This window comes from Henckelia pumila, chromosome 2 (assembly GCF_033568475.1).
Source record: "Henckelia pumila isolate YLH828 chromosome 2, ASM3356847v2, whole genome shotgun sequence".
Taxonomy (NCBI): domain Eukaryota; kingdom Viridiplantae; phylum Streptophyta; class Magnoliopsida; order Lamiales; family Gesneriaceae; genus Henckelia; species Henckelia pumila.
The window spans coordinates 98,592,097-98,664,185 of NC_133121.1; the positions used below are offsets into that span (position 1 = coordinate 98,592,097).

Sequence of the window (72,089 nt, forward strand, 5' to 3'; positions counted from 1 at the left end):
CTGGTTTTTCATCAATGCAGTCTGCTCCACAGGCCATTTCTGGAACTAATGTTGCCACTGGACCTCCTGTTCCTCAACACCTTACTCTACATCCATATTCTCAGCCCTCTCTTCCTCTAGGGCCATTTACCAACATGATTGGCTACCCATTCTTGCCTCAAAGTTATACTTACATGCCCTCTGCTTTTCAACAAGCTTTTCCAGGAAATGGTACATATCATCAATCTCTGGCTGGAGTACTTCCTCCATATAAAAATAGCATTTCTGTAAGTAGTTTACCTCAGTCATCTACTATTGCTTCTGGTTATGCCGCCTTTGGGAATTCGACTGCCATTCCTGGAAACTTTCAGATGAATCCACCTTCTGTCCCATCTGGTGCAACTCTAAGTTATGATGATGCTTTGAGTTCCCAATACAAGGATAATAATCGTTCAATCTCATTACAGCAGGTATGTTGGTCTTCTACATCAATGATTTTCAAGCTTCCTATTTTCTCCATAGAAGCGATTAACGTATTTATTTAATCAGCTGATTGTAAGGCTTATGAAATAACTGAATTTATTTTCAGAATGATAACTCGACCTCGTGGCTTCATGGGCTTAATTCCAGAACTATGTCAGCTGTTCCAGCCAATACATTTTATAACTACCCGGGCCAAAATCAGCAATCTGGCGGATATGGGCAAAGCCAGCAGCCATCACAGAATTATGGAACTCCAGGCTACCCTAATTTCTATCATCCTCAAACTGTTACTTCACTTGATCAGCATCAGCAGAACCCAAGAGAAGGGTCACTTGGCAGCTCCCAAGGACAACCTAAGCTTTCCCAGATTTGGCAAAACGGCTACTGATCTCATCCCCTCCTGGCTCTCCAGGATTGCAGTGGGTTTGAAAGAGGTCTTTCAAGGAAAGCTCGATATGATTTGACTGGCCTCTACCCCATGCTTTGAGCTTGTATTTATATATCTATCCTCGTCGATGCGATGTGGGCATGGGTGTTATAGTCTGTCTGTTGGTGGAGACGCTTTTTTTTTTTTTCTCTGTTCCACTCTTAATTTAGTTTCATCCCTTTTACTTCGAGAAATCTTATCTTGTTAACTTTGCGAAACTTTAATGTCTAATCCTGGTTCTGCATCTTTTATGAAATTGGAATCACCCCCTGTTGATATTAACTAGGTTTTGGTTGATAATCGAGTCCCTGATTTTCTGTTTAATGCAGTTGAGAAAGTTACTTCTCAATTCATGTCACATCGCATGCATCAATGTTGAATGTGCCGTGTCAAAATAAAATCATGCATGTAGCTGGATCTCTTAATAATTCACTGGTTAGCGGAAAACTTGTTACTGCATATGCATGCATCAATACCATACAACAGGAACTTGTATTCCATGGTTTTGATGGCATACACGCTTACCTAGTTCATTTCTTCTAAAGTTAAATGATAATGTGGATAAATAGTTCCCCGATTCAGATACATGACAATTGAGGCAAACAAAATGACGGTGCAGGAAACGGTTCATAATGTATTTAACTAGAGAGGATCATAGTCACAACATGAACTTCGACATAATTTTTCGTAATATGCTTACCCATATGGAGAAATTGAGAAAATGTGATTGAATTCACAAATTAATTGTAAGCTGAATCCATTTTGCACAATCCAGTTTGTACGGCCACCAACCAATGGATCCGGAGCGTCAAATTTATTCTTTTCCAGCTTTTTCTCTTCGACGATTTTACAACGAAGCGATCAAATGCCATATTCGCAAAATGATAACAGGCTAAAGATATATAGATGTTACAAATGAATTCTGCAATTTCGTTTTCTAACTTCAATCACATGGAGTATAAATGACACATCTTCTCATAAAGAAACCAGGTATTCAATATCTTTGTCCAAATCCAGAACTATTCACCAAATCTAGGATATGTAAAATTACCTTCGATGGAGTTTTATGATCTTGTCAATGGCTTCTGTAAAAGGGCAGTCAGATAAACTTCCCCATTCTTGACTCCGCTAGAATCCGTCTTGTTTCCCACAGCCCACTTGACCTTCTTGTACCCCAACTTACCTATCAATGGTGTAAACACCTTTTCAAGATCCACTCTTTTACTGAAGAAATGATCCACCAACAAGTATCCTCCACCCCTCAACACTCTATCCACGTCGAAAAGCAAGAACTCCATAGCTGTGGTAGGTATCCACCGGTTCACAGCGTGCCCACACCGCACAAGATCCATCACCCCATCGAAAATCGGCAGCCTCTGCTGCAATGGCACATGGAGTGGCACTAATCCCCTAATTGCCACAGCCTCGTTATACGGCGCACCAAGATTCATTGTAGTGGTTACTACTGTGACATTCCGCAGCTTCATATGGGCTGCAAACGTGCCGGTACCACCACCAATGTCGAGTGCGAGACGAATGACACTTTTAGCTGAAGCAGCCAGCTGAAAAAGCTGAGGGATTGGGAGATCAAGATCTGATTTATAAGTTAAAAATCTTGATTGCTCGGTTTTCATGTCAAAACCCATGTCGGGTTTCATCCCGGAAAAGCAAGAGAAAGTCTTACAGCTGTAGCGGCTGAGTAGAGCCGTCTTCTCTGGGAGAGCTGAAAAGGGGTTACTGGGAAGTGAAGTGGGAATACTGGAAAGGGTTCTTGAAAAGCAGCGGCGGCGGGGGAGAGGGTGGCAGCCGCGGAGAATGAGATCCTCGGCTATGGAGGCATCATCGGGGCAAACTGAGAAGGGCGTGTAGGTCATGAACAGGTGGAGGAGTTTGGGGTGATCTCTGCAAGATGAGGCTATGGGTAAGATATGGGTGTAGAGGAGAAGTTCGGAGGGGGAAGCGGCGGCGGAGGAGGGCGTTTTCTTGGTTGGTGGAGTAGAGGATTGGAGGGTGGTGAGGTGGTTGATGGTGGCTCGTATGGCGGTGAGCTGGTGGAGGAGGTGGTCGGGGACAGGAGGAGGAGCGGCGGCGGGACTGGAGTTGACGGTGGAGGAGAGGTGGTAGAGGGATAGAATGTTGGTGGCAACCATAGCCAGCAAGAGCAGAAGATTTAGACCCATTGTGAACCCCATGGATCTCAGATTTTCTTGATCTGCTGCTGCTGGTGTTCCAGGTTTTGTACTTCACTTCTTAATGAGTATTGCTAGTGAGATGCAAACTGCCAATTATACCCTTATTTTTTATATTTTGTATTGTTATTATTATTATTTAATAAAATATTCATTATCCCATTTTCTACGCACACATGACCCGCTTATAATTAATTATAAACTAGTATTCCGACGCATGCTTTGCTTGTTTTTTATGTTCAATTTTTAACTGAAAATAATGAATAATAATAATACATATGAAAATAAAAAAATAACATTTTTGAAATAAATATCCATAAAGAACAAAAAAATATTATGAGAATGACATTCTCGTAAATAAATAGTTATTAATAGACAAAATAAAATGATATTATTGTAATTAATATACTAAATGACTAATTAAAAGATGGGTTGATCATATCAACGTATCAAGTATCAACCCCTCAACTTTAATAAAATAGAATAGATAAAATATATAAAATACAATAGCTTATGATTTTATCCATATAAATGCAAATTTCAAAATCTATATATTTTTGAAAATTTTAATTTTTTTTAAAAAAAGAACCCTTAAAATCTGGAATGAAAATCAAATATCCCAATTCGTAGAGGAATGGATATATAAATAAAATAAAAAAATAAAATGGGTGAATCAAATATAACCATGTTTAGGGGTGTAAAAAATGAACCCAACTGTCAACCCGATATAAGTTGATCTGAAAAATATCGGGGGTAGAGTCTTAGTATTGAGGGTTTTTGGTTCGGGTTGACTCAAAAGCTAACTCGAAAAATTAGTCGGGTTTGGGTTGGGTTCGGGTCAACCCGTGTTGACCCGAGATGATCCGAAATTTTTATTATTATCATTATTTATAAAAATTTAAAAAGATTTGTTACATTTTTAAATGTTGTATGTTTAAAAAAAATTTATTGTAGGTTTATATACTAGATTTTCGTTATTAATGTTTATTTTGTACAATTTTGATTTTTTAAAATATATTTTTATTTTTTGTATTGAATATTCTTTAAATTTTCTATGACTAAACTTTCATGTTTATATATAAGCTTAGATTTTGTTATTATATGTTTAAATTAACTAAATATTACTATTATTATTGCGTGTTTTGAATTTTTATTTATTATTTTTTTAAAAAATAAAATTAGGTTGGTTCGAGTTAGTCAGATTAGCCGAGTTTGGGTTCAGATTTGTCATTTTTGGATTGAGTCGAGGTCAAATTGAGAAATTTTTAACAATATTTTTATCAACCCGAACCGAACCACCGGATGAGTCCATGTTCAACGTGGACTTCTATTATTATGAAATTAAAATGTAAACGTAAGAACAAATTGCAGGGAATTGTACGAAAAGCAAGAGAGAGAACCCGGATCCGATTCAATGCGGATAAAATAGCACCCACCGCGTTATTCGGACGCTAGCGCGGGCCCGTGTTCTTCCCATTTATAAATATTTCAAAGAATTATTTTACTCGCACAAGCAGTGGCTTTCTAATCTGCAGAAACAAATGGTACGCATTTCCGAACTTTCTTATATTTTATGTCTCGATTTCGTTATCAAATTCCTGTTAGGGTTTGTTATTTCTATTGAATCATTATGGCGCTTTGTCCTCCTCTTTGATTACATTGTACTTTCTGTTCTCGAGGATTTTCTGCGAAGAAACGTAAATTTAAACTTCGTAATTTGGGAATTTTGGGCGTTTTCTGATCATGCGTGTCTAGCTCATATTGTTTCGAAAAAAAAAAAAGATGATTAGAATGATATAACGCTCGGGATGTCAAATTAAGGCTCGAGTTAGATATTCTAATACCCAGGAAACTATAAAAGGTCCCAAGTGCTGTGGACTGTGGACTTGGAAGACATGTAGCTTAGTCTTTTTTTATGTTAGTATCTTTGGGGGTGGGGTGATTTTTTGTTTTTAAGCTTGGTTCGAACTTAGGTCTCTGTCCTGTCCGCTAGGGGTGGCGGCTATAACTTAGTCTTTTGGTTCCAAACGTAATTGCCTATTTGTAGATCTATTCAAAGTGCTACTTAGTTTTTTTCGAAATCAGGGATAGTAAATATGTGGAAGGAAAATTAGACAGGCGGACGAACCTTGTGTTCAAATCATTCAAAGAAATCCACTCCACTTGTATGGATCCTTTTCGAACCCTTTAGATGGTATTTGTAGTTATTTTTATGTTATGATTATGAATTTCAAATTCTTAATATTTAAAGCAATTTGAGATCAAGTCTCCTCCAGATCCATGTTTTAAAGGAAATCCTTTAACCCGAACACGTTTTTGGCGCCTCAAACATAATGCTTTCATTATAGCACTGGCCCGGTCCAGTATGATTCATTTGATCTCCCCTGTTTCTCAGGAAATTATGCTAGGCAATTGATCAGGGCTTGCAATTGAAAGCCAAAAGGATCTAGATTTTGATAAGTTTGTTTCAGTGGCAAATTCTCAAAATTTTGATTAAAATAATACATGTAAAAACTCGAAATATATTTAATAATTCCTATCAAAAGCTTGTCCATTATGTACATCCATAGGGTTCACTTAAATCAAGCAGCATGAACCTAGAAATTAGAATAATGCCTATACTAGGCCAGAACTCTTACCAAATAGATCATCCATGGATCATAGATGAAAACCAAAATATAAGACTAAATAGGTCCTAATCGAGCATAATGTGAAATCAGGCCCACAATTTCTACTCTTGGATTTGATCTAAGTTGATCCACTTCGGCTCTTACTCGTTATATTGGCTTAAGTTGCTAACTTGACACAGCGGCTCTTAAATTATCCCACTAAGACCTACCAACACTTAAATTATCCCCTTTATAAACTTTCTCATCCCGTGAATTTCGTTCTTGTAATTGGACCTGCTGACAATTAATGGATCTCAGTTGGGCTTCTTCTTAACTTCTTGAATTTGGTCCAGAATGCCACCATTTTGAATATGACAGTCACGACCTCTCCAAATGGTTGATTTCCAAACAATTGGAATAGGATGGCTCCCATCAGTAATTATATGGTTTTGTGGAGAAAATGCAGAATAACTGTGGATGGAAATAAGTCGAGAATCCTAGTTTCTGTGTTGTAAGTTAGATAGCTCCTCCACATGAAATGACTCCTTCTCCTTGAGAAAGTCAAGAGAAGGTATTAGGTGATGTGGAAGAAAGTGAATCACATGAAATGGGAGAATGAACAAGTAGTTGGGTCAGGTTATCTTGTCTAAGTATCTTGCAATTGGTTTTGTGCCATAATTTGTTAACGATGAGTTATGAACAAGAGAATGTTACTCGTTACTGTGCAGCACATTGATTTGCTATAAAAATCTTAGTGATCCCAATTTTTGTATTTCCAGGCTGACCCAGAATTAGAGGCCATCAGGCAAAGAAGAATGCAGGAGCTAATGGCTCAGCGTGGTGGTGGTGCGGTAGGACATTATTATTTAAGCATATAATTGTTCTTGCTTAGCTTCCGTTTTTTTTAGTTTATGTGCGCTGATGGACTTGTTAATTTGTAGGGTAATCATCAAAACCCTGAACAGCAGAAAGCTCAGGAGGATGCCAAAAGGTGAACTTGCTCATATTCTGTTACTGTTTAGGTTGTTGAGCAATTACGGATGTTTATGTATGTGTTGAAATATCTGAACTGGGAAATTTGATTGAGTTAGGGATGCAGAGGAACAAAGGCAATTGATGCTTACTCAGCTGTTGACATCAGAAGCACGAGAGAGACGTATGTTGGATAATGAATCGAGCTTGATTACATTGTGTTATTTCATAATCTACTATCCTTGTCTCATGTTTCAGTTGAGAGTTTATTCTGAATAAGCATTTTTATCATTGATTTATTTGCCTCAGTTTCTTTGTTTTGCAACAATTTGATGTTTCACGTGCTAATCAAATGGTCCAAAATACGAGACAAGTATCTGTTACCACTTTCTTTGTCTTAATTTATTGGTTTCAATGTCTTGCTAATCATGTGCTTCACACTCGATTCGAATTCGATATATGCTTTTTTTTTTATAAATTTGTGTATGCAGTTGCTAGGATTGCACTAGTAAAACCTGAGAAGGCCAGAGGGGTTGAGGATGTTATCATAAGAGCTGCTCAAATGGGTCAGATTACAGAGAAGGTACATTGCTCTTTGCTACATGCTATATGCATAAATGTATGTCATGCCCTATATTGCAACCCGATGAACACTTACTTTGATGTAGGTATCTGAGGAGAGACTCATATCATTGCTTGAACAAATCAACACCCAAACTACTAAAGAAACCAAAGTAACAGTAAGTCAAATTGTCTCTAATGTTATGGTACTCTTCTCTCATTCACTACAATCCTGTGATTCATTCTCTAATCATCGAGTTTTATTCTGAAATTTTCCAGATTAAGAGGCGTCAAAGTATTCTTGATGATGACTAGACTAGATGTATTTCGGTGATCCACCTCTTGTTTATATGGATTGCTTGTGCGACTAATTTGAGGTGAAGATCATGGGTGGAAACATCGTTCTTATGTATCTATCGATGTCTTATCTAGATTCTCGTTTGATATCATGGTTGAGATATCCATCATACCTGGATACACTGTGGTGGCTGTGAGTTCGAGTCTTTCCATTTCTGCTGTATTTCCCAGAAAGATGAACAAAAGACGGAAAAGATAAAACTATGCCATGTAGAAGTTTGAGAACTGTGCTATTGACTTGTTTAGTGTGTTTGAAGTTTCCAGTTTCCACGCACATGCGTATTAGACAAAAGCATTGGTATTATTTGTGCCAAAGCACTGGTACCATTTGTCATCGTTTGACGCAAATGATAAGAAAAGGCGCAAATGATAAGACGATAATCGGTTACATAACAAGTTTTTACTGTTCCCGTAACTTGGTACTACCAAACTAGAAGAGTATACTGAATAATTGAAAAAAAAAAAAAACAGAAGTTACCTTTACGAGTAAATCTCTGAACTTATTAATGAAAGATCATTATAATGATAAAAAAGTATAGTTTTCCTGCATTATAGATCGTTATATTATTTGACTGTTCAGCTTTAAAGAATACCTTTGGCATTGTTTAGCAACAAATTATTTTCTTATTATTGTTTATATATAAATTTTTACCTAGTATATATATACAGTAATGATCACCTGCATCCTAGGGTGCAGTGTCTTTTTTTTTTACACTAAAACCCGGTATCGGATTTTAGTCGCTCACGAAAAACCCTGCACCCAGGGTGCAGGTGATCAAAATTATATATATATATATATATATATATATATATATATATATATATTTATATATATATATTTGTTCTGTGTGCGACCACTAGAAACGGGTGGCGCAAAAGAAAAAAAAAACTAAAACGCAATATCGGGTTTTAGTGGTCGCACACAGATGCTATGCACCCTAGGGTGCAGATGATCAGATTGTATATATATATATATATACATACTCCCCCGTCTCGATTATATAGTCATACTTTTTTTTCACACAGATTAAGAAAAATCATTGGGAAAACAAATTTTATACAAACTTTCTATTTTATCCTTATTTAATGTATTCAAAAATGATTGCACAATTTTCAAAGTGTAGTTAATATGCGTATATTAGTAAAATAGTGCAAAAAATATTACTAAATATGATATATGACTATATTTGAGACAAAAAAAAACATGGACAATATAATTGGGACGAAAGAAGTATATTGCAACTTGATGAATTATGTCAATAATTAATAAATAAATTTAATTTCACACTTATTACCTGAACTGGCAATTTGAACCTTGGGAAGACAAACATAACATGAGTTTAAATAAAATATACTAAATGCGAAAAAATAATTTATAAAACCTTCGTGAAAACAAAACATAAACTATCAAATGAAATAATCAACTAAAAAGATCACGACTTAAAATCATTGAAACTCATCAACACGAGACTGTCAATGAAAATACTTAAATCTAACTTTTTTTTTAAACTAACTTTCAAAGGTCGCGCATAAAAATAATGTAACAACAAAACATGAGTAAACATAATCAAAACTTCTTGCTTAAAAAAAACGTCAGAGCTTAGAAACTATGGTGACATGTAATGTCTTCGCCTCTTGGACTATTCATCCTTTCCACCGAGACTTTTAAACATCTCAAATCTAACTGCACCAATCAAGTATAGTGAGTCTAAAGACTCAGCAAGAAACATATATTACATAGCTACTACATATTTTTAAAAAATTATCATGCTTTGAATGTACAACATATGAACATGAACATCATGCAGTAAATAACATAAACATAAACTTAACTGAACATAACATAAAACTGTCATATAGTTGTGATGAAATATGTGCATTTGTGGCAACAGTAGTATGAGCACGTGTTTTGGAACGGTCATCCCCAGAGCTCATCCTAGAGAGTCAATTCCTCTATCTCTTGAGTCATGTTTGGAAAAGTCATCCTCGGAGCTCATCCCAAGGGGCCGTTTCCACATTCTCTTGAGTCGTACTTTGGATAGGCCCTTTCGTACCTCATCCTGAAAGTCCAAATCCCGTCATTTCCGTTTTGTTTTGCCACTACAAAGTCACATACAATATCAAAATATTTGCATGCATACATTACATCATTCAACATCATAACTTTGTAAACTTCATCATTCTTTCTATTTATAAACATCATCATCATAACATCGTCGTCATAACATTTTTTACGTAAACTTTATCATATCAATAATAAAACATTTGCATCATAAAAATTCTCATCATTCATGAATCATACTTAAAAATATCTCAAATACATCATATCATCATGAACCTTGAAATTAACTTGAAACTTATCATGTCATCTGAATGAAATAAAGATAAACATGTTCATAAATCTTTCATGTTGTCATAGAGAACATAGCTTTCATGAAGAACTATAGCATATGGATGTATTATATAACTAAATCGATTCACGTAAATTGTTCGATCCGTTCTTGACATCAAAATTTGAAATTTTTTGCATATGAACTCTTAAAAATACTTAAAACACCTTAAAATATCAAAAACATGAATTTCGGACTTAAAAAACATGTACTTATGTAAGGACCCGATATTAATTACCCAATTATTTGACAGGATTTATGGTTAATTATTTTAGAAGTGTTAAATTAGAATAATTAAGCCAAATATTATGGTTGTGTTATAAAAATATGTATTTAGTAGATATCGGAATATAAATGATACAAGAGTACATATTAAATTTTTATGGCACACCAGAGTTGACATAATTGAATCTTGTCAAGTTGGCCAATAATAAGGATAAAAAGGGACACACACATCTTTATATACATACATATACACGTATAAAGCATAAGAAAGAGAGAGAAAAGCTCTTCACCAAACCCCAAACTCGTTCCCGTCACCCTTGGAGCAGCCTGCATATTTCGCTCGTATCTCCCTCGTCTGGTATCCAAACTTCAATTCGTTTGTTGGGTTTTCTTCCTTTCATCCGTAGCTTCGATTTAAGCCATGAATCGCGTGATTTGATGCTGGTTTAGGCCTGAATCGAACCCTGTAAATATTCTGATTCTGCATGCTGGTTTCTGTTGCGTTTTCTCTTAGGATCAAGCTTCGTTCTTGGAGATTTTGGACCGTATTTGGGCTGTATTTCATAACTTAGGAGTAGTTGAACCAGCCCTGTTCATTTGACTCTTTTCCAGCCACTTTCCGGCGAGTTTTCCGGCGAGTCGTTGCCGTCCCTGTTTTAACTTGTTGTATTTCGAGTTAGGAAGCTTTAATTGAACTAGTTCCTGCATTTCAATACATGTCAGCTGCGTTTTGAGCTTCTCCGGTGGGCTGCCGCCATGCCACCGCCTCGATACAGTAGCTTTTTGGTTCCAGTTCAGTTTAGCTCCGAGTATTAAAGCTTTTAAACTCAATTTCCAGCTGGTTCAATCAAGGTATTATAGACTGCTCGGAATTGGGATTTTAATCGCTTGAATTTAATTCATTTGGCTGGTTATATCGCACCGTTATTGATAGATTATGGATTTATTGTTGTAGGTTCGACATTTGGAGGAGTTTAAGGTTTGGATAACCAAGAACCGTTCAGAGTTTCGTAAGAATTATTGTGGTAATTTGTTTGACTTTGAGGTACGCTCAAACCTGTATCTGACGATGTTTATGAAGTTATGTAATTGTATTAAGTGCTTTGTTAATTGCTATTATGTGCCTTGGATGACTTGCATGTGCATTCATGCATAATTTGAGATTATGTGCTAAGTTGAGTAATTATCCCTAGTTTTTATTTTTAAATAAATAATATATTTTCTTTTTAAATAAATTAAAAAGGGATATTCGTCAACTAGACACATTAATCTACTGGCATATCATATTGAGCCTTGACTCCTTTGATTGTTGTTGATATCGATCTGTTGAGATTTGTTGAGTCATCAGAGGGACGAGTGGGATAGGATTAGCCATATTCCCAGATGATAGCATGAGGGCGAGCGGGTAGCTCCCGTACCCTCGATGCTACGTGCATGGACGAGCGGCGACTTGATGCTGCATTCCTGACACGGGTGGCCACTGGTGATGATGCTATTTGTTTGTACTCCTCTTGGTACCCGTTATTCCATTGTCACCATTCACACGTTGCATATCATTGCATTGCATTTACTTGGTATTATTACATGTAATTTATTACATCGTAATTTACGGGTTTTTCGTACTGGGGTCCGACCCCTGTTTTTCTTTTATGTCGTGGTTGTTTTTGATGCCATGGCAGGATTTCTAGGGACTTCTGACGCGTTTGTTGGAGCGTCAGGTAGCGGTGCCCAGTGACGGCTAGTAGTTGTTGTGTTCCCAGATATACTTATATGTATTGTGTCCTGGTTTGGTATTTTGCCGAGGAGATGCCCCGAGTAGTTGTAATAAACTCTGTTGTTGGTTTGATTTGATTGTGGAGTGATCGAGTCTTACCGGCTCTGTTTGTGTTTAGTCCTGGCCAGTGCGGCTGTAGGAATTGTGTTTGTCGAATGACTCTATTTTCGAGTATATGATGTTGTGTTGTGTTGTTTAGATTTTTCGGGATTTCCTATTTACGGGGAGGTCATGCCGAAATTTCTATAGGCCCAAAAAAGGAAAATTTTTAATCGTTTTCGCTGTTTACAATAATTAATCCTAATTGTTTGGTCATTAAACATTAATCAGGAGCACGGGCCCTCACAACTTAAAAATCCTGGACAGAACTAATTGCGCTTGAGCGGCAAGAAATGCCCGCCCGAGCGCGAACGCGAGCTTCCCAGGGCTAGGGATGGCAACGGGGCGGGTTTGTGCATCCTGGACAGAACTAATTGCGCTTGAGCGGCAAGAAATGCCCGCCCGAGCGCGGACGCGAGCTTCCCAGGGCTAGGGATGGCAACGGGGCGGGTTTGGGCAAACCCGAGACCCGCCCCGCCAACCCATGGACCCGCCCCGTGAACCCGACGGGTCCAATCCGGGTTAGACATGATGAACCCGCCAAATTAAATATACTTTAAATTTTATTAAATAAAAAATTAAATAAATTAACAAATTAACAAATCATCATTAAATTTATTTTTTAAATTTATATTAATAATATTTAGGACAAAAAAATATTCCTACAAGTTAAAATATATCATTTTTTATTTAATTAATAATTAATAAAAAAAAAAATTATAATAATATATTTTCATATTTAAAATATCATATATATTAAAATTATTTAAATCCAAAAATATTATAAACTCAAATTAGACATAAAATATTGATTATGTAATATAAATAATATAATTATATATTATTAATATATATACATGTATATTTTATATTTATATTAAAGTATATTTAATATATATTTTTGGCGGGGCGGGTTCGGCCAAACCCAGGACCCGCCCCGGACCCGCATGTGGACCCTCTTGGCCGGGTCTAAACCCGCCCCTCCGGGTCGGATTCAATGCGGGGCTGGGTTTAGACCCGACCCATTGCCATCCCTACCCAGAGCGCGGGTGCGCCCATCACTGCTCGGCTGCTGACTGCGCACGCAGGGTGCGAACCCGACTTCCTCGCTTTTTTTTTCGATATTTTCTCGACCCTTTTTGATCTATTTTCAAGCCTACACACTTACCCATTGAAACTTGTGGTCAAACAACTTAAAAACTTCAAAAGATTCACAAAACACAACCCATCCTTCAAAGGTTTGAACCAAAAACTTCTCATACATCAACAGTCAACACACACAGTCAACACACAAAAAAATTCCCAGATTTAAACAACTTTTTCATCAACTCTCAAAATCTTTATACAAACATATACTCGTTGGGAACTTGATTTCCCACATGAAAAATCTTCAAAACTTGAAAAAATTCGACTAAAAACATCAAACTTTCAAAAGCTTTAAACTAAAAATACATACATAAAAAATACTCATACACAAAACGTCTTTCTCAGAAATCTTTAACATCTCAAAAATCCTGAACCAAAAAGTCAAAGAACGATTCACGTTTCACAGTTCTACATCATGCTCATAAAAAACTCATAGAATCAATGCAATATACATAACTTACACGTCAACATACATTTTTTTTATATCAAAATATTTATATTCTCGATTGGTGGATTCAAAAGCATTTAAATTTGCCTTTCTCTTTGCTTGGTTTGGAAATCCGGACTACGGGAACACGATCCTAGCCCTCTTATGATCGAACGAAACAAAAAATCATGAAAACTTTCGAGAGAAATTTAACCCTTGGGAGAGGGGATGATGGCGACTGCAACGTGAATGGGGAGAGGAAGGGCGAAAAATTTTGACGCTAAGTTTGACTGGTTAAGTTGGACTCTCAAATCTTTGAAAGACAAGCTCATGAGCCGGACATCAGCCCATAAAACTTAAAAAAAAACAGCTTTTAAAATATATTTATATAATCTCAAAAATTGAATATCGTGCACCACTATTAAAATAAAAATATTCATAAAACATACTTGATTTAAATTTTTCTTAAACCTTACTCAACTTTAAATAATTTGCACTAAAAACGCTTTTAACTTAAAACTTTAAATAACATGCATAATTTTTAATGAGAATCTGAATAGTGACAATTTATCTCTTTAAAATTCTAAAACCTCATTCGTAGGCTAGTCTCGATTCTTTCGTCATCGGGATTAAACCCATACCTGAAACACATTAAAATTAACTTGCGACCATTAAACATTAGACATATTACCTAATATTAAATCATTTAACACAACATTTAAACATATATTTTAACACCTAAAAATTCAAATTTAAAATATAAAATCTCATGCATTATAAATAGCATGAAATCTTTTAAACCTAATCTTTTAAATAATGAATACATCACAATAAAATCATTTAATTAAATATAACTTTTAAATCATAAATATTAAAAATAAAATCATTTAAATTTCATTTAAAATTCCGTTAACACTCGTGATTGAATTTATGGATTTTCGGCCTGGCGTTACACGTTTTCTGAAACCTTTTCCAAAAATGTAAATTTTGAAAAAAGAAAAAACAATCACAAATTGTAACTATTAATTTCTTGTCAATATTTAAACATGGGCAATTAAAGCTTTCAAGAAATATATTATAAGCTAGAAGAAAACATTAATATCTGGAATATCATGTTTCCCGTTATAGCGCACCTAATAAAAGACCGTTCCTTCGTTTGTACTCTAAAATTAGCAAAGGATCGGTAATGTAAGGAAATTAGGCAAAATAAAGAACAAATTAATTACTCCAAATGGTTTTTTCTTTATAAATATTTATTATTTATGTCACAGTGATCATGTTTATTTATGAAAGCAAATTGGCATTATAATCACGTTTAACCTATGATATTTATCATCCTATTTAATTAATGGAATATCTAAATTTATGCTAAATAGATATAGTATAGGATCAAAAAAATAAAAAAATAAAAATAGATATATTATAAAATCTAGTGTTTCGTCTATTTGAACTATGATGATAAGATAATTGTGGAAATATTTATCATAAATTTTGTCGATTAATTGGATTTGCTTCAATTTCAAAATCATAAATGCACTCACAAAAATTGTTATGAGTTTGTTGGTTGAGTAGATGCTACCCGCAGGGTAGTGCGGGTGACGTGGCGGCTCATGATTGGTTAAAATCAGTGGGCCCCACGTGGAACCCATTAATTTTGACCAATCATGGGGTTACACATCACCCGCAGGGTAGTGCCATGCGGGCGACATGTACTAAACCGAGTTTGTGTCAGATGTCAATATTGTGCAACCGATCTCCAACCAATTTAAATTTAAACTCATAAAAAATTTTAATTTTTATTATAAATATAAATTGGATCTGTCTTTTAAAAAACATACGTATATATATATATAAATAAATAAATATATTTTAAAAACTATTTCTTTAAAAATCAGACATAAAATCCGTTACAAATGAGTTATATGTTTGAGTTTTTTTTCCCCTCGATTTTTTATTTATATAAAAAAATAAGAATAGAAAAAGTTTTAGTATATTTTGGGAGTTTTATTTATTTATTTATTTAAATTTAAATTAAATTTTGATTGAAAAAAAGAAAAAAAAGAAAACAAACGATGCCGTATTGGAACTCTCACTAACCCCACACTCCCTCTTCGGTCCTCATTTAACGCTTCAGATCTCTGCAATTGTTTCCCATTTTTGCTTTCATTCTTTCTTGTGTGTGTATATATATGTATATATTCCCGCAATCTCTTTATCTTCTCCATCAGTGGTTGAACTCTTTTTGGAGTTTGGATTCTGTACACGTATACTCGTGTTGCATTCGCTTGATCGGCCATAATTCTCTACATTTGCGTCTTGGATCGTTTGTTCGTTGGAATTTTACGAGGGAATGTCGGTGGATTCTGGACCTATGACGCCTGGGCAGGTATAAGTGTTGTTTTTTTGTTTTACGAATTTTGAGCTGGTGATGGTTATTTCAGTTTCTCTTCTTGCATTGGTGGGGTGCATTTGAATAAGTTTACGTTGCAGTTGTTTGATGTTGGGGTGCAGTTTTGGGAAGTTTTTAGTGTTTCAGTCCCGAATTTTGAATGCTGTTATGTTGTGACATCAGTTGCTTTGTTAGTTATTCTTCTTAATTTTATTTTTTATAAATCTGCTTTTGCTTCTTGATCATCTGTACTGCTTGTCAATGTTAATATTTCCTTGTGAATCACTGGATAAACTGTGAAATCATTACTTACGATATTTCAGGTGTCATTTTTGCTTGGAATTATCCCAATTTGTATTGCATGGATATATTCCGAGTGGTTGGAATATCAGAAGTCATCATCCCCTCCAAAAGTGTAAGCGTCATTGGCTCTTTTGTTCTGTTCTTATTTGCAGTCTCTAGATTTTCCATATCTTGAAGCATTATTATACCTGGCAATTGAAATGTGTGGCCTTTTCCAAATCAGAAATTTTGGACTCTGAGAAATGGAAGGGTAGAAAATGATTCTTCTGCATTATATCTCATCTTATGGTACTGAGCTGTTTTTATGACAGCAGTCATTCAGATATAAATCTTCTCGAATCGGAAAATAAAATTGAGAAGGAGGATGATCGCGCTGTGCTGCTGGAAGGTGGTCTTGCTAACTCAGCACCGCAAAAGTTGCCCATCCCGTCCATTAGAACAAACTTAATCAGGTGAGTGTGACGATTTTGAATGGTAACTTTAGAGGGGTTTTGCCACATTAAGAAGCCCTTCAACCCTTTGTGTATTTCACATTTTAGGTTTCTCACGATGGAGGACTCATTTTTGCTTGAAAATCGACTACTTTTGAGATCAATGTGAGTTTTTCGATTACTTTGATTGCATCACATAAGGTTTCATATTGTGAATGATGTTAAGATCTTATGCAGGGCTGAATTTGGGGGAATTATATTTTATTTCTATTTGTGTGACCGCACGAATTTTTTTGCGGATTCCAAAAAGGTGCCCTAAATCTTTATCCATCCTTTTTTGTTGGAACTTTTCATTCTTTTGTTTATGCAATGTGTGAGTAACTTGATTCTGATATTATTAATTAGCATTTCATTAATTTCTATTGTTATTAAAGTATCATACGAAGTACAAACTGTTATTCTTATTATCAACTATATTTTAATGTACTTTTTTCAACCTTTTAATTAACCCTGTAAATGATCATAACAGGTATATCGACTAAAGCCAAATTTCTGTTCTCTTGACTTGTGATGCATGTTATACATTGATTATAATCTTCCTCTTTCAGTGTAAGCTTATTATTATTTTTTTCCCTGTTCTACAGAGTTACAGTCGAGATGTATTCTGTTTTTTGTACATTCTTCTCATCATAGCTTCAGCAATGACATCTATGAAGAAACATAATGACAAGTCGGCAATTTCTGGAAAATCCATACTTTATCTTAACCGCCATCAGACTGAAGAGTGGAAAGGATGGATGCAGGCAAGTATTTGTGGCAAACCATTCATAAATATGGTTTAGAATCTTGCAAGAGTTGGGTTTGAAGCATTTATCTGGTTGAATACTAAGAAAGGAGAAAAAACAGAATAAAAAGTACTGCTTTCAAGTTCTCTTTCATAAGTTGCACTTGCACAGAAATGTTTAAGCTCTAACTATGTTCTTCCTTGCCAGATGGAAGTTGAGATTTTTTTCTTGGCACCTATACACAACTATCTTCTAGTCACCAGAAAGATACCTTTATATTATTTTGATTTTGATACTGCCTGGGTGCCTGTTATTGCTGTGCATTCACACACACTGTGTGCAAAGTTTAATTTTTGCCTTGTGTATGATATATCTTCTGCTCAGTAGTAATCAGGCACTGGTAGATAATTTTGTCTAGCCTGCGTGGCTGCTGCTGCGCACTAACACACCTTGTGCACAAAGCCTTTGACAGTTGTATGCCATTTGCCACGTCTTTTATAGGTTCTGTTTTTGATGTACCATTACTTTGCGGCATCAGAAATTTACAATGCAGTTCGTGTTTTGATTGCTGCATATGTATGGATGACTGGATTTGGGAACTTCTCCTATTACTATGTCAGAAAAGATTTTAGTATTGCCCGATTTGCTCAGGTGAAATTGTAATCTGCTTTATATTTTTTCGTTGAACTTGATTTCACATATTTTGTTTATGTTTTATTTTGGATTTTGTTTATTAAAACAACTTTCTTAAAAAAATATGATTTGTTGTCTGTGCAGATGATGTGGAGGCTAAATTTTTTCGTGGCATTTTGTTGTATTGCTCTCAACAACGACTATATGCTTTACTATATCTGCCCAATGCATACTCTATTCACTCTTATGGTATATGGGGCCCTTGGGATTGGCCACCAATATAATGAGATAAGATCGGTCATTGTTTTGAAATTTTTTATATGCTTCATTGTGGTGATTTTGGTGTGGGAAATACCTGGAGTTTTTGACATTGTCTGGAGTCCTCTCACTTTTCTGTTCGGTACGTAGCCATCAGCGACCTTGTACTTTTTGGGTTTTCCAGTGGCAATATGTTGCACGTATTAAGAATTAAATCATAATTGGCCAAAAGGAGATAAATTTAAATTTCTTGTTTTAATTTCTAGTCTGAAGCCTCGGCCACCTGATTGTTGTTTAATCTCGATGACAGGGTACAGGGATCCTGCCAAACCAAATCTTCCATTAATGCATGAATGGCATTTTAGATCTGGGCTTGATCGCTATATATGGATCATTGGAATGATTTATGCCCATTACCACCCAAATGTACTGCCGAAGAGAGATATTAAATTTGCTGATTGTACCTTCTATTATGATATTTTTATCAATTTTATCCTTGTAGGTTGAAAAGTGGATGGAGAAACTGGAGGAGTGTGAGACCAAGCGGAGACGGACAATTAAGACATCTGTCGTTACTGTCGCCTTATTTGTAAATCATCTCATTCAAGAAACAGGATTTTGGATGATTCGTTTTTACTTTGAAATCTAATTTCCTGCTATTTTCCTGTCTTAAGGTGGGCTATTTCTGGTATGAATGCATTTACAAGCTGGACAAGGTTGCTTATAACAAGCTTCATCCTTACACATCATGGATGCCAATAGCGTGCGTATATCGATATTTTTTCTTAGTTTATGCCTGTTTCTAAATTATTTTTTCATTCTATTTGAATGTTAAACTTATTTCTATTTTGGCAAAAAAGAGGCTTTATTGCAATGTCCATAACCATTAATTTAGCTTGCCCATTGGTGGAAATCATTTATGTTTTTTTTTTTCTATCTTTCAGTGTCTACTTATGTTTGAGGAATTTCAGTCAGCATATTCGAAATTTCTCTTTGACCCTTTTTGCGTAAGTTGTATTTTTTCTGGTTATATTTTTTATTTCAATTGTGCAACTCTTTTTCGGTGACAAAAATTGTCACGTTCTTTTTGGCTAAAGCTAAATCTGGGGGTTGTTTTCCCTTGTTGTACCACTGTTTTTGGGTACCAGGTGGCTTGGAAAAATTACTCTGGAAACCTACATTTCCCAGTTTCATATCTGGCTGAGGTGTGTGGATTTATTCTCTTGCTTGTTTGTTGATATTTACTTATTGGAATGATTATTTAATACAAATTATATTGCTTATACACGGTCTGTCATACAAATGTACTTGATTGTTTCTATCAATATAATAAACGAGAAGGTTTTTCTTCCCAGTAGAAGGCATCTAATCTAATCTAAAATTTTAAAATTTGTCTATAAAATGTTTACAGTGCTGATTCTAAGATGTTCTCGTCTTGTTCATACAAGGAATTAGGGACTTGTGAAATTTGCCGCGACAGCTCACACAATCTAAATTACATGGCTAACAAGTTTCCTACAATATGCAGATCAAATATGCCAAATGGACAGCCTAAATGGTTGCTCTGCTTCATTCCAGATTATCCACTACTTAACTTCATGCTCACTACATTCATTTACATTTTGGTATGTAAATTTTCGTTTTGTTCCAATTCTTTTCTTTTTTTAAATTAGAACTTGGAGGAAGAGGTGGGGAGGGGGTTTGTTCTAACAGGTTTGAACTCTGACCTCTCCCACAATGGGATAGGACTGTGCAACTTCACCACATGCGTGGAGGCTGTTTTGTTCCAATTCTTTAATTTAATCACTGATTAATTGTTCCTTGCCTAAAGGAATTTCTGTTTTCGATATGCTCACCACCGCAGGTGTCTTACCGGCTTTTTGATCTGACCAACACATTTAAGGGAGCTTTCATACCCATAAGAGACAATAAGAAGCTGTTTTACAATTCCGTTGCTGGAACATGCATCTGTGTCTGTTTATATTGCATCGCATTAGCCCTTCTTCAAATCACTTACTAACATGACAGGTTAGTTCTTTATCCCTGGATGATCAGTGTACGCTGTATAGTTAGTGATGAAAAAAGTTGGCTTCACAGGGTGTGCTTAAACACGCTTGAAGCTACTAACCCAGGATTCACTTCTCAACTTCAACCAGAAAAGTGTTTTAAGCAGTCAAAACTTTTATCTGCTGGAACCATTAGAAATTTAACCTTGTAATAATTTTGTTGAACCAAATGGTTGACCAGTAGACTTTGTCAATGGACGCGGCTTGTCAAGCACCTGAATTCGAATGGTTCACAGTTTTTGAACGGAACCTCCATGCACCGCAGTTCCATCCTTTTGTGTTTTTCTCAATAATTTGCCGACCCTTTTATTTCCACTCTTCAGTTTATGTATAATATAATAATTATTTTTGCAGGCATTTTCTAAATCTAAAATGTGAAAGTGGAGCTGTTACGAAAAGAGATACTGGTGACACCATAGAAGTGGAAAAATCATGAACATTATGGTTATAGGAAAGGTTTTACCTCGGAACTACACGAGGCCAGAGCTTGCTACCAATTTTGTTGAGCATCGTCACACTCACACGGTGTTGGTTGATTTTAGTTACTGATAGTAAATCAAGTTATTAGCTTGAAAGTGAAGAACGAAAAACCGATACGAAAGCATGTCCCGGAACGTTTATTTCCACGTTTTTATTCTTTTAGTTCTGTTGCAGTTCAGCATGATCAATGGTGTATCCTCCCCTCTCCTTAATCCCGCGTTACTCTATTTCGGTGAACATGGTTTCATTTAGTTCTAAAGCGTTTTTTGAATCTTGATACCTGTGGATGCATTGTTGGTGCTAGGTGTTTGTGCTTGATCACGGTTCGAAAGGTAAATTATTAATAGATACGTATAATGATTTGAAATAAATTTAGGCGATCGTTTCAGAGGCCGGCTCATATTATATCAGTCGCTTTAAAAAGCTTAGTGTCAACATAATATTTTATGCTTCCAGTTTGAATTATCAAGTTATAAGTAATTGAAACGTATTAAATAACAATTCCATAAGTAATTTTGCAAGCTTGAAAATTCAGATTCAATTTTGCACTGTACTCCAATAATTCCATAAATTTAGTTACACTTGGACCAACTTAAATATTGAGTGTGGTTTCAACAGTGAAATTCATTTGCCGGGAGTGAAGTTTGTGGCGTAAGCCCATGCATTGTTGTTGACTGGGTCGGCAAGGTGGTCGGCGAGGTTCTCCAACGGACCCTTTCCGGTGACGATAGCCTGAACGAAGAATCCGAACATGGAGAACATGGCAAGCCTTCCATTCTTGAGTTCCTTCACCTTCAACTCAGCGAATGACTCAGGGTCGTCAGCAAGACCCAATGGGTCGAAGCTGCCACCTGGGTACAGTGGGTCAGTGATTTCTCCCAATGGCCCTCCGGCAATACGGTACCCCTCAACAGCTCCCATCAGTATAACCTGGCTAGCCCAGATGGCCAATATGCTCTGTGCATGCACCAAGCTCGGGTTCCCCAAGTAGTCCAGTCCACCCTCGCTGAAGATCTGTGAACCAGCCTTGAACCACACGGCTTCACCGAATTTCACACCGTTGCGAGACAAGAGCTCTGGGAAGACGCATCCCAGGGCTCCAAGCATGGCCCATCTGCTGTGGATCACCTCCAGCTCACGGTTCTTGGCGAATGTTTCAGGGTCTGCCGAGAGTCCAGCGGTGTCCCACCCGTAGTCGCCGGGGAACTCACCGGTGAGGTAGCTTGGGGGTTCACCTGAGAATGGTCCCAAGTACTTGACACGGTCGGGGCCATACCACGGGCTGCCGGATGAAGCAGGCTTGGAAGCAGTCTTCCTCATGGAGACCCTACCGGTGCCGGTGATCTCGGAAACAGATGGCGATTTGACCGCCTTCCCGGACAAGGTTGGGGAGGAGAGAGCCATCGTAGATGAAGCCATGGCTGTGGAAAGGGTGATTGTATTGCAAGATTGTGAAATAGTGTTTGTGGGTTGACAAGTATTGGAGAGCTAAGAAGGTATTTATACTAAGCGGGCTCTATCAAAAATGAGTAGTTGAGGATCAGATGCTGCAATATTATTGGGTGTTGGCATTTGAGGAGTTGATGTTGTGCGTCCATTTGGCAAAGGATATCATCACAAATCATATTGGGAACAAATCTCAAATGTCTGAGTTTTCCCCCCTTCAAAACCAATAAGAGCTTGCCAAGTACGTTGACTAGGAATATAGATCGACTCCAACGAGGATAGGGGTTATCTTGCAATTTTTTAATTTTTTTTTTTTTTGAAAAGAAATACCAAACCAGAAACTTCAAACTAGTCACTTTCTAATGTTGGGCTTGGCTCTGGTAGCTAACTCATTTTAAAATATAATACTATTATCTATGTATCTATATATATATATATATATATATATACATACTCTATGCTTTTTCTATTTCTCCTTTATAAATGTGTGAATAAATTTCTATTATATCAATTGTAAATTTACAGTTTTAACCCTTACCAAAAAACAATAAATAAACACAAACAAACAAGAGAAAAAAAAAAATCTATCTCCTTTATAAATGTGTGAATAAATTTTTACTACATCAATTGTGAATTTACACTTTTAACTCTTACCAAAAAACAATAATAAAACAAACAAACAAGAAAAGAAAAAAAAAAATCCAACCACCACCACCACAAACTACTCCCCTGTTCCATGCCTCTTCACCCTTCACAACCCCAATACTCACAAATTTTTACTCATCACAACCCGAGACTCACAAAATCCACCCTTCTCATCGAAATACCAACACAATCAAAATTTATCTCCTTTATAAATGAGTGAATAAATTTCTACTACATCAATTGTAAATTTATACTTTTAACCCTTACCAAAAAATAATAAATTTTTTATCTCCTTTATAAATTTGTGAATAAATTTCTACTACATCAATTGTGAATTTACACTTTTAACCCTTACCAAAAAACAATAAATTTTTTATCTCCTTTATAAATGTGTGAATAAATTTTTACTACATCAATTGTGAATTTACACTTTTAACCCTTACCAAAAAAACAATAAATAAAACAAACAAATCTATCTCTCTTATAAATGTGTGAATAAATTTCTAATACATTAATTGTGAATTTACACTTTTAACCCTTACCAAAAAACAATAAATAAAACAAACAAACAAGAGAAAAAATAATCTATCTCCTTTATAAATGTGTGAATAAATATTTACTACATCAATTGTGAATTTACACTTTTAACTCTTACCAAAAAACAATAAATCTATCTCCTTGAATAAATTTCTACTACATCAATTGTGAATTTACACTTTTAACCCTTACCAAAAAACAATAAATAAAGCAAACAAACAAGAAAAAAAAACCCAACCACCACGACCAGAAAACTACTCCCCTGCTCCACGCCTCTTCACCCTTCACAATCCCCATACTCACAAATATTCACTCTTCAAACCCGAGACTCACGAAACCCACCCTTCTCATGGGCAATAAAATTGTTATAAACAAAAAAAAAAGCAGAATTCATTTTATTTTGAACACCCTAATAATAAAATACAAGATGTATTTTGTTTTCTGCAAGTTTTAAAAAATTTACATTAGTTTTATTTAAATTACCACTTGCATTACGAGCATTCACTGATATTCATTCCTTAGAGAATTTCCTGTTATGATTTTACAGGGTTTAGCTAAATATGTGGACTGGAGTGCAAGTTTATTGGAAGATGATGCTACAAGAAAGTTGAAGAATGCTGAGCTTCAGACAAAGAAGACACAGTTAAGAATGTGGACTAACTATGTTCTCCCTACATCGAACTCAAAGGTCATTCATGACCAAAACTTTGTAGGAAAGCAAGTCACTCCTGTTGTTGATAGCATTATTAAGCCCTTTTTCCTGCACTTTTCGCAGAAATTTAGTTTTGAACTTATGTACGTATGTCATTGAAATTGTGAGTGGGTTTTGATATAAGTGGTATTGATGAATGATTCGTTTAGAATTTTTTTTTAGTTTTGACACATTTCTTTCATATACATATTTTTCACGTGCAGCGCACGTGTTATTTTCCTAGTTATTATAAAAGTGTGAATCAATATCAAATTTTTATATTGTGCATTGTCAACTTTATCATTGTAGCTGAATGTTGTTTTTGTAAAATCAATTATTATAATGTGGTCAAAATTGTCAAACTACGTGTGTTTTACAGGGATGTATTCAATTCAGAGTTTTAATGACTTTCAGTGACTTTTTTTAAATGATATAATTTTGTGGAGTTAATAGATTTTTATTGAATTTTATTGAATGCTACAGAATTGTGAAAAAAATTCTATAGATTTCTGCAGACTTTTTGACCGACTTTTTGGTATATTTTTACAGACATTTTAATTTTTTTTAATGGAATTCTATAGATTTTATAACTTGAACGATATTGAAGATGTTGATTTTGGTGAGGTGAACTGCTTAGATATCACTTGATGGGATCGTGTTTGGAGGTGATCAGTTGGGTAAATCACCGTAACAATTGACCCCTTAAACTTCAAGATAGATTTCAGTTGACGTTGGTCAACTAAATCATTTTCTTCTCGCGTGTCTATGTTAATCAATTAACTTGTAAAGTGTGGAATGAGTTCGACTATTAGAACATAGATCAAATGGAATCGTGAGTGCATGGGTAAGAGTGATAGACTGAAAATGAAAGACATACGTGTTTGTTATGGATGTTCAGAGATTTTAAAGACTCATACGTCACCCTTTTTTTACCTCGAAAGGATTCACTCTAGAAAATTTTGACTATTACAATCAACTTGCAACATCCCATACTTCGAGTTTAGGACTTACACACAATCGCCTATCTCAGAACTCTTAGACACTCAAGATCTCATCCCTCGATTGATTCTTGTTACGACGAGGTTTTCAGAACCTCAACTGATAAATTACAGATACCACACTTGTTAAAAATCAACACTTAGCACCAAATGATCTTTACTGATCTGATGTACTTGAATCTTGTGCATGCTTGTGTTCTTCGACTTGTGATAGAAATCTTTGAAGTGCTTCTTGTTCGTTTTTCTCGAATGAATAGGTAAACTTAGGTAATGCTTGGATAAAAGGATTTTAAATCCATTTATTTCAAATATATTCAAATGTATTTTGTTTTATATAGAAGTAGCAACATAAATTTCAAATATACTCTTTTCATGTTTATATGATATTTCATGTTAGTTAGGGTAGATTTCAAGTCCACCCAATAATCGATTTATTTGAAATGCATTCTACTTTATATAATTAATGTGTAAATAAGTAGTGTATAGATTTATGATTTGATCTATTGTTTCATTGTTAACAATTAAATAGAATCAAAATCCATGGATTTGAAATCCTTCCATCCAAGCGCAACCTAAAGGAATTTAGTTTATGTTTGATAGCTTGAATGCGTATACGAGAATTCTTAAAAAGTCGAATGATTCCTCAGGAATCCTTAATGGAAATTTATATTTGGCGGGCAACGACTCTTTCAAATTCAAATCAAAGCGGTTAGCTTGTATTTTCCACAAAAATTCTCTTACAGTGTAGTACACTGTTGTGCTAGTGCTTTTGCGGCATCTGGTCCTGTACGTTTGATCTTATCCGCAAGGTTTAAGCTGATGAAGCAGTCACTCAGTCTAATGAATGATTCAGTTGAGCATATATATGGTCTTCGGTTGAGTTTTGATGCAGTGTTTGGCTATGATCAACTGACACATTTTAGCTTTTGTGAAACTGATTCAGTTTATTGTCCTAAACTGAATGCAGTTTACTTCATTCGCTTCGGTTGAGCTTTGGTCAATGGTCAACTCAGTTGATGTATGCAGTTTAGCTTTGAGTCTTCATTTTAGCTTTGGGAACTCGTTTTTTGCACTCGAAGCTGGGCAAGATCAGTTGACTTGAGAATTTTCCAATAATCAAAACTCCGCTAGTTCTAACATAAAAACATAAAAATTATAGTATATCGACGAAAATGACATATCCACCTATCCTAATATGTTTATATTAAATATAATAATCAAGATATAATTTTTTTTTAAAAAATAAAATCAGTAGAAAAGTATTTGATATGAATCAAGCAAACTTATCATAAATTTCAATAAAATCATTAACATGTTGGCTGAAAACAAAAGATATTTTATATATTTAAGAAAAACCAAATCATATTAATATTATTAATACATGACAGCACAATTAAACATTGATGAAGTAATATTTTTATTCCAACTTATTAGCATTTTACCAAAGCAGCTGTAAAGAATAGTCATTATATTTTCAAATCTATTCTAATATGAAAGAAAATATTACTTTTTATACAACATAAAATAAAAATTACTGACTATATTTTTAAATAAATTATAAAAATATGAAAATTAAAATTCAATACTAAACTTTTCAGTTTTTCATGTAATTAACATAAATCAACAAATATAATGATTAAATATTAATTTACTCATTATGATACAATATTTAAATAAAAATAAATTTTATAGTGTGTAAACAATGAGGAACGTAAATAAAAATTTGAAGGACAAGAATAATAAAAATATCATGGTAGAGAAAATAAACGTTATGTAATTTTTTTTATATAATTAATGAGTTATTTGCATCAAATATCCCTGTGAAATATTAAAAATGCACACTTCTTCCCTATGAAATTTTAATAAGCATCTTCAACCATGACCTTTTATAAAATTAGCACACGTGCCTCTTTATATGAGCGATTATTGCACACGCGCCCCTAATGCGACTGGACAAATATTTTGATTTTTTTAGCACCAAATACCCATGTGAAATATTAAAATTACATATTTTACCCATTGAGAGTATAAATTTTAAATCTAATCCATAAGATCCAATTATAAAATATTTATTAAACATTTACATTTTATGAATTTTTATTTTTATTTTTATTTTAAATTTATTATTATTAATTAATTTGTTTCTAAAATATTTGCTAAATTACAATATTTCAAATATTCACACATTATCGATACATATTATAAAATGTTTCCATATAATTTTATCATTAGGTTTTTTTTTTAAAAAAAAGAAATCACACGAAATAAAAAAAATTAGAAATTATAATAAAATAATTATAAACATTTTCGATATAATGATTAAAAAATTAATATAAAATTAAATTAACTTCAAAATATTTATCTAAAAACAAGAAAACAAAATGCACAAGCACAAAAGGTGCAGATAGGAGTGTGCATTATATGGTTAAAACTGATCGGGACGTAAATTTTGGTTTTTTATGATTTTCTTTGAACTGTTTTTTTTATAAGTTGCGATTTTGGTTTTTGACAATTTTGGGTTACTTGTTTTTCAAAAGTTAAAAATTGTGAAAACCGAATCGATAATTTTATATGTAACATAATAAAAGAATAAAAAAAAACTCAACTAGGTTGGAGATAGCCCAACATGATTGTGCAAACTCAACTACATAAAGTTTTTTACTTTTGAAGGTAATTGAAGATCCCAAATTCTTAGCCAATTACCTGAAGCTGGCGTGCCACACTCCGGATAGATAAATTCCATAGCGAGGTGGTTGGCCCATTTTATCTAATATTGCACTACAAAAAAAAAACGCATTTTTAGAAGGGCAAATGGTCAATAAATCCCTATGAGCAAACTTATCTTTGTCTTCAGTCCCCATGTCAGCAAATATATGTTCTCACTCCCTGACAAAGTTCTGGCATGTGTTTCAGCTCCCTATTTGAGCACAAAATACGAAAATGCCCCCACTTTCTTTTGAAACCCAACAATACCCCTTACTCTTTAAAAATAAAATAAAAATTATTTATAAGAGAACGTACAGTATGAGTTTTTTTTTCTCTCATTTTTGTTGAAATTCTCCACAAATTTATCCATCAATCGTAAATGACTAATCCACCGATTGCAATATTGCAGATTTCCTTCGAATCGGATTGAAGAAAGTTGCTAATCGTTGTGAATTGTTTCTGGACCATGAAAATCTTTTTGAAGAATCATTATTTCAAAGATTTTAAGGTACTATTTTAGGTTTTTAAAAATTTGCAGCCAAGAAATTGTATTACAGTGTTTGATGTAGTGTAATTGTTTTTATATATCCTTTTTAATTGAACGAATCTTTGAGATTTGTTATGGTTTTATTGATTGTATTAAATTTTTGTGTTATCGTGTGAACTGTACAGATTTTTTTTTTATTTTATCAATCTTTGGTTTTCCCGTCTGTGGGTGAGAATGAATCTCATTTATTGCAATTTTGAGATAGAGTAGCTGAATTCCTTGTTGTTCTCGATTATAACGATTTAATTTCGAACCGTAATGGTTTTAATGCTGCATTATGACTTAGATATTGATAATTTTTTATCATTAAAATAAAAATAGGCTACTTGAATTTGTTTTTGTGTACTATTTTTTTTGTATGTCATGTGTTATACGAATGAATATATGATTTTAAATTTAGATCTTATTATATTGAATGTAGTTTTTTTTAATAGTTTGATAATGAAATCTAGAAGTGATTCTTGTAATATCTCTTTTTTTGGTTGCTACAAGTAAAAATACAGATTTCTGTGATTTCAATCTTCATTGGATGTAGCTTGATGGATATTTTTGTGAACCTGAGAACAATGTGCTGAAATTTTATTAGAAACCATGATTTTTCGATATGTATCTACACTACAATTTGAGAAGTATTCTACTTTCATATCAATGCACTCTATTCGACGAGTTCACTTTTTATCGGATTGATATCCTGAGATTATCAAGGCAACTGAACGACTATTTATGGTGAGTCATCATGCTTACTGTTTGTAGCATTTTAGTAGATAATTTTGTGAAGCTAATAATACTAAATTATTTATTATTCTATAATTTTATTAAATTTTCATACACGATTTTATCTTTTTAAGTTCAATGTAAATTATTTTGTTTTTATTTAGGTGTTAAGAACATAACAAAAAATTTTGGGCTTTCATAATCAAGAAAGCAATGTATGCTCCATCTTTACACTTGCACAGGAGAAAGCGGTTATGGAACTTGGCTCAAGCACATACCTTCGAGGAGATATTCCTGTTCCAGTGGAAACATTGTTGGTTTACGCTTGATTTGATGATTCTGTGGAACACACTATTGTTTTATATTAATTTGAGTTTTGGTTGTAGTGTACTATTATGTATTGGGTTCTCTTGTGTAGTGTACTCTTATGTATGAGGTTCTCTTGTGTTGTCGTATTTGACAAAGTTTGTGCATTTGCAAAGAATTAATATCTCATATTTCAAACTGTCTGTCTTCTTATCCCGCAAATATCCGAGATTGTTCCAAATATATTTGAAATTACCCCGAATCAAGGCAATTGAAACTAATTTAATATCTCTTAGGAAGGTCGATCACAGTGGCCCAAAAATTTATCCTGAGAAGTAGAACGTTATGTGCTCAATTGAGACACATTTGTACTCTTCTAGCTCATGTGTTATGCCAGACCCCATTATCACAAATGTTCTTTTAATATTGAAGTTCAAATACACGTGTCGTATTGCAAATTGAGGTAATCGATGTCAAAATATCACACTAAACAATTTTTTAAGTTTATAATTATATTTAATTATGCAAAGAATGAGTCACTTATATCCAATTGCTTGTATATTTGAGTCTAAAGATATCCGAGATTGTTCTAAATTAATATAGAATGATTCCTAATCTTAGAAAATTCGAAACTAATTTGTTTTCACTAAATGTTAGTGGTCCAAAATTTTATGTGATTACAATAATCTCATAAAATAAGATCATGATTGTTCTACATATTTAATATGAATTAGTTAATTAAATGCACAAAAAAAATGGATTACCCTTGAATCATGCTTTAACTATTTCTTGTTTTGAACGGATATGCGCCTCTAGCCTCCAAACCCTCAAGACTTCTCCGAGGTTCTCTCAAAATCAAACATAGGATTATTTTTGCGTGATCACAACTTTCTGTCAGCATATACCCTAACCAAACTGGAACCAAGAAGCGAGTGGATGAGATGAAGTGTATTGACAGAGCTTAATAATGAGGGATAGGTGGTAGTCAAAGTCTTTGATTGATCAATATCTACTAGGAGAGTGTGATTCTCATGACCCACAATGTTTGTCCTACAATCGCAACACATTGTTCTCGATTCAATAATATTTATCCCATCCCTGCGTACTAGTTGTGCTCGATCTCGTAGTCACATGTTCAAAAAAATTAGTGAAATTAGAGTAAATGATAGTCCTCAAAGATGAGAAATCATCAAATTAAACAAGTTACGAGTTTGGATTTTGAAAAATATACCTCTATTGTATACATTGGGTGACAATGGACATCCACAAATGGTGCTCTCATTGGGTCATGATCAATGTCTTCCTCCTACATCTTAGACAAGAGTGGGACAAGACACATTACTAGACAAACACTTGGGTGATGGTTTTACCAATCTCTAAGGAATGAAAATTTTTTTTCACTTGTGTGATGCAGTGTATTATAGGATATTGGTGCATGTAAACATGGACATGCCTTCTTATTCCGCAAATCAAAAAGATTATTCTGCATAATTCTGATATTTTTCTTAATACATGACATTTTGATCCAAAGCCAATTTCACTAGGAGAGTGTGATTTTCAAGGCCCACAATGTTTGTCCTACAATCGAAACACATTGTTTTCGATTCAATAATATTTATCTCATCCTTGCGTACTAGTTGTGCTCGATCTCGCAGTCACATATTCAGAAAAATGAGTGGAATTAAAGTAAATAATAGTCCTCAAAGATGAAAAACATCATATTAAACAAGTTATGAGTTTGGATTTTGGAAAATATACCCCTATTGTATACATTGGGTGGCAATGGACATCCATAAATGGTGCTCTCATTGGGTCATGATCAACGTCTTCCTCCTACATCTTAGACAAGAGTGGGGCAAGACACATTACTAGACAAACACTTGGGTTATGGTTCTACCAATCTCTAAAGATTGAAAACTCCTCTCCACTTGTGTCATGCAGTGTATTATAGGATATTGATACATGTTAACATGGACATGCCTTTTTGTTCCGCAAATCAAAAAGATTATTCTGCATAATTCTGAGATTGTTCTTAATACATGACATTTTGATCCAAAGTCATTTTCACTAGGAGAGTGTGATTCTCATGGCCCACAATGTTTGTCCTACAATCGAAATACATTGTTCTCGATTCAATAATATTATCCCATCCTTGCGTACTAGTTGTGCTCGATCTCGCAGTCACATATTCAGAAAAATGAGTGGAATTAGAGTAAATGATAGTCCTCAAAGATGAGAAAACATCATATTAAACAAGTTACGAGTTTGGATTTTGGAAAATATACCCCCATTGTATATATTGGGTGACAATGGTCATCCACAAATGGTGCTCTCATTGGGTCATGATCAATGTTTTCTTCCTACAACTTAGACAAGAGTGAGACAAGACACATTACTAGACAAACACTTGGGTGATGGTTTTACCAATCTCTAAGGATTGAAAACTCCTCTCCACTTGTGTCATGCAGTGTATTATAGGATATTGGTACATGTTAACATGGACATGCCTTCTTGTTCCGCAAATCAAAAAAATTATTCTGTATAATTCTGAGATTGTTCTTAATACATGACATTTTGATCCAAAGCCACTTTCACTAGAAGAGTGTGATCCTCATGGCCCACAATGTTTGTCCTAAAATTGGAACACATTGTTCTCGATTGAATAATATTTATATCATCCTTGTGTACTAGTTGTGTTCGATCTCGCACTTACATGTTCTGAAAGATGAGTGAAATTATAGTAAATGATCATCCTCAAAGATGAGAAAACATCATATTAAACAAGTTACAAGTTTGGATTTTGGAAAATATATCTCTATTGTATACATTGGGTGACAATGAACATCCATAAATGGTGCTCTCATTGGGTCATGATCAATGTCTTCCTCCTACATCTTAGACAAAAGTGGGACAAGACACATTACTAGACAAACACTTGAGTGATGGTTCTACCAATCTCTAAGGATTGAAAACTCTTCTCCACTTGTGTCATGTAGTATATTATAGGATATTGGTGCATGTTAACATGTACATGCCTTCTTGTTCCGCAAATCAAAAAGATTATTCTGCATAATTCTGAGATTGTTTCTAATACATGACATTTTTATCCAAAGCCACTTTCACTAGGAGAGTGTGATCCTCATGGCCCATAATGTTTGTCTTACAATTGGAACACATTGTTCTCGATTGAATAATATTTATCTCATCCCTGCTTACAAGTTGTGCTCGATCTTGCACTCACATGTTCTGAAAGATGAGTGAAATTAGAGTAATTGATATTTCTCAAAGATGAGAAAACATCATATTAAACAAGTTACGAGTTTGGATTTTGGAAAATATACCCCTATTGTATACATTGGGTGACAATTGACATCCACAAATGGTGTTCCAAATTAATTTGGATTTATTCCAAATTCAGAAGAATTCGAACCTAATTAATTATTTTAGTTGGTTGACATGTTCATCTTAGTAAGATTACTCGAATATATATTTATATATTCCATCATAAAATTTATATGTATGTATATATATATATATATATATATATATATATATATATATATATTCGACCATAAAATTTTTTACTTGGTTGACATATTCAATCTTAGTAAAAAAATTTATCAACCCAAAAGACGAAGAACAATGTTAAATTATACAAATTATGTACTATTATCTTTATTTTTTGTACCAAAAATACAGAACACAGATACAAATTGGTTTCAGTGAAGCTTAAATAAAATATTAAATCATCTTGAGTTTACAACATGTCTTCCTACTAATTAATTATTGTTATACTTACATCTACCCCAAAAGCATAACCATATAATAAAAATAACTCAAAATTATTTTTCAGCGATCTATGTTCAACAGATTAATATGGTCATTTATTTGGATAACATAATCGCAGCAACACAAGTTCGATTAATGTCTATCTTCACTGTCTTTTAAGTAGTCCTCACTTCTTCTGTGTCACGGGCTACTCCAATAACTCACAAAAAAATGCATTAACAAGCAGATTCAAAAAAAATTCAAGAACCAAAATAAGGTTTAAGAAAAATTTAATTTACCATAATCACTTAATCATTTCAAATGAATAATTATTCCAATGAAGTAGCCAACATTATAAAAGAAATCATATAACAAATTCAAGAACAAAAAAATGAAAATAGAGATAAACACATGAAAATAAATAACTAAAAAAATAATTTATGAACCTTAAAAAACAATTGAAGGATTTAGAGTAAAAAATCCACTGTGACAACCAAATAAATAAATAAATATGTTTTTATCAAATTAAATAACAAAACACTCGCAATTATCGATAACGAAATCAAAGTCAAGCATTTAAAACAAAATTTACGAACATCAACATAATCATTCAACAATTTCGAACAATTAATCAAAGGAAACAAATAAATAATTTAAACAAGAAAGTGACCACAATCAATACTAGAACACTATAAATTTTGGACAAAGGGACACAATCGAGAATTACAAAAAAAAAACACAAAAAACCAATACCAAAACGCAGAAACCTTCAAATACGTGCGAAAAAACGATATTTAATCGATTTCCAGGATGAAAACATAATTTGAAAAAAAAACCTTCTAAATTTTTCTGGGTTTCATATCTGTCTTCACCTACGACCATTTATAGATTTCATTCTCAATCCAATCAATAAAAAGCATAACATTCAATACAATAAGACTAAAAAATGAAGATCGAAGCTTTATTCATAACACATTCCACAACAACAAAAATAATAACAAGATCACACTTTTAGGCAGCTGATTTGAATATTACAAGGCATATCCACATAATATTTATAACCTAGTACTAAACTACGAAAATTGACAATGAAATCATTATAATCGAGAACAATTACAAATTTTAGATAATCAATACACAATTGATTGAGATGAACCACAGACCCACTTATATATATGTAAAACCTAAAAGTTGTCCATCAAATTTGTATAATTCACACGATGTACGAAACTTCAACATAACCACAACACAACATATAAAACACTCAAAGAATCACTCAATTGAAAAAGAAAAAAAAAAACCCAATCATCCAGATGGAATTGCATCTAAAAATTTCTTAAATTTTCAAAAAAAAAATCTACCTTAAACTTGTTGTTTCGATGTTGGTTCTTCGAAAAGATTTTTAAAATCTAACGATTCTTCGCTTTAAACTCCTTTCGTCTCAGTTTGTTGCACAAAACATCGACACAAATATATTGATCGTCGTTGATTTAGCCGTCAATGAAGGAATCAAGTAGAAGGAAAATTGGGAAAACTTTGGCTTGAAAAGAGAGAAGAAGAACTATTAAATAAATATTTATTGGTCAATGAGTATTAGTAAGTTTTCATATTATTTGAGGGTAATTTCATAATTTCACCTCAATTGGGGAGTCCAAACAAATGACAGACATTTGTCAGGGAGCTGGAACAAAAAATGTCTTACACAGGGACTGAATAAACATTTAAGTTTCCTTTTGGGAATTTATGGGGAATTTGACCTTTTTAGAACGGAATTAGGGATAGAAACAATCATCGATCTCTAATCAGTAACCAATAGATTAAATTCGATCTTTAAATATGACCTTTTTTAAAAAATTAAAAAATATCTTTTTTGCGACCGAGATTTCATATCTGATCTCTAATTTTGAAACGTACAATATATTTTGGTCTCAATTTTGGAACAGATTGATTTTCGGTACAAATTAGGTATTGGTAATTATTTTGATCTCTAATTTGAAACCGATAATTAATTTGGTCTCTAATTTGGAACCAAATCCAAATATTGGTCGCTAATAAGTATTTTTCTTAAAAATATATAAAATAAAATCCAGTCTCTCCCTCCGTCAGCTGGCATTCATTATCCAGGGCAGAATTCCACCGCTGCTATGCTCGATCTCCTCCGCCATCCGCCCGTTGCGCCGACTCTCCTCTCCGATTAGAGGTTTTTTGGTCTAATTTTCTATTTGTTTTCTTGTTTTTACAAGATTCGATCTCAACTTTGTTGGTGTTTAGGGAAATCTCTACAAGATTCGATCTGAACCATTCTCATTGCCTGCCCCCTTTTCCGATCAGAGGTTTATTTGAGGTACTCTCTGCTCTGAGTTTTTTTTTTAAAAAATTTTGATTCCATTCAACAACGTGGTTATGAGCTGGGATATGGAAATGTACATAAGGAGAATTGGTCCTTTCGTTCAAAATGATATATTTGCGGCTGTGTCAAACTCTGTATCAGTTTAAATTCATGTTGCTACATCTTTAGTAGCCATCAAGGGAAGAAATTGTAGTGTTTATTTGTGAGCAAACGTCTTAATCGTGACCGATCCATTGTCTTATGGTCATGAATTCTCGTAGCTTTTGTATAGATGTATTAATGAAGGAAAACTGTTAAAAGATTTTTGGTCCAAATTGGCCATCTTTACTGAATTTCCAGATGCGTAGCCCCTCTACAAAGGATAAAGAGATACTGGAGATTTCAAGCACATCCCTTGGTAGAAAAAGTTCTTCCAAAAGTTCGAGAAATTGGAATAAGTAGATATTCAGACACTTTTATTGAGTCAAAACTAGCCGGTATTGAAGTGTCCACATATATAGGAGTTATTGGTATCCTCCACACAAAACTTGGGTTTGCCCCTATGTTCGAACTTCGAACACAAAAATTCCCTTCTTTTGTTTAGTTTTTCACACCTCCGACTCCTCTCTCAAGGTTTTTTTTTTTATAAAATATTCATTTCTAGAGTAAATAATGTGATAACATATTTTTAGTTTGTTCTGAGTTAAATAAAGCTTAATTGTTAAAGAGAATAAGAACACTGGAAAAAATCGACTCATTCATTCACAAGTTTAATTACAAACGGATACATCCTTAATTGAACAGTGAAATTCATTTGCCGGGAGTGAAGTTTGTGGCGTAGGCCCATGCATTGTTGTTGACTGGGTCTGCAAGGTGGTCGGCGAGGTTCTCCAATGGACCCTTTCCGGTGACGATAGCCTGAACGAAGAATCCGAACATGGAGAACATGGCAAGCCTTCCATTCTTGAGTTCCTTCACCTTCAACTCAGCGAATGACTCAGGGTCGTCAGCAAGACCCAATGGGTCGAAGCTGCCACCTGGGTACAGTGGGTCAGTGATTTCTCCCAATGGCCCTCCGGCAATACGGTACCCCTCAACAGCTCCCATCAGTATAACCTGGCTAGCCCAGATGGCCAATATGCTCTGTGCATGCACCAAGCTCGGGTTCCCCAAGTAGTCCAGTCCACCCTCGCTGAAGATCTGTGAACCAGCCTTGAACCACACGGCTTCACCGAATTTCACACCGTTGCGAGACAAGAGCTCTGGGAAGACGCATCCCAGGGCTCCAAGCATGGCCCATCTGCTGTGGATCACCTCCAGCTCACGGTTCTTGGCGAATGTTTCAGGGTCTGCCGAGAGTCCAGCGGTGTCCCACCCGTAGTCTCCGGGGAACTCACCGGTGAGGTAGCTTGGGGACTCACCAGAGAATGGTCCCAAGTACTTGACACGGTCGGGGCCATACCACGGGCTGCCGGATGAAGCAGGTTTTGAAGCAGTCTTCCTCATGGAGATCCTCCCGGCGCCGGTGATCTCTGAAGTTGATGGTGATTTGACCGCCTTTCCGGCCAAGGCTGGGGAAGAGAGAGCCATTGTAGATGAAGCCATTGCTGTTTGTAGAAGGCTGGTTTTGCTAATTGTATTGTTTTGGAGTAGTGGTTGATTTTTGGTTGAAGTGCTAGTAAGGTATTTATACAAGTGGGCTCTATCGTATTCTTTATCTTTGGAAATCAAATGGGGTGTTGTGATTGGTTAGGGACATTTTGATATCACCACTAGATTCAGATTTTTGTATGTTTGGTGACAAAAATCTAAAGATTTGTTGTTGCAACCAATGGGAGTTTGCCAAGCGTACCATTTGATACGATGGAATTTAGATTAGTGGTGAATTTTATCTCAAACGAGGTTGGTAGAGGGGTTGTGTGTGTGTATCAATCAATTGACGTTTTCTGATGTTTTAATTGTGTGGGAGAATTAATTCGACACTTGATTTTGTGTAGCGACAAAACGAAAATCTTCTTTTGAAAGCAACGTGGAAATTTCTGGATTTGGATCCCTACTGGGGTACTGTGGGGTAAACGAGCGTTTACCCCCACAATCCAATTTTTTTTTTTTTTGCTTTTTTAATATATTTTAAAATTTTCTTTTTTCCTTCATGTTTTTGGATTTTGTTTCATATTTCTTCTGTATCAAAAATATTATTTTTTGATCATTTATATGTCCACTTTTTCTTTAATTGTTTTGATTGTCGAATATTTTATTTTGTATTTAAATTTTAACGATATATATTTAAGAAAATTTTTGACATGTAAAAAATTTAAAATCAGCCATATAAAGTAAAAAGCTTTTGTCACAATCTTTATTTTTATTATATGTAAGCACTACTTGATCATTCTAAATATTCTTTTTTAGATGTGAGCATTTGGTTACTTTGGTTAAAACACGAATCGAATTAACCGAAATTGGTTTAACCGGATTTTTTTTTAATTAATGAAACTTAACTTAATTTCTTTTAAAATTTTTATTAATGAAACTTAACTTAATTTCTTTTAAAATCTGCGTAACCGAACCGAATTAAACTCGGTTAGTTCGGTTGGTATCCGCATTAACTAATTTAGTTTTTTAAAATAGTTTTAAAATTAAAAAAATAAAAAATTTAATATGGGATTTATAATAATAAAACACATTATGCTTGAAAAAATTAAAAATAAGAAAAAGATTAAAAATATAAATATTAACAAATACCATATAAAAAATCAAAATATAATTAATTATTTATAATTATGAAATCGAAATTTTTGTATGGAAACAAAAAATCGAGCTGAATTAATCGAATATTTTTTTTGACAAAACTCATAAAATTTGGAAAAATGATACGGAGACATTATTAAATGATAAAAAGTATTATTATCAATATAATAATATTTAATATTAAAATCATTAATTTAACTTTTTTCCGATTAACGATTAATCTAACTTATATGAATTATACTATATATTATTTTATATAAAATAAATTTTACAAAAATTTAATATATTGGTCGGAAAAGAAAAGAAGAATAATGACGAATTGTTAGAAGGAAAAAAAAAAAGAAATAAATTTAAACCTAAAAACGTTTTGCTAAATTAAAAAAACCCATATTAATAAATTCCAAAAAAACTTACCACCAATAGTGAATTTCAATTGAGATCTCAATTGATAACTTACCATAATTATGGCACAGTAGCCCCTACTGTGGAGATCCTCACAGTAGGGGATCCAAATCCGAAATTTCTAGACCCTGGGAAAGCACTAAAATTGGATGAGTTGGTTTATTCATTGCCAACTAGACAAGAATAAATTGTTTCTTTGTTTAGAATAACCAGAAACGAGAAACTATGCGTTAGCACGTGAGAAACACACGTTGAAATAATATAATCCGAAACAAAATCAGATAACTCTATAAAATGAATTTTTGACAATTCATGTTAAATATTAGGGAAAACTGCAATTTTGGTCATTTATGTTTGTCACTTTGCGATTTTGGTCCTCTATATTTTCATATTTCAGTTTTAGTCCTATATGTTATAATTTTTGGCAATTTCAATCCTTTTTATTCAAAAATGTTTACGTGGCACTATACACGTCAAATCCACATCAACACTGTTTTGGTGTCACATCAGCACCACTTCAGAAAAAGGACTAAAATTGCCAAAAAAATAAAGATAGCAGACTAAAACTGAAATTTGAAAATATAGAGAACCAAAATCGCAAAGTGACCAACATACATGACTAAAAAAGCAATTTTTCCTAAATATTATTCATATATAATTGGTTTTGAAATAAACATATTTGTTTAATTTTTTTTAAAAAAAATGGATTACTTAGTTTTTGTCATGTCTTTTTTTATCGTATTATTATTTTTTGTTATTTGTCTTATTCTAGATCTCAATATATTTTTTTCGGTCCGTTGTTATTTGTGTTATTCTATTAATATATTTTTTTGCGCAATCAATGATACGCTACTGTAACATTTGAGATCCGACGATTGTCCTACTATATCAACATGGGTGTTTCCAGTAGGGATGACAATTTTCTCCGAACCCGATGGGAAACCCGATATCCGACCCGAACGAAGGAGGGTATGGAGGCATTTTTTGGACCCGATTAAATAAATGGGTAAATGAGTATGGGGATCTCGTAAATGGGGATGGAGGAGGATGTAGTGGTATCCTACCCATACCCGACCCGATACCCAATTATATATATATATATATATATATACATATTAATTTATATTAAATAAATGCTAATTTAATTTTTTTTTGTTGAATTATGTTAGTTGGATGAAATAATGAAAATTATTAATATAAAACTAATGCTATTTTTTAGAAGTTTTATTTTTTATATAAGTCTTTGGTTGTAAATTTTCTTCGATGTTTTAGTTTTTTATTATCTTAAAAATTTTGATATAAAAATCTAGTAAATAAGTATAGTTTTATCAAATAATTAAAATTTTAAAAAAATTATTTTTATGGAGTATATACAATAAATGGATATATGGGTAGGGTATGGATATCCGATCATCCAACGGATATGGGGATGGAGATAAAATTAAATATCCGATGGGTATGGGGATGGATTTAATAAATGAATATGGGGATGGAGGCACGATATCCTACCCATACCCGACCCATTGCCATTCCTAGTTTTCAGCATGCTTTTGTCCCTACTTACACATATCATGAGAAACTATCCAAGAGGTCACTCATCTCATAATTGCCTCAAATCAAGCATCCTTAACTTTAGAGTTATCATATGATGAGCTCCCGAAAAGAAGATACATCTTGATAATATGAGTAGTGCTTATCAAATCTTTTAATTTCTTCTCAACTGTACAATTTCATACCTACACAGTCTCAAAATCTCTCTCATTATGGTACGAAATCGGTTCATTCATATTCTCCTTCGCTTAGAAGCCTGTCAAGAGTCACTTCGAGCAATCTTGTGGCACCAGCGATCACTTTCCACCCTCTTGTAAGCTCTGGACGTTACAAGTACAGTCTATAAACTTTGACTTTGTGCACTGATGCAACATAAGGTGAGTGAACTCTCCACACCAAATGAGATACTTATATATTTTATGTTTATTCAGCTTAACCCATTTAATATTTTTATTAGTCAACTTTGTGTTGCATCTTTGTAGTGACCCGCGCTGTAATGGGCTGGGTGCGTCCCTCTGCTTCTGGCCCATCTGGCCTTCTGCTCTGGGGGCCCAGGCCCATACTCATGGCCTTCTCTTCACCTGGAAAGGGGAGTTTTTGCCCTCCCCAGGATTCGAACTTGGACCACCAGGCATATATTCAAATTCAACTCAAATTCAACTCAATCCTGGTACCAGGATTGAGTTGAATTTGGATATATGCCTGGTGGTCCAAGTTCGAATCCTGGGGAGGGAAAAACTCTCCTTTCCAGGTGGAGAGAAGGTACCAGGATTGAGTTGAATTTGGATATATGCCTGGTGGTCCAAGTTCGAATCCTGGGGAGGGCAAAAACTCTCCTTTCCAGGTGGAGAGAAGGTACCAGGATTGAGTTGAATTTGGATATATGCCTGGTGGTCCAAGTTCGAATCCTGGGGAGGGCAAAAACTCTCTTTTCCAGGTGGAGAGAAGGCCATGAGTATGGGTCTGGGCTCCCAGAGCAGAAGGCCAGATGAGCTAGAAGCAGAGGGACGCACCCAGCCCATTACACGCGCCGTGATCACCTACTAATAAAAAACTTAAGCATGCATTTAACTTAATTAAACAAATCATCAGAAATTAAACAACGGAAAACATAAATAAATTCACAAATAAAATATTTATACAACCATATCGAATATCCAAAATGTATTAACCCAAATACACCAGAAACAAAAGCCTAGACAATAACTCTTATAGTAACCCATATTCTATTTTAAGATAATAATATGTTAAACATGATTAAAAGTTGATAATTAACCAATTCCAGGGCTTAATCGGACTTCAGAATTAAGAATTGGGCTTCCAAGAATTGAGTCAGTTCGGATGGTCCGAAGAGGACTTCGGACGACCCGAACTCAGTAGTCCGGGGGCTCCGAAGAGGGTTTGTTGACTTCGGAGTGAAGGCACGTTCGGACAATTTGAACCCACGATCGAACGGTCCGAACTCCCTTAGGCCAAGCAGGCAGGATTACTCAGCCATGGATTTTGACAAGTGTCGAACTTTGAACACTTTGGACGATCCGAAGTGACGATCGGACGGTCCGAACTTGACGTGTTTTGCATGCATTCATTGAGCTGGATCGGACGATCCGAACTCGAGTTTAGAGGATCCGAACATGACCGGGAATTTTCCTATAAATAGGGGTCTTCAGAATTCATTTTGAATTACGAATTCTCGAGTTTCCTTCTTCAGTTATATAGTATGAGATATACACTTGAGGGCCCTATCGGATATTATAGAAGTTCTGGAATAACCAAAGCGTGCTTATAGTCATCCGGGACTAGCGACTCCAAAGGGCTTACTACAGACGAAGGTATGGTTCGTGAATCTATTTAAGTTTTGGGAGTATTTATTAGCTTAGTTAAGACTTATAGAACTTGTGTAGTGATACCGTAAACTTTTGAATATAGGCTTGGAACCTAAGATCCTACTAGACTTGAACTAGCCTAGAAGTACATACACATTGACTGAGATTGCCAGCGAGTATACATGTTTATGTGTTGCATTTATTTGGCATTATTATATGACATGATATATGATTTACCGCTTTCCATATTCATACGTCATGTGCATATACTGAAACGAATTTTTTTTTTTTTATACTTACTAAATAAAATATGTACATATATGCCCATACATATACGCACAGAATAAAAAGTTTTAAAAATAATGAATAAATAAATAAACAACTAAATACTTAAGAAAAAAAAATGCATTCTTTAAAATAAAATAAATATCTGAGTCAAATGTTTAATTAAAAGTACTGCATAAATAAAATGATTAAAATTTTCATGCACTAACCATATTCCATAAAATATTCAAAATTTCCAACCACTGAAAAATAATATAAAATGTAGCATGCTGACAAAAATAAACATGCACGTGACTCAGACATCTATCACGGTCACGGGGTCACTGCATGTCTGCTCATACATCCTCGCCTCCGGTGGGTACAACATCATCCTCAACGTCCTCACCTGCACCATACCAGTGTAGTGAGCCTAGAGGCCCAACATGCTAACATAACAAGGGTTTAAAAATAATTTAAAACAATTAAATACTAATACATACATATACATGAATGAGCATGCTTAAAAATTTCATAACATAACTTAACTTAAATAAACTTAAATAACATAATACATAACATTGTTGAGCAAATTAATTTTTCTAACATAGCATGGTTGTATCCATAGTGTAACCTTAAATCATACATTAAATACTGATCAGCGTGGAAACCAACGTACGTGGCCGGTGACGAATCACCTCTTAAATTGGCAGTAAACTGCCCTTCAATCATATGGAGACGAATCCCCCTTAAATTGTCACACTACTTCAACTTCCAAAATAAAATATTTTCTTACTCAACCTTAAACATTAAATCATGCATAAAATATTATTTCATGAATGCATGTACTTGAATAAAATGTGTGTCCTTCATATATATTTAATTTAATTTATTACTAACATATAAATATTAAAATAACTTAAATGCATAAAAATAATTAAATATATATTCAGGACACATGCAAATTTCTCATGGATCGTACTGGACTACTGGCCCTAACTCTCAAGCCCAATTACTTAAATCTGGCCCATTAACACTGAGACTGACCCATTAATATGCTTAAGCCCAATAAAATTGTTCTAAGCCCAATTAAATTAATAAAGCCCATTAAAACACTCTAGGCCCAATAACAACTCAAATTTGGCCCAATGGGCCCAAAAGCCCAAAGACTGGCCCAATAACTTTCACGGGCCCTAAAGCCCATAAAAATCATTGAACTCACTTAATTAATTTAATTAAGCCCAAATAAATTAAACTTAACCCCAAAATAATTAAATTGAGCCTAATAAAATTTTAAGATTTAAATAGGCCCATTAAATCTTTAATTAAACTTGAAAACTTAAAAATAAAAATACCCGAGCCCAACTAACTTAACCCGGACCCGGACCCAACTAACTTGACCCATGACCCAAGGACTCGACCCGGACCACCGAACCCGGCCCGAACCTATCTGCAACCCTAGCCCGAAACCCCCACCCATCTCCCGTTTCTGCCGCGGCCGAGAGCAGCAGCCACTCCTTGGCTGCTGCCGGCCTGCTCCGGCCGCCCCTGGCCGGAGCGCCGCCGCCCAAACGTAGCCCACGTCTGGGCGGTTTGAACCCAGCCCTTAAACCCAAACCATGCAGCCCCAGCCATCACTACCGAGCCCCCTTCCCACGAACCCTATTCTGCGCGTCTCCTCGGCCGAACCCTCCTTGGCAGATTTCTGGGCTCGTTTGGCTCGAGCCACCCGAGCCACTCGAGCCTAGACCCAACCTAGACCACTTAACGACAGTAACCAGCAGCTAGGAACGATCCATGAAGGACAAAAACGTGAGATGAATTAGCAACGAATACACATGCTTCAATCCAACAAAACCCACCGAGTTTTCTGAAAATTCTTTGAAAAATCCTACTGATCACGCACACACCCACATAATCACTAACATGGCACATTAAAAATGAAAAGAAACATGCCTTTGATTTTTTTTTTTTTACGAAGATATACGCGTGTACGGGCCTCGGGACGACGGGACGGTGAAGAATCTCCAAGAAAGCTCAAAGGAACACGGCTATGGAGGCTTGTATGTCTGCTGAAACGTGAGGATGGTGGAGGAGGATTCTGATGGTGGCGGCTAGGGGTTTGGGTCGTGGGATTAGGGAGTGATTTTTGGGTAGATGGTTAGGATAATTAAGATATGATTTGATATAATTAAATTTTGATAGATAATATACCATAAAAACACAAACTTTTAAACTTTAAAAATACGTACAAATCTGATAATAATTAGTAAATCTCGAAATAATCATTTAGGCTATTTATAAAAATTAATAAAAGTCAACAAAAGGACTTATTTTGGCTAAAAATAGGCCATTAAATAAATACCTAAATAAATACTAAACTTTTCTTGGAAAAAAGTCTTAAAATAATATTTTAAGGCTCAAAAACGTATAAAAATATTTTTGGCTAAATATTTTGGTATCTCGTCCGTCCACGGTCCCGTCTACGCGATCAAAACAATTAAAATACTAAAAATCGTAAAATCACTAATTATGGGTTAAATGCTTAAAAATAAATTAAATCATGCACAATTAATTCACATAATTATTTAACCCATAAATCTAAAATTTAAATAATTAAATATCCTAATTATGCATGCGGATTTACGTATTTTAAAAATACCGGGTGTTACAATTCTCCCCCCCTTAAATTGAATTTCGTCCTCGAAATTAAAGTACTTACCCGAACAACTCCGGGTAGCGAGTCCTCATATCTGCCTCGGTCTCCCAAGTAGCTTCCTCCTCCGAGTGATTCAGCCACTGGACTCTGACCATCGGTATGACCCGCGTCCTAAGCCTCCGCTCCTCCCTTGCCAAGATCCGCACTGGCCTCTCCTCATACACTAGATCTGGTGGCAACTGTAAGGGCTCGAAATCCAACACATGCGACGGGTTGGAGACATATCTCCGAAGCATGGATACATGGAAAACGTTGTGCACTGCCGCTAACCCTGGAGGTAGAGCTAAACGGTAGGCCAACGTGCCAACTCTCTCCAAGATCTCGAATGGCCCTATATACCTCGGATTAAGCTTGCCTCTCCGGCCAAAATGCACTACTCCCTTCATAGGTGACACCTTCAGGAATACGTGATCACCTACAGCGAACTCCAAATCTCGTCGTCTGGCATCTGCATAACTCTTCTGCCGACTCTGAGCTGTCCTCATCCGATCTCGAATCTGAGTCACTATGTCAGCTGTCTGCTGCACAATCTCAGGACCCAACAAAATCCGCTCACCAACCTCATCCCAATGCACAGGAGATCTGCATCTCCTCCCATACAATGCTGCATACGGAGCCATACCTATAGACGACTGAAAGCTGTTGTTATAGGTAAACTCCACTAATGGTAGTCTAGTCTCCCAAGAGCCCCGAAAATCAATGACACAAGCTCTCAGAAGATCCTCGAGAACCTGGATCACTCTCTCAGACTGACCATCTGTCTGGGGATGAAACGCTGTACTGAACAAAAGCCTCGTCCCCAAAGCTGTGTGCAGACTCTTCCAAAACGCTGATTTGAATCTCGGATCTCTGTCTGACACAATAGACACTGGTATGCCATGCAGTCTAACAATCTCTCTGATGTAAAGCTCTGCATACTGTGTCAAAGTATAAGTAGTTTTCACCGGCAAGAAATGAGCTGACTTGATGAGTCTATCCACAATCACCCAAATCGCTGTGCAACCTCTGGCGCTCCTCGGTAAGCCAACCACAAAGTCCATCGTAATATTCTCCCATTTCCATTCCGGAATAGGAATAGGTCTAAGAAGTCCTGCTGGACGCTGATGCTCTGCCTTGACTTGCTGACAAGTCAAGCACTCTGACACTACTCTCCCGATGTCACTCTTCATCCCGGGCCACCAATACAATAGCTGTAAATCTCTGTACATCTTCGTACTTCCGGGGTGAATGGAGTACGGAGATGTGTGAGCCTCTGCCAAAATCTCAGCTCTCAACTGATCGACGTTCGGTACCCACATCCTACCACGGTACTGAACGATACCATCCTCCACTGTATACAAGAGGTTACCTCTAGCCTCATCTCTCTGTCTCCATCGCTGTAACTCCTCATCAGTAGACTGTCCCTCTCTAATCCGAGCTCTCAGAACTGGCTGCACCGTCAACACTGACAAGCTCGGTGCATGGCCACTCGGATAACACTCCAAGCCAAATCTCTGAATCTCACTCTGTAGTGGTAACTGTACAGTCAAACATGATACCACTGACGACTTCCGACTCAAAGCATCGGCCACCACATTAGCTTTACCCGGATGGTAGCTAATGTCACAGTCATAGTCCTTCACCAACTCCAACCATCTGCGCTGTCTCATGTTCAACTCCTTCTGTGTGAAGAAGTACTTGAGACTCTTGTGGTCTGTGAAAATCTTGCACTTCTCGCCATACAGATAGTGCCTCCAGATTTTTAAAGCGAAGACCACTGCTGCTAACTCCAAGTCATGCGTCGGATAATTCTGCTCGTGAATCTTCAGCTGCCTCGATGCATACGCAATAACCTTACCACACTGCATAAGCACTGCGCCTAAACCTAGTTTAGACGCGTCGGTGTACACCACTAACTCCTCGTGTGGTACTGTCATCGCTAACACTGGTGCTGTAGTGAGTGCTTCCTTCAGCTGATCGAAGCTCCTCTGACAGGCTGAACTCCAGATAAACTTCGCATTCTTCTTGGTCAAGGAAGTCAAGGGTACTGCAATAGAGGAAAAACCCTTGATAAACTTCCTATAATATCCTGCCAAACCCAAGAAACTGCGAATCTCTGAAGCATTCTTCGGAATACCCCAATTCTGCACTGCCTCAACCTTAGACTGATCAACTGCAATCCCATCCTTCGAAATAATGTGGCCAAGAAATGCCACCTGCTCAAGCCAAAACTCGCACTTGCTAAACTTGGCATACAACCGATGCTCCCTCAAAGTCTGCAAGGCCGTCTGAAGATGCTGTCTATGCTCCTCGATGCTCCTAGAATAGATCAAAATATCATCAATAAAGACTATGATGAACTGATCTAAATACGGCTGAAAGACTCGGTTCATGAGATCCATGAAAACCGCTGGAGCATTGGTCATCCCAAATGGCATCACTAAGAACTCGTAATGCCCATATCGTGTCCTGAAAGCAGTCTTGGACACATCTGCATCTCTAACGCGCAACTGATGATAACCAGATCGCAGGTCGATCTTGGAAAACACTGAAGCTCCCTGCAACTGGTCAAATAAATCCTCTATCCTCGGCAATGGATACTTGTTCTTCACTGTGACCCTGTTGAGCTCCCGGTAATCGATGCACAGTCTCATACTGCCATCCTTCTTCTTCACAAATAACACCGGAGCCCCCCACGGAGAAAAGCTAGGACGAACAAAGCCTTTCTCTAACAACTCCTGAATCTGCTCCTTCAACTCTTTCATCTCGGTAGGAGCAAGTCTGTACGGTGCCTTAGAGATAGGCACGGTGTCTGGCACTAAGTCGATGCTGAACTCCTACCTCTCTCACTGGTGGAATTCCGGCAACATCCTCCGGAAAGACATCCGAAAAGTCACGAACCACCTCTATCTCTGATAATGATCTGCTAGATGGCTCTGAAGTCGTGACAATACTCGCTAGAAACCCCTGGCAACCCCGTCTCAACAACTTCCTTGCCTGAATAAGAGATATCACCTGAGGCATATCACTGCTCTGAGATGCATGAAAAGTGAACGGGTCGCCCACTGCAGGTCTCACTGACACTGATCTCCGACGAAAATCAATCGAAGCTCCATTGACTGTCAACCAGTCCATACCCAAAATAAGATCAAAACCACTTAAAGGCAAAACTACTACATCTGCTCGAATGGAGTGTCCCTGCAGCTCTAACTCCAGTCCTCGAATAACCTTCGAGGTAGAAATAATCTGCCCTGACGGCATAGTAACATCATACCCACTGTCACTACTCTCAGGTGTGATGCCTACCCGCCTGATAAACTCCAGGGAGATAAACGAATGCGTAGCCCCTGAATCTAGCAACGCAAACGTGGAGTTGCCTCCAACTAGAATTCTCCCTGCACGCAGAAAATTCCCAACAGTTTCATACCACTACTAAATTTTCCCCAACGAGTCACTACAAATTCTTAATTCTAATCACAAGTAAAACATGCTTCCTATTCTAACATGCAGTTAAATAACCCAAATAACAAGAATTCCAAATTAAAGACTAAATTTTTAACCAAAGGAAAATTATTAAAATGCTAGGGATAAGATATACCGGTGATCAAGGAGGTGTCTGGATCTACCTCCTCAGCCTGCATCACAAACACCCTACCAGCGGTGTTCTTCTTCCTGGGGCAGTTAGCTATCTGATGCCCTGGCTCCCTACAGTGGTAGCAAACTCCTGCTCCCAATAGACAAGGTCCCGAATGCATCTTCTGGCACTTCGGGCAGGTAGGATAAGCTATGGCATTAGGGGCCCCGCCCCTCTGCTGCTGCGGCCTCTGCTGCTGTGGCCTCTGCTGCTGATTCGGGCCCTTAGCCGGCCCTGTATACTGCTTCTTCGCAGGAGGCTGCGAAGATGGTCGCTGGTACCCAGCCTGAAACTGCCTCTTCCCCTGCTGCTCTCTCTGGATCTCTCTCCGACCCTCCTCGGAACGCAAGGCTCTACTGACTGCAGACTCATAAGTAAGGAAGTCTTCCATACGAACATCATGCCTGATATCAGCCTTCAGGCCCTCCACAAACTGTCTCATCTTCTCCTGCGGACTATCAGCAATCAAGGGCACAAAGTGACAGCCCCTCTCGAACAGCCTCACATACTCAACCACGGCCTTGTCCCCCTGACGGAGACTCATAAACTCACGGATCATGCGACTGCGCACATCCTCAGTAAAGTACTTGGCGTAGAAGATACGCCTAAACTCTGCCCAGGTCAGTGTAGGAAGGTGAACTCCCCTGGCTGCACCCTCCCACCAGAGCGCTGCATCACCCCGCAGCATGTACGTCGCACAGTTCACCCTGTCGGCGTCTGTGATCCCCATATAAGCAAAGATGGACTCCAGAGAGCGAATCCATCCCTCCGCCACCAAAGGATCGGTGGTCCCCACAAACTCCTTGGGTCCCTTCTTCTGGAACCTCTCAGCAACATCCTCCTCGTGGGACAACCTGGGACGAGTAGCCTGCTGCTCTAACAGAGCAGTAATCCCTGCCATCATATTTGCATTGGCCTGCTCCAATGCTGCAATAGGGTTCTGCGGAGGTGGAGGTGGAGGTCCCCCACGTCTGTTAACTGGTCTCGGAGGCATTCTGCACCACCACATATTTATTTACGTAAATCGCCATGCATAACTAAGTTGTTTAAAATTTAATGCTAACTTAAATTCTAAAAATTAAATCATGCTATAAACACTTAAAACTTACAGACCGGTAGCGTGGATTTCTGAGCTCGCATAGCAGTAATGACCCCTCCAAGGACCGTGCTTTGATACCAACTGAAACGACCCTAACTCTATAATTAATAAATAAATATGCGGAATTTTTTTTTTTTTATACTTACTAAATAAAATATGTACATATATGCCCATACATATACGCACAGAATAAAAAGTTTTAAAAATAATGAATAAATAAATAAACAACTAAATACTTAAGAAAAAAAAATGCATTCTTTAAAATAAAATAAATATCTGAGTCAAATATTTAATTAAAAGTACTGCATAAATAAAATGATTAAAATTTTCATGCACTAACCATATTCCATAAAATATTCAAAATTCCCAACCACTGAAAAATAATATAAAATGTAGCATGCTGACAAAAATAAACATGCACGTGACTCAGACATCTATCACGGTCACGGGGTCACTGCATGTCTGCTCATACATCCTCGCCTCCGGTGGGTACAACATCATCCTCACTCAACGTCCTCACCTGCACCATACCAGTGTAGTGAGCCTAGAGGCCCAACATGCTAACATAACAAGGGTTTAAAAATAATTTAAAACAATTAAATACTAATACATAAATATACATGAATGAGCATGCTTAAAAATTTCATAACATAACTTAACTTAAATAAACTTAAATAACATAATACATAACATTGTTGAGCAAATTAATTTTTCTAACATAGCATGGTTGTATCCATAGTGTAACCTTAAATCATACATTAAATACTGATCAGTGTGGAAACCAACGTACGTGGCCGGTGACGAATCACCTCTTAAATTGGCAGTAAACTGCCCTTCAATCATATGGGGACGAATCCCCCTTAAATTGTCACACTACTTCAACTTCCAAAATAAAATATTTTCTTGCTCAACCTTAAACATTAAATCATGCATAAAATATTATTTCATGAATGCATGTACTTGAATAAAATGTGTGTCCTTCATATATATTTAATTTAATTTATTACTAACATATAAATATTAAAATAACTTAAATGCATAAAAATAATTAAATATATATTCAGGACACATGCAAATTTCTCATGGATCGTACTGGACTACTGGCCCTAACTCTCAAGCCCAATTACTTAAATCTGGCCCATTAACACTGAGACTGACACATTAATATGCTTAAGCCCAATAAAATTGTTCTAAGCCCAATTAAATTAATAAAGCCCATTAAAACACTCTAGGCCCAATAACAACTCAAATTTGGCCCAATGGGCCCAAAAGCCCAAAGACTGGCCCAATAACTTTCACGGGCCCTAAAGCCCATAAAAATTATTGAACTCACTTAATTAATTTAATTAAGCCCAAATAAATTAAACTTAACCCCAAAATAATTAAATTGAGCCTAATAAAATTTTAAGATTTAAATAGGCCCATTAAACCTTTAATTAAACTTGAAAACTTAAAAATAAAAATACCCGAGCCCAACTAACTTAACCCGGACCCGGACCCAACTAACTTGACCCATGACCAAAATCACTAATTATGGGTTAAATGCTTAAAAATAAATTAAATCATGCACAATTAATTCACATAATTATTTAACCCATAAATCTAAAATTTAAATAATTAAATATCCTAATTATGCATGCGGATTTACGTATTTTAAAAATACCGGGTGTTACATATACACGTTGAGCCTATACCTTATTATACCTGATTATAGAGCCGCTCAGCTCTATACTTGTAATTAGTCTGTCACTGAGAGTACCGCGACGGCGGGAGCATGTATGTCTGACTACTCTGGTGTACTAGACAAGTGTGGTTGTACCCAGAGGTTGATCCACGAGGTTACATCACTCATGTGGCGCCTGTACTGAGCATGACTTATTAGATGACCCTTTACCAGTCATCACGATTGCATGCATCATATGCATATGTTTACTCATGTTAATGTACTGGACGTTAGCGTTCACGTCCTAGTTTTTATCTTGGATACCCCATTCCACGGGTAGGGTTGAGCATTCGGTTAATTCGGTCAAAAACCAAACCGAATTAATCGAAACCGAATTGTTTTTTGGTTAACTGAACCAAACCGAATTTATATTAAAACCGATTGAACCGAACCGAATTAAAAATCGGTTAATTCGGTCGGTACCGATTTTTTTAAAAAAATTTAAAAAATTAAAAATTTTATAAAATTAATAATTTAAATTTGATTTTTTTATCATTATAAAAATATATTAAGCTTAAAAAAATTAAAATATGAAAAATTAAGTAAAATATTAAATATAAACCCATTAAAAGTATATTATAAATTATATATAAGGTATAATAAAAAAATCAAAATTTAATTATTTATAATTCGGTTAACCGAATTAACCGAATTTGTTTTAAGAAAACCGAAAACCGAACCGAATTAACCGAAATTTTCTAATATAAAAACCGAATTTCCGAATTAACTGAACCAAATTTTTGAATTGATTCGGTTCGATCGGTTAATTCGGTTTAACCGAAATTTTGCTCACCCCTATCCACGGGGCAGGTCGCAGGATGGACGGAGCCGGTAGTTCGAGGCAGGACTAGGGAGCAAAAGCCTACATGGGATATTTTATACAACAGGATTTCATTATAGCTGTATAATGTTTACTTTAAGTTATTTCGATATGGTTGTATCACTACAGTATTAAGCCTTGAACTTTTGTACTAAGCTGTTATGTAAATTATGGGTTATGTTTCCGCACGTTTTTCTCTGTTTAGTATTTATGCTTTAATTAATTTTAATGCATGTCATAGTTTCCAGTTAGTAGATGATTCAATGCTGGGTCACTACAACCCTGCTGGCCATCAATCGCCTAAGCCCTCCTAGAACCACCTACCTCATCCAGCCGTAGACCTGCCCCATGGAAATAGGGTGTCCAGATACAACAAAGTACGGGACGTGAGCATAACAAACTCAGTATGAGAATATGAGTATACATAATTATATGTGCATGTATGCAAGTGAACTGAGTACCAAGACACTTAGGTCAAGAAACTCGCTCATAGACCGGGCCCTGGGTATAGCATGCTGCGCCATCTACTCAAGAGGTGGCTCATATACCCAGTCAATATTGGTGACCTGATACTAGTACATGTGTCCAACCATCACGGTGACCTGACACAAGACTTACGTATCCAACCACCCACAAACTCGTAGGGTGAGCACCCTACTACAGGATACCTCTAAGGTAAAGGCTCAATATGCTCATGTATGCAACATACAATCATGACATACTGTATATAAAGACATATAAAACATGCAATCACATAATCCATGCAAACACATAATACATGCATACTCAATCTGGATATCTCGAATAATACTTCTGTACCTCATAAATTAGGAAAGCTAGACCAGCACTATGTCCAAGCCTATCGTCCGTACTATAATGCAAAATACTCATGCATTATAACCTTATTATAAAAGCCTTAACTAATCTATAGCATACTCCCTATTTACTATAATGAGCCAAATCTATACCTGCGTTCGTCGTCAGCTCGCTGATGACGACTGCCCTAGAACTTAGGCACCTCTCCGCTGGAACCCCCAAGCACCTTGCTAACCTCCGGACCAAGCCTAGGAAGGATAGAATTACCTCCAAACCACCTAAAACTAGGCAGAAACCGAGAGAGAAGACTTTATTTTGGTGTGAAAATGTGGCCCTCGAAACCTCTATTTATAGGCGAAGAACGTTGTGTCCGTTCTTGGGAACGTTGCGTCCATTCTCCACCTGTCCTGCCACATGTCGATCCAATTATATGCAAAACCGCACACGTGTCCATGACCTAGAACGTTGCATCCGTTCTGGCCATGACATCACTGTTGTCGTCATCTTGCTGATCTCATCAAGGACACCTGGACAGCTCTCAGATCGTTGCTTCTGTTCTGGATCGGATGCAACGTTCTCGTTTGGCTGTTACTGGATTGTCTAAGACCCCCGAGACCTTTTCTACCATTTTTTGACGTTCCGGATCTGATTTTCTAATTATTTTTACCAAATAATGACTCCTTAAACATGTTTTGACACTTTTAAAGTTATATGTCATTTTCTAACATGTTTAAATCACTTAATCTTATAAAATGGAACCGAGTTATTATAATCTTTTACTCTACTAACTTTTTTGTAGTGAGTCATTGTAGCTCATTCAAACGTTAGTTTTTCATTTTTTTTTTTTACTAAATGAAGCCTCCCACTCTCGCCAATCGCAATCTTCAGTATTCATTTGTAATTTATAAATAATAGATAATTATTTAGTTTTTATTTTATGATTTTTTTTAATTATGTAAAAAAAAATATCGCATATCTAATTCATGTTTTAGAGTTTTTTTGAACTTTTATAATCATGATTATATGTGATGCACGCATACAATATACATCTGAAATTAATATATTCCGAAATATTAATATTTAAGTGTCAAAATAAATGTATTGAATCGTTATTTAATAACTATTTAGAAACTAAACTATAAATCCTAATTAAGATTTAAAGATTAACATACTGACATAGAATTGTGGTGAAAATCTTAAGAAGCAAATGGAGTTAGTTCAAAAGACTCTAAATATGATAATTTGTAAATGACTTTTGGTTAAATAGTTAGAAATTTTTTAATATACGTGCTTAATTAATTAGAAAATTTCAATATAGTATGTTGATGATTTTTGTGTGTATGAGTTAGTGATTGAGTCCTTATGAGCATGTTTTGAATTTGTTTTCCCTACCTGAAGTTCTAATAATAGTGTCTTGTGAGTTAAATATCAAATAAAACAAATTATCAAGATAAAACTAATTATGCGATTCAAGAATATGTGGTTATTCGATTAGTAACATGTTCGTTCGTTTGTTAATTTAATATATGTTGAACTCATATTCGATGAGTTTGACAGGAAATCACGTAGAATAAAACACAATTTCAGTAAAACTACTTGATAGTATTTGTAGTGCAATATTTTATATTTCATATATGTTTGACTTATTTCATTTATAAGGTTGAAAATTTATATATCATGATATAAGATTTATTATGCATCTTAACTATTGGACCGAATTCTTATTTTTTTTTTTCCAAAAGCTACAACTGGTTCTAACGATGCGACTCAAATCTTTTAAACTGTACAATAGCTCAAGTACCACGATTCGATTGATCTACCCAACATGACCAATTATTGCACTCAATAATCCCCCTCTCAATAATTGCACTTCTTGCAATCAATGAGAATTGAACCCGTAACTTGGCTCTAATACCAATTGTTGGACCAAACACTTATCGTTTTACCAAATTCTATAGATGGTGGTAACGGTACAACTAAAATTTTTAAACCACACAACATCTCAAGCGTCATGTTTCGATTGCTCTACCTAGCAGAGACAATTATTGCACCCAACATATAATGTTGATGAATTCACTAAAAATTTATTAATTTATATTTTACCTTCTCCTACCACACAATCCTAGTTTTGCCCTCGACTCTGTGAATAAATGCATAAATTTTCAAGTTACCAAACACATGAATATCAAAATCACAATTTATGTGGAGAATAACTTTTTTCGATCACGATTGGATCAAGTATCACCCGTTAATCGCAAAGAAAAGAAGGGTTTAGTTGGGAAAATTTATTTAAATGCATTCATAAATTTTTTTGTTTAAATGTTTTTTTATTTAAAAAAATTTTTTATTAAAAAATTATTACAAAAAGAAACTTAAAAATTTATTTAGCAAAATTGTGTGTTTCACATTTTTTATTTCGCGCTTTTTCACGCTTAATACAGTCAACCAAAGAGTTGACCGTTTTTCACGCTTTTGTCCAAAGCAAAGATTTTTCATCACACATCGCTCTTAATTAGTGTTTTTTCATGCTTGTTAGAACACTTTTTAAAAGTAATATGTTAACGATCGACCATATTTTCAGAAATTGAAAGTCACAATTCCTTGACACTCAATTTCGAATGACTACCAAAGCAAAAATATCCCAACAACAAACATTAATTTATGGACAAAGTAGTAATATCACAATTTTAAAATCAAGATGATATTCTCCCTTTACATGAGAAATTTTTGATTGAAAATCGATATAATTTAATAATATTATATATAGATATTTAACATTTTTTGAGATAAGAAATCATCAAATAAAACTCTTGAAATAAGTCACAAGATACACCGTTAGAAACTCAAGAAGTTTAAACAGAATTATGCCACTCGATACTTGTTTTAGCATTGAATGCTTTTCACGATTTAGCATATGTGCAGCTTCATTTGCCGTTATTCGCATATAATGTAAATATAAGAAACTCGAAAACTCAATAATTAGATATTTAATATACATATAAATATCAGGAGATAAATTTTTAAATATTTAATTTAATTAATAATTAAATAACTTGTTGGTAGTGTGATCATAAATATTATTGAGTTTTCCAAATTTTCTTATCACATTTTGTTTTTGAGATACTTATAGTTTTTTTATACTTTGTTGATAGTTTTATATAAATCTTAGGAAAAACTGCAAATTTGGTCCTGTAAATTTTTCACTTTGCGATTTTGGGCCTCTATGTTTTTATATTTCAGTTTTAGTCCTGCATGTTCCGATTTTTGGCAATTTCGATAATTTTTATTCGAAAATGCTTACGTGGCACTGTACACGTTAGCTTCACATCAGCACTGAATTGGTGCCACGTCAGCACCACGTCGGAAAAAAGACTAAAATTGCCAAAAAAATAAAGATAGTGGACTAAAACTGAAATTTAAAAATATAAAGGACTGAAATCGCAAAATGAGAAACATACAGGACCAAAAAAGCAATTTTTCCTAAATCTTATTACATTATCAAGCGTAAAAAAATCTATGATCAATAATACTGACGAACAAAAAGTACGCTACGAACTTCTTATTTTTAATATCCATATACCAATTGAAAGATAAAATTAAACAATTAAAGTATAATATGCAAATTCTTGTTTTAGATATCTAGTATACTATCTTGTAGGATCAATAGAAAAATAATATTTAAAATAGGGATATTAAGTAGTACACTGTGCATGTATCTACTTATTTTAGGTATCCATATATTATCTTGTAATTTTATTAGATAAACAATATATAAAAAAAGATATTTAGTTACATAGTACAATATTATACAACTTCTTATCCGAAACCTTGATCGCCTCTCTACTGAAGCCGAGAATGTTTTTGATCAAGACCCATCAGAATGCAATCGTGCGACCCTCTCTTTGGCACAAGCTAATTTATCTCAGGCTCTTTCGATGGAGGAAGAATTTTGGAAACAAAAAGCGTCCATTAATTGGTTGGTTGAGGGAGAGAGCGATACAAATATGTTCCATAATATGGTGAATAAGAGAAGGGCGACAAAAAAATCTATCGTATTTGGGATGAGGGGGTATGCTTAGATAATCCAATGGATGTCCAAGAATCTACAGGCCTATCAACCTTTGCAATGTCACGAACAAAATTGCAAAAAAACTGATCAAGCTTTGCATGAAACCACGTACTTCTTGACCGAATTATATCTCCTTCGCAAAGTGGATTTGTGGCGGGCCGACTGATCTCAGACAACATCTTGACCGAATTATGATTGTTTATATATGATTGATTAGTTTTTAATGATTTATGTATGGTTGATGAGTATTGAAATATTTATATTATTTACAGTGGTTTTTGTATATTCGATGAAATTTAAAAGATTTGTATTATTTATAATATTTTATGGATGGTTATCAGTGGATGTTTGAAATGTTTATGTTATATATAACAATTTTTGTATGATATATATATATATATCACAAATTTATTTTAAAATTTTAAAGGTATTGTTGGCCCCGCTTAACCCGCAATCTTTTACGAGTTGGGTTTTGCTCAAAACGACAATGCTTTTTCCGCGTTGTCTTTGACCGCTGTCTTTCACTACACTGGCTACGACAACACTTTTTTGTGACAATAACAACGCGAAAAAGCGTTGTCGTTTGCCGTTTTTCTTGTAGTGACGTTGGGCCAAAGTTTTCTCAATCCGCCATGTTTGTAACTGGCTATAGTCCCACAACCATTCCTATTAAGAGGCCTAAATATCATCCAACTCAGGCCATTTTTTTTGGAAGGCTCATAAGTTTGAGAAAAAAATATATTACATAGTTGTATAAGTCCAATATAAATGTATAATTCCTGAATTTTTTCCCCTTACATGTTTTAAAAATGTATTTTTTTGAACTCAATATAAACTTTTTTTTTAATTACTAGGCCTCTTGATATTTATTTTATCCTTGGCTTCTTGATAAATTTCTTTCCCAAAATATTATTTTTCTTGGGCAACATAAACAAAAAAAAATCTAAATTTATTATATAATACTGTAAACTGGCCCAATATAAAAGTCCGCCTTCTAACTCATAAGGATTGTTCTGATAGAGATGAATTATTTCAAAATTCACATTCTCGATGTGCTCATTACAAGAGAAGAAAAACCATGTGATGCAGTGAAGCTTAAAAATTAATCCTGTTGACTATCCCAGTTACAACATATACAACAATGTACGAAGAAGTTGTTGTGTTCAAATTCATAACTTGATCGCATGATAATGTCAGCGCTGATAACTTCATTGTATGTTCTTACATTGGTGTGATGATGTTGAACTATTATTAATTTTTATTTCATTAAATAATTATTTTTAAACATAATGAAATTGCACATAATATAACAAATTAAAACTACAACTCAAAATAAAAAATACACGAAGTAACATAAGACAAAAATAAAAAAATACACAGATTAAAAAATGCAACTAATTAATATATAATGAAATACGAACTAAATAAATTATTGATTGAATCTTTTACCAAGAATTTGTTCTTGAATCTTCATATAATACTGACATTGAACGTCAGTCAACCTATATCACTAATATCTTTCTACATGATTTGATTTTTTTGTCCAACCTCCATTATTTTTTGTCCCCTCACCCTTATCTAGTGCTCAATTCTTTTCCAAAATTTGAGTCATTTTTGCATAATGCTCTTTTGTTAATATAATCCTCTCATCATCCCTTTTTCCCTCCTTCATCTATTGTTTTCAACATTTCCATCGTTTTTATATCTTTCGATCTTTCTCCTTTCATGGCCCTTTGAATGTCTTCCTTTCCACTAGTCTATATGGTTTTACTCACATCCTGCATATTGTCGTCTAGTTCATCGGCGGTTTGTGTTTCAGATGGTATGGAGAAAGAAGATGGAGATCTAGGATTCACTGTCAATATTATTCAGCTTCTTCGTAGCATTCGTCGAACCTCTTATAAATTTTTCGAACACCAATATCTAAATTTTTGTTGATCCCTCAACACTAACCAAACTTTCTCATCGGACCATGAATTCTTATGATCTTTCTCGAACATCGTCTGAGCTTGAGCATACTGAAAGAGTGGGTGCCCGGTTAGCCAACTTGTGGCTAAGGGCTTTTATGACTCTATGTATAAACAATCTTTGTTTAATATAATTTACATTCATTAATGGCATTTTCTTTGTCTTTCTTCATATTGTTATATTGTGATATACTATTGTTGTTTTGATAAAGACCTTGAATATACTATAGTGTAAGTAAGATGAGATAGTGAATAAAGAGAGATCACTATTATGAAATACATCTTATAGTCACTGTATATTTTAAACAGTTCCTAGTCAATTGAGCCGTCCGCTAATAAGGATAAGGATCGCTCGAGATTGAGACTAGCATTTGTGATGCCAAGTACCACGTTTCATTGGTAATGAACATGGAGATGTTCAAAGCATGCAAATGGATATTCATATGATGAATGATCGAACTACCCTATTCGAACTTTCCAAGTGGTTATCACTTATCGAGTGGATAAAGTCCGCGGTTTTGGTTGTACACCATTAGTCCTTACTACTTGAAACATCATTGAGACTCTATATGCTAGTACTGTACTTTGACTCGTTTACCGACTCTATTGGGGTCATCAGGTGTCGGGATTGGGTACAGTTACAACACATATAGGAGTCGATGCTTTGTTGTCAAGGATTCACCACATACTTGCGAGTGTGGATATCCTATGCGATCTGAGGAAATATTAGTGTGACGAATCTCTGACCAGAGTACATGATGTGTTTTAGGTTACTCGGTTTTCCTAGTAACACATGCGATGCCACTATTTGATCTCCAAAATGTAATGCATAGTTATCGAATCTCGAACGACTCTCGATGCACCAATGGTTGTTGATTTGATCGGGATATATGGATGAAGGGACCGTACTGTACGCTAACCAAAATCTACTGGTTCTTGCAGGCACTATCAGTGATACATAGGGAATCATGGGGCGATGTTGCTAGGCGCTCTTACCATGATTCGATGGGTAAGTAGGAAATTGTTGTTCTGAGTCACAAGGAGTTGTGAGCCCACGGCTAGCTGTATCCCTGAACCATTGAGGGTCACACAAGTAATGGATTACTAAACCCCGTTGAGATAGTTAAATTTAAAGAGTTAAATTTAATGAAAGAGAAGTTGGACTTCTTAACTAAAGGGAGTGGAATTTCCTAAAATGACATATGGATGGGCATTTTTGGAAATCACTGAATTCGGATTCAGAAAAATTATATTGACTTTAAAAGATGCAGAAATGGTTTCTGTGCACATTGGTGAAATCAGTTTATCAATCGGAGTAATGATGAATTTTATATTAATTTCTATAATAACAGGCTTGGCTTGTTGGGCTTAAGTTATGGATTATGGGCCCTAAGGAGTTAGAGTCCTAATATAATTATAACTTAATCTAGTCTAGAAATTATCTATAAATATAGGTGTAGTGTTCGAAAATTAGAGGTATTCCATCCTTGAAATTTTCGAAAATCACTTATAATATTATAAGGGAATTTTCGAAATTCTCTTCTCCTTTTTGAGATAATTCAGGCTGTGATTTTTGTGAAAAATTACATTCTGAATTGACAGATCAAATCTGTTTATTCTCTACGATAAACATCTGACTGATTTCTAGTGCAATCAATCAGAGGGTTTCTGTTTTCTATTCGTGGGCCTGAGTTCGGAGATTGATCGAGTAGTCATCGGTTCCTGGGATATACAAGAAGAGCAGATTAAATTCTGTTGGAGTTATTTAACTGTATTTATTATTTTACTTGCAACAATTTTAATCGTTAGGATTTGATACCCACGATATGGAATCGTTCCATATCGAAAAATAAAATTTTTAAACTTCCGCTGCTCCGGGTATCACATCCGTGTGATCAGAGAACACATGTTCCAACAGTAGTATCAGAGCCAGGTCGTAAACTTTGATCAAACGATTAAAATTAATCGATTATACAAAATTTTTAGCCTCGGTTTTTGAAACAAAACGGAAAATTTTTAAAATTAAATTTGAACAGAGCAACGGGGCAGCGAGATCGCTGCCCAAAAGGGCAGCATGTTCGCTGCCCAAGGGCAGCAATCGTTGCTGCCCAAGGGCAGCGAGATCGCTGCCCAGGGCAGCCAAGGGGCTGCCCTACACCCCACGTGGGGGCTGCCCTGCCCCACGTGGGGGCGGGGCTGCCCGGGAATGTCCCGGGCAGCCCGGAAAATTAAATTTTTTATTTTTCCAGAATTTTAAATTTTTGAAATTTTAATTTTTGGTCCGATCAAAAATTGTTTTTGATTGGTCCGCGAGGCGTCGGATCAAATTGTTTGAGTCCGAAATTTTTAAAATTGATTTTTGGATAAATTTGAATTTTTGGAAAATTTGTAAATTTTATCCGTTAAATTAGATTTTATAAAATTAATTATTTTGGTAAAATTGATGATAAGATATGATCTTATGAAAGGATAAGATAAAATTTGATTTTATCTTTTTAATTATGATGCCATTGCATGTTATCCAATTATTTAATTATTGAATTAATTATTGGATAAAAGGATGATCGATTGCCATGACCAATATTATAGGTGTATGTTAGGTTGTTTACATTTGGTTTTATTGTTGTTGGGTTTTATTAATGGGCTTGGTTTATGGCCCAATTTGAATTGTCATTTGTAATAAAAAGTGGGTCTGGTTTATGGCCCGTTCCCACCCTTAAATATGTATCCCTACTTGTCATCGAAATTTATTAGACTTAGTGGGAGGTAAAGATTTGAAGACAAAGGTGGGCTCAGCAGACAATAAAGACCGAAGAAATGTAAATTGGAAGCTCAATGTAATAGGATTGCATTGCATACTTGCATATCACCTAGGATTGGACTTAGACTCGTGATTGGCAACCACGAGTTGATTAGTGATTGAGATCGATCATCCTTTAAATAATATATGATATTATTGTTGTATGCATGTTTAGACTAAATTGTATGAATCCCGCAAGCATACAAACTTTAAAATATGAGACGAATTTTCAAAATTAAAAATCCCTCATTTTAAATATGATTTAAAATTAATATCAAGATTTATAAAAGGGAATTTAAATATTGTTTAAATATTCCTACCTTCCATCAACGATCAATGTATGAGATGCTACCCGCGGGCACGGTCCGGCTCATATTATTGGGGGGGGGGGCCCGTTCGTCGGAAAGCTGTACATTGGATCGACACATGTTGTAAGTTGGGTGGAACTCCCATGAGATTGGCTCATATTATTGAGGATCCACATGGCGACCGTCCATCACAACTTAATATTGATGGGTAATCTTGACATGTCACAATAAACGACGTCATATTATTGGGCCCTTATTGGATATAAGGTAAAAACATGGGGGTTGCTTTGGAAGCAATTGGGCTCTACCTTTTGAAAATTATGGTTGGCTGATATTATTCGGGACTATAGTTTGTCAATTGGACTCCATGTTCCCACTAAGAAAACTAGTTTCCCGTTTTCACTAGAGGGTAGTGAAACCGTTAAAATAGTGGGAGTGAAATTCATAAAATAAATTTCGCCATATTTTATGTCTTAGTAAATTAATTAAACAATCATCGGTTATTGCCTGTTTCATCTCAGTATATCATTATGATGAATCTTCGTAATCCACATGTTTCAATTCTCGAACAAAATAAACTTTCTGGCGCAAACTATTTGGAAAGGTTGGCCAAACTAGAGAAATGGTTGGACCATGATCTCAAGGCCAAATTTTACATGCAAAACTAGACAAGTCTAAAGAAGTTTGCCATCACTGCAAGAAACCCGATTACTGGAAGCGCAACTGCAAAGAATATATATCGAGTAGTTACAAACTGCAGAGGATATATTTTATAAATGTTTCACTTAATAATACTTTTTGGGTATTGGATACCAGATGTAGATCTCACATTTGCAATGAGTTGCAGATGATGACAAGAAGTAATAGGCTAAGGATGGGTGAGACCCAGTTAAGGCTCAGGAATGGTTCCAGAGTTGAATCCAAAGCTATGGGAAATATTCGTTTAATTTTGCAAAATGATTTTAAGCTATATTTTGAGAGAGATGTTTTTTATTTGTACCAAGATTTCATTAAAACATTATTTCTATTTCTATTCTTGATAGAGAAGATCTTTCTTGCAATTTTGCGAATGAGATTTGCAATATTTACAAGAATGAATGTTTGATTTGAAATGGACAATTTAAAAACGATCTATATAACTTAAAATTAAAAGACGTTCCAGTTGATTATGTTGATAAAACGGAAACAACAAATAAAAGGAAAAACGATAGTCAAAACCCGGCAAACCTTTGGCATGCTAGGCTAGGTCATATTTCCTCAAGGAGGATGAACAAGCTAGTGGGAGAGGGCATGTTTGATATGTCTGATATTAAATCTCTACCTACTTGTGAGTCCTGCCTAAAAGGAAAAATGACTAAATCTCCTTTCAAAGGGAAGCCTGAGCGTAGTCAAAATCTGTTGGATTTGATCCATACAGATGTTTGCGGACCATTTAGTATCAGTACTAAATTTGGTCACACCTACTTCATTACCTTTACTGATGATTATTCTAGGTATGGGTATTTATATTTAATGAAATATAAGTCTGAATCATTTGAAAAGTTCAAAGAATTCAAGGCTGAAGTAGAAAACAAACAAGGTAGAAGTATTAAAGCACTTCGATCGGATCGAGGTGGAGAATACTTAAGTACCGAGTTTTTGAGCTATCTAAAAGAGAATGAGATTCTCTCTCAGTGGACTCGTCCTATGACACCTTAGCTGAATGGTGTCTCGAAGCGTCGCAATCGAACTTTGTTGGACATGGTTCGATCTATGATGAGCTTCACTGAGCTCCCTCCTTCGTTTTGGGGCTATGCACTTGAAACGGCGGTATTATTATTGAACAATGTTCACACCAAAGCAGTAGATAAAACTCCATACGAGTTATGGAAAGGCAAAGCTCCTAAGTATTCGTACTTAAGGATTTGGGGATGTCCTGCTTACGTGAAGCGGACAGTGGGAGATAAGTTGGATAGTCGATCCACCTTATGTTATTTTGTAGGATATCCGAAGAATTCAATCGGATATTATTTCTATCATCCTAATGAAACAAAAGTGTTTGTTTCGAGGAATGCCACCTTCATGGAGAAGGAGTTCTTATTAGATAAGAAAGGCAAGATGATGGAACTCGAAGAAATTCGAGAAGAACCTGAGATACAAAATAACGATCACACACCTCAAGAACCTTCAACGGACACGCCTACATCTAGGAGATCCGAGAGGACTTCTAGACCTCCTATTCGATATGGTCTTCTTCTTGAAGGGGATCAAAGTGAACCCGACATTGGATGTGATCCAAGAAACTTCAAGGAAGCAATTTCTGATGCGGATTCGAATTTATGGCTTGATGCTATGCAGTCGGAAATAGACTCAATGCATACAAACCAAGTTTGGTCTTTAGTAGATCCTCCCGATGGAATTGTTCCAATAGGGTGTAAATGGATCTACAAGAGAAAACTTGGGCCTGATGGCAAGGTACTCACCTACAAGGCACGATTGGTAGCAAAAGGTTATACTCAAAGACAAGGAGTTGACTATGATGAAACCTTTTCACCAGTTGCAATGTTCAAGTCCATAAGAATCCTTATTGCCATAGCAGCATGGTATGACTATGAGATATGGAAAATGGATGTGAAGACTGCATTTCTTAATGGAAACATTAAGGAAGAAATCTATATGATGCAGACCGAGGGATTCACATCCATGGGAAGCGAGCATAAGGTATGCAAGCTTCAGAGATTAATTTATGGTCTCAAACAAGCATCAAGAAGTTGGAACCAGAAATTTGATGAAACAATAAAGGACTTTGGTTTCATCAAAAACCCGGAGGAACCATGCGTGTACAAGAAAGTAGTTAAGGATACGGTGACGTTCTTAGTGCTTTATGTTGATGACATCCTACTCGTTGGGAATGACGTAGGGATGTTGCAGTCAACAAAGATATGGTTATCAGGTAGATTCTCGATGAAGGATTTGGGTGAGGCCTCCTATATTCTAGGGATACAGATCTATAGAGATAGATCTAAGAGAATGATAGGACTCACTCAAGCAACCTACATCGACACCATATTGAAAAGGTTTTCTATGGATGAGTCCAAGAGAGGACATCTACCTATATGTCATGGAGTTTCTCTATCCAAGTCTATGTGTCCCAAAACTGACAAAGAGATAGAGAAAATGACACACATACCATATGCGTCAGCCATAGGTAGTATTATGTATGGGATGATATCTACCAGACCGGATGTAGCCTTTGCTCTGAGTGTCACGAGCAGATATCAGGCCAACCTCGGTCAAATGCATTTGAAAGCCGTGAAGGATATTCTTAAGTACTTGAGAAGGACTAAGAATATATTCATGGTTTATAGAGGAAGAGAATTGAAATTGGAAGGCTATACCGACTCTAGCTTCCAAAGTGACGTGGATGACTCGAAGTCAACCTCTGGATTTGTATTCATACTCAATGGCGGTTCTGTCTCTTGGAAGAGTTCCAAGCAGGACACCACAGTGGATTCCACCATTGAGGAAGAATACATTGCAGCATCAGCTGCTGCTAAAGAGGCCGTTGGACGAGGAATTTCGTCCAAGAGTTGGGCGTAATTCCTGAAGCTGTTGGTCCAGTTCCGGTGTACTGCAACAACACTGGTGTCGTTGCTCAGGCAAAGGAACCAAGGTCTCATCAAAGATCCAAACACGTACTGAGGAAATACCACATCATCCGGGAGATTGTGGAAAGAGGAGACATCACTGTCGAGAGAGTGGCCTCTACAGACAATATCGCTGATCCACTTACTAAGCCCTTGCCAGGACCATTGTTTGACAAACATCGCGAAGCAATGGGGTTACGTAGTATGACTAGTTGGCTTTAGGGCAAGTGGGAGATTGAAAGAGTGGGTGCCCGGTTAGCCAACTTGTGGCTAAGGGCTTTTATGACTCTATGTATAAACAATCTTTGTTTAATATAATTTACATTCATTAATGGCATTTTCTTTGTCTTTCTTCATATTGTTATATTGTGATATACTATTGTTGTTTTGATAAAGACCTTGAATATAATATAGTGTAAGTAAGATGAGATAGTGAATAAAGAGAGATCACTATTATGAAACACATCTTATAGTCACTGTATATTCTAAACAGTTCCTAGTCAATTGAGCCGTCCGCTAATAAGGATAAGGATCGCTCGAGATTGAGACTAGCATTTGTGATGCCAAGTACCACGTTTCATTGGTAATGAACATGGAGATGTTCAAAGCATGCAAATGGATATTCATATGATGAATGATCGAACTACCCTATTCGGACTTTCCAAGTGGTTATCACTTATCGAGTGGATAAAGTCCGCGGTTTTGGTTTTACACCATTAGTCCTTACTACTTGAAACATCATTGAGACTCTATATGCTAGTACTGTACTTTGACTCGTTTACCGACTCTATTGGGGTCATCAGGTGTCGGGATTGGGTACAGTTACAACACATATAGGAGTCGATGCTTTGTTGTCAAGGATTCACCACATACTTGCGAGTGTGGATATCCTATGCGATCTGAGGAAAATAGTGTGACGAATCTCTGACCAGAGTACATGATGTGTTTTAGGTTACTCGGTTTTCCTAGTAACACATGCGATGCCACTATTTGATCTCCAAAATGTAATGCATAGTTATCGAATCTCGAACGACTCTCGATGCACCAATGGTTGTTGATTTGATCGGGATATATGGATGAAGGGACCGTACTGTACGCTAACCAAAATCTACTGGTTCTTGCAGGCACTATCAGTGATACATAGGGAATCATGGGGCGATGTTGCTAGGCGCTCTTACCATGATTCGATGGGTAAGTAGGAAATTGTTGTTCTGAGTCACAAGGAGTTGTGAGCCCACGGCTAGCTGTATCCCTGAACCATTGAGGGTCACACAAGTAATGGATTACTAAACCCCGTTGAGATAGTTAAATTTAAAGAGTTAAATTTAATGAAAGAGAAGTTGGACTTCTTAACTAAAGGGAGTGGAATTTCCTAAAATGACATATGGATGGGCATTTTTGGAAATCACTGAATTCGGATTCAGAAAAATTATCTTGACTTTAAAAGATGCAGAAATGGTTTCTGTGCACATTGGTAAAATCAGTTTATCAATCGTAGTCATGATGAATTTTATATTAATTTCTATAATAACAGGCTTGGCTTGTTGGGCTTAAGTTATGGATTATGGGCCCTAAGGAGTTAGAGTCCTAATATAATTATAACTTAATCTAGTCTAGAAATTATCTATAAATATAGGTGTAGTGTTCGAAAATTAGAGGTATTCCATCCTTGAAATTTTCGAAAATCACTTATAATATTATAAGGGAATTTTTGAAATTCTCTTCTTCTTTTTGAGATAATTCAGGCTGTGATTTTTGTGAAAAATTACATTCTGAATTGACAGATCAAATCTGTTTATTCTCTACGATAAACATCTGATTGATTTCTAGTACAATCAATCAGAGGGTTTTTGTTTTCTATTCGTGGGCCTGATTCCGGAGATTGATCGAGTAGTCATCGGTTCCCGGGATATACAAGAAGAGCAGATTAAATTCTGTTGGAGTCCATAATCAAGCCTTAGCTTGAAGAGGTAAAATATTTAACTGTGTTTATTATTTTTCTTGCAACAATTTTAATCGTTAGGATTTGATACCCACGATATGGAATCGTTCCATATCAAAAAATAAAATTTTTAAACTTCCGCTGCTCCGGGTATCACATCCGTGTGATCAGAGAACGCATGTTCCAACACATACGAAACTAAAAAAAACCGAGTTTGGAATGTGTTGAACTTAAATAAAAAATTATGTATTCATACATTCACACCAAATAAAGATCTTCTTTGGTTTATTGATTCAATTTATCTCAATTTTCTTTGGAATGCGAACACTGGTCTTGCAACATCATTGAAATGTTGTCGCATTTTGTCTGGTAAGCTTAGTTTCCATTCGAAAACTCATGGTTACATTCATTTCAAACTAATCTCAAGAAACTAGTGTTGCTCTGAATATTTCCAATTGGTGGAAGCGTTGCACCATGTCTTTGTGAGACGTTCATCTTCGGCCTTTTTCAAAGGTGTATCTTTTTTATGCCTTCACCCCATCGCCAAAAACAATGTTCTTCTCTTTCCTTCTAAATTTAGCAGACGTGGTTTCAAGAGTAGAATGAGAAACTTGGATGGGATTTTGGGAGACTTGAGTTTAGTTGAACATAAAACTCAGCATTTGCTCGTCGATGAAAAATATTTGGTAAATGAGTAGCGCCTAGCCACTTCCGGCCCTTCAGTAGGACGCCTAGAAAGCCCCTAAAAAGCTTGAAGACTAACTAGGAGAGGAGAGAAAAAAAGATGAAAAGTGCACTTGAGAAATGAGCTTGGCACCCGTATTCATAGACAGCGATCGGAGCGTCCGATCCCTGCGTCCGAACTCCCTCAGCCAACCATGTGTCTAGCTTCCAGAGGACGCCTTCCAACAGCTGTTCGAGCCTCCGATATCCCTTTGAAGCGTTCAAAGTCCCCTTAGTGATGTCATTGATTACGTAATATTTTGGGCAGTTGGAACTATTCACGATCGGAGCCTCCGAACTCAACAGAGCTTCCGATCTTGGGTCATTGGCTCCGATCTTAGTTCGGAGCCTCCGATCCCTCCGAAGACTCGGAACCTTACCGGATAATTTCGAGTGTTCTGGATCCATTTTGAACTCCTTAGACCCTTTTGGAAATCCCTTAATCATGTTTTACTTAATCTAACATGATCACTTGATTAATTATCGGTTAATCATTAATTCTGGATATGGGTTACTACAATGTATTTCTCTTTGCACATATTCAGTTTAGGTTGAGTACTAACCTTAGTTGGTCTGCAGTCCTTATAAATAAACCCGAGACCCGTTTTTTCTTCTATTGGCTTTTGTGACTCCTGCAATTCTGTCAACAAAACTGAAAACTTATTCTAAGTTTTAATCAGTTCAGTAATTCTCAGATTTTTTGATTTCAAATGTTGATTCTCAACTTGTATCTTATCATTCTCTGTCTTAAGCTTGGCAATCTCTGCCTCTAGACTAATCTTCTCAACCGACATTTCCCAATAAGGTTCAGTTGAACAGTCTGGCAAGTCATTTTGCTTTGCTTTAACTTTTTTGAATGCTAAGTACAGTCTCTGGTACTCATTAACCATGTCATGCAATGATTCAGCTAAATCTTTTCGTGTAAAATTCTTTGATTTAAAGTCAAATACATGTCCACTTGTGGAGGGTTCCTCTGAAGCTTTCTCATCAACTTGCTCACTGGTGAAAGTTTGATCATCATTAGCCATGAAGCAGTTTTCCTCGCTATATTTCCTGGATTCTTCTAAGCAGCAGGGTTCTTCAATGGGTTTATTTAATTGACTCCTGCTCTCTTTGGGTTTCATCTCCTTATCACCTAGTTCGATCAACTGCTACCAAATATTCTTGGTTGTTGAACACGTCTCAGCGATTTTGGCGGTGCAGTCGAAAATGGTTGTGTTCCAGAAACTTTTGGATATATCTCCAAATGCGTTTATAGAAATAAGTTCAGAAATGAGAAGAGACATCGCTCTGATACCACTTGTTAGGATTTGCTCGGTGAGATAAACTGCTTAGATATCACTTAATGGGATCGTGTTTGAGGGGTGATCACTTGGGTAAATCACTGTAGCAGTTGATCCCTTAAACTTCAAAATAGATTTCAATTGAGGTTGGTCAACTGAATACTTTCTTTCTCGTGTGTCGATGTTAATTGACCAACTTGATAAGTGCGAAATGTGGTCAACTAACAGATATTTGTTTTTCAATAAGGTTTGCAACACCTCAACAAATAATACTGGAATCACAACACTTGAAATACAACTCAACACTTGAGAAATATATTATCCTAATTTATCTGATATAATACTATGCTCAATCGTGTTCTTCGGCTCTTGCTCATAAATTGGACTAATTCAAAATTTAATTAAAACAAAATTTAAAATTGGATTAATTCTTAAAAAAAAAATAGCATACGAGTATACGAAAAATCTAATTTTAATTTAAGTCTATCACATATCTCACAAATATCATTAGTTAAGTTGAATTTTAAACAGAAATCTCATATACCATCAAAACTTTTGAATAATATTTTGTGAAAAAAAATCATATTGTCTTTTATTATATGATAACTTGTGATAATTTGTCTTTTCAGTTAGTTTTGTGAAAAAAAATCACAGAAATCTCATATACCACCAAAAGAAATTTAAAGTTTTTTTGCGACCGAGATTTTATATCTGGTCTCTAATTTTGAGACGGATAATATCTAGTCTCTAATTTTGAGACGGATAATATATATTTTGGTCTCAATTTTGGAACAGATTGATTTTCAGTACAAATTAGGTATTGGTAATTATTTTGGTCTCTAATTTGAAACCGATAATTAATTTGGTCTCTAATTTGGAACCAAATCCAAATATTGGTCGCTAATAAGTATTTTTCTTAAAAATATATAAAATAAAATCCAGTCTCTCCCTCCCTCAGCTGGCATTCATAATCCACTCATATAACTATCAAGATATAAATTTTAAAGGGGAAATAATCAATAAATCCCTAATAGAAACTTGAGATTTGCTCTCAGTCCCCATGCCATAATTGTTGTGTTGCAAATCCTGACAAAACACTTGCATGTGTTTAAACTCCCCATTTAAGATAAATTACGAAATTGCCATCAAAAATATATGAAAACACATTAAGGCCCACTTGAACAATAAATAATATTTTAATAACAATTCTTCCACCTCCCAATATGCAGTCTCCCCAACCTCATTCTACTTGATCCATAATAGCAACTAGCAATGATTTGTACATTTAAGTCGAATTCAGGTGCCAAAAAATGAGGCGAGAGGAGTTCAAAGTGAAGAACGGTCGGATTTTGAAAGTGAAGAACCGTCATCGAAACAACTTCAAGGTATGATTATTATTACAATTATTTTTTTCTGGAAAATTAAGAAACTTTTTATATGTAATTTCATCTTGATGATTTTTTTAATCTTTTCCAATTGAGTGATTCTTTGGGGATTTTTTCTTTTTTTAATCTTTTTCAATTGAGTGATTCTTTGAGGTTTGTGTTTATTGTGCAGTGAAATTTCATACATCGTTTGAATTATACATATTTGATGGGCAATATTTAGGTTTTATGTATCTATGTGGCTTTATGGTTCATCTCAACCAATTATAGATTGATTATCTGAAATTAGTTATTGTTCTTGATTATAACGATTTCATTGCCAATTTTTATAGTTTAGTACTGATTATAAATATTATATAGATAGTCTTTATAGTATTTTAATCTGCTACTTAGAAATGTGATTTTGTGATATTTTTTATTGCGGAATGGGTTATGAATAAAGTCATGATCTTCATTTTTGATCTTATTGTACTGAATGCATGTTATGTTTTTACTGATTATGTAGAAAATAAAATCTGGAAGTGGTTATTACAACCTTACACTTTTTGTTGTTATGAATACAATAACATGTAGTTTAATTATTTTTATCCTTTGCAATTGAGCTATTATTTAGAGATTTGCCATGGTTTTAGTGATTATATTAAATTTTTGTGTCATCGTGTGAATTGTACATATTATTGGTCAATTTTTAGTTTCTCGGTCTGTGTGTGGAAATGAAGCTCATTTATTGCAATTTTG

The 72,089-nt window shown here is 35.4% G+C and overlaps 6 protein-coding genes and 1 long non-coding RNA gene across 9 annotated transcripts in view; 4 read left to right on the top strand and 3 right to left on the bottom strand.

The window, feature by feature from the left end:
* LOC140880149 (uncharacterized) overlaps positions 1–1,177 on the top strand; it is a 7,366-nt gene extending 6,189 nt beyond the window's left edge. Inside the window, exons 9-10 of one of the 2 annotated variants that reach the window (XM_073284320.1) lie at positions 1–449; positions 569–1,177. The exon at positions 1–449 is cut by the window's left edge and continues 13 nt beyond it. In XM_073284320.1, coding sequence (XP_073140421.1) covers positions 1–449; positions 569–850 — 731 coding nt within the window. In that variant the 3' untranslated portion in view covers positions 851–1,177. The remainder of the gene's footprint in view (positions 450–568) is intronic. The other variant, XM_073284319.1, reaches the window with a different exon arrangement.
* A 664-nt stretch (positions 1,178–1,841) lies between these two features.
* LOC140883518 (probable methyltransferase At1g29790) lies at positions 1,842–3,135 on the bottom strand. Its single transcript, XM_073290021.1, has one exon. It carries the CDS (start codon positions 3,079–3,081, stop codon positions 1,954–1,956), a length of 1,128 nt encoding a protein of 375 aa, XP_073146122.1. The 5' UTR covers positions 3,082–3,135; the 3' UTR covers positions 1,842–1,953.
* A 1,408-nt stretch (positions 3,136–4,543) lies between these two features.
* Positions 4,544–7,840, top strand: LOC140882472 (uncharacterized). Its single transcript, XM_073288506.1, has 7 exons — positions 4,544–4,622; positions 6,467–6,538; positions 6,629–6,678; positions 6,779–6,843; positions 7,151–7,242; positions 7,328–7,399; positions 7,500–7,840. Exons 1-7 carry the CDS (start codon positions 4,620–4,622, stop codon positions 7,533–7,535), a joined length of 390 nt encoding a protein of 129 aa, XP_073144607.1. The 5' UTR covers positions 4,544–4,619; the 3' UTR covers positions 7,536–7,840.
* A 2,624-nt stretch (positions 7,841–10,464) lies between these two features.
* On the top strand, positions 10,465–12,158 carry LOC140884866 (uncharacterized). The gene is made up of 3 exons (XR_012150750.1): positions 10,465–11,044; positions 11,148–11,237; positions 11,872–12,158. It is a non-coding gene; the product is annotated as an uncharacterized lncRNA (long non-coding RNA).
* Positions 12,159–15,782: 3,624 nt separating this feature from the next.
* Positions 15,783–21,296, top strand: LOC140880826 (protein REDUCED WALL ACETYLATION 3-like). 2 transcript variants are annotated; one of them, XM_073285637.1, is made up of 16 exons: positions 15,783–16,024; positions 16,351–16,442; positions 16,642–16,782; positions 16,870–16,926; positions 16,999–17,071; positions 17,406–17,564; positions 18,048–18,197; positions 18,324–18,579; positions 18,748–18,863; positions 18,940–19,026; positions 19,112–19,200; positions 19,382–19,444; positions 19,586–19,642; positions 19,966–20,062; positions 20,302–20,465; positions 20,858–21,296. In XM_073285637.1, the coding sequence occupies exons 1-15, from the start codon at positions 15,989–15,991 to the stop codon at positions 20,455–20,457; spliced, it is 1,629 nt and encodes a 542-aa protein (XP_073141738.1). In that variant the 5' UTR covers positions 15,783–15,988; the 3' UTR covers positions 20,458–20,465; positions 20,858–21,296. The 2 variants fall into 2 exon arrangements, with proteins under 2 accessions (XP_073141738.1, XP_073141739.1); XM_073285638.1 differs by having other exon boundaries at positions 16,645–16,782; positions 20,858–21,295.
* A 217-nt stretch (positions 21,297–21,513) lies between these two features.
* LOC140880982 (chlorophyll a-b binding protein 3C, chloroplastic-like) lies at positions 21,514–22,432 on the bottom strand. Its single transcript, XM_073285910.1, has one exon. It carries the CDS (start codon positions 22,400–22,402, stop codon positions 21,608–21,610), a length of 795 nt encoding a protein of 264 aa, XP_073142011.1. The 5' UTR covers positions 22,403–22,432; the 3' UTR covers positions 21,514–21,607.
* A 13,978-nt stretch (positions 22,433–36,410) lies between these two features.
* On the bottom strand, positions 36,411–37,501 carry LOC140880991 (chlorophyll a-b binding protein 3C, chloroplastic-like). The gene has a single exon (XM_073285926.1). It carries the CDS (start codon positions 37,273–37,275, stop codon positions 36,481–36,483), a length of 795 nt encoding a protein of 264 aa, XP_073142027.1. The 5' UTR covers positions 37,276–37,501; the 3' UTR covers positions 36,411–36,480.
* Between the last annotated feature and the right edge of the window lie 34,588 nt (positions 37,502–72,089).

What these genes read in the sequence shown, in the direction of transcription:
- LOC140883518 (XM_073290021.1), bottom strand. Translation starts at nt 3,081, where the DNA reads ATGGGGTTCACAATGGGTCTAAATCTTCTGCTCTTGCTGGCTATGGTT.
- LOC140882472 (XM_073288506.1), top strand. An exon ending in GCTCAGGAGGATGCCAAAAG is followed by an intron (nt 6,679 to 6,778) that starts GTGAACTTGCTC and finishes TGATTGAGTTAG; the next exon opens with GGATGCAGAGGAACAAAGGC. An exon ending in CTAAAGAAACCAAAGTAACA is followed by an intron (nt 7,400 to 7,499) that starts GTAAGTCAAATT and finishes GAAATTTTCCAG; the next exon opens with ATTAAGAGGCGTCAAAGTAT.
- LOC140880826 (XM_073285637.1), top strand. Translation starts at nt 15,989, where the DNA reads ATGTCGGTGGATTCTGGACCTATGACGCCTGGGCAG. An exon ending in TTTTTGCGGATTCCAAAAAG is followed by an intron (nt 17,072 to 17,405) that starts GTGCCCTAAATC and finishes CCTGTTCTACAG; the next exon opens with AGTTACAGTCGAGATGTATT. An exon ending in TCGTTACTGTCGCCTTATTT is followed by an intron (nt 19,027 to 19,111) that starts GTAAATCATCTC and finishes TCCTGTCTTAAG; the next exon opens with GTGGGCTATTTCTGGTATGA.
- LOC140880982 (XM_073285910.1), bottom strand. Translation starts at nt 22,402, where the DNA reads ATGGCTTCATCTACGATGGCTCTCTCCTCCCCAACCTTGTCCGGGAAG.
- LOC140880991 (XM_073285926.1), bottom strand. Translation starts at nt 37,275, where the DNA reads ATGGCTTCATCTACAATGGCTCTCTCTTCCCCAGCCTTGGCCGGAAAG.